The following is a 72,089-nucleotide window of genomic DNA, read 5'->3' as shown; positions in this document are numbered from 1 at the left end:
ATATGCTGTCTGGGTTGGTCATAACTTTCCTTCCAAGGAGTAAGCGTCTTTTAGTTTAATGGCTGCAATCACCATCTGCAGTGATTTTGGAGCCCCCCAAAATCAAGTCTGACACTGTTTCCCCTGTTTCCCCATCTATTTCCCATGAAGTGATGGGACCCTCTAGACCCTCAGTAGTTAACAGGTACCACTGCTACTCTCTTAAAGGGGGTTGGCTTAGTTACTATTACGTTTTGTAAATCACCATGTCAAACTTTTCCATGGTAATGGATGAGGAGAGTGCCCTGAAGTCATAAAAAAGAAAGTTTGATTAGAGAATGAAAGAAGAATCTCTAAGACAAGAAGTACTTGCCTACTTAAGGGTAGGCATCAAGATGGACTATAGGGGTCGCCAGTAGAGAACACTTTGTCCTGCTATAAATTTGATTTGATTTAGCTGGGAGCAGGGTTACAGAAAAAGTCTCAGGCCAGGGAATATCTGGTCATTAAACTTATCTGCATCTGAAGAAAAATGTGAAGAGGAGGAGGGAGAGACCAGGAGAGGAGGAAGATCAGGGATACTCATTTTTCTTACTGATATGGCATCTTTGTAAATCAACTCAGTAGTTCTTTTCCCCTAGATTTAAAATGTCAATATATTAATGCTGTTAGCAAAGGACAGATTAAATCAATGTTGGTAGAGGCATCAGTCTATAGGGACATAAGTCTTCAGTTGTAAATATTCTATCTAGGTAAAGGAAAAAAGATTAATATTTGAACTATCTCAATAACTTCAGTAATTTTTAAGATTATATAGTTCATCATTCAAGCAAAAACTGTGTTTGAACCTACTTATAATTTTCTACCAGTTAAATCATGCCTAGTGAAAATTTCTATAATCTTTCATTGAAGAATGTTTACTGATAATTTGATAATAATATTATATATGCTCCTGGTAGTATAATAATATTTATAAAATTCAGGAGCATACATATATATATAAAATTTATGCTCAACTGAGGTGTTATACTAATATAAATCCTATGTTTAAATGGCACAGTGAATCCGCCTGCCAGTTCAGGAGACACAAGAGATGTGAGTTTGATCCCTGGGTCAAGAAGATTCCCTGGAGTAGGAAATGGCAACCGACTCCACAGTATTTTGCCTGAAAAATTCCATGGCTAGAGGAACCTGGAAGGCTATAGTCCTTGGTGTTGCAAGAGCTGAACATGACTGAACAACTGAGCACACACACAGCACAAGAAGATATTATGGCAACTTGGGTGATAAATTATTTCTAGTTCTGATCAAAGTATATTTCCCAAAGGAAAAGAGTTTTGGAGATCAGAGTAATGACATAATTGAAAGATAAAAATCTCCAATTTTCTTTACTTGCTATTGCCTTTTCTTCAAATATGTTTAGTGTCATGGGCTGCCCAGAGAGTGCCTAATCAAATCTTTTACATCCCTGTTAAATATGATGCTGTCTATTATCACAAAGTTGCTTCCAAAGGACAAGACTCTGAAACATTGCTTTTAAATTTCAATTGACTAAACACAGAACAGTTTTGATATACTACTTGATATGCATGCAATCAAAGTGAGATATCTATTCAACATATTATTCATTCTTATTTCAGAGGGTAACATCTGGAGCCTGGGAGCACACATGGAGCCTGCCTCCATCACAGCCATTCCCATACTGTACAGAGATTTTGCTTGGAGTTGCAGCATTCTTATCTTTTATATCCTTAGTCTAAACGTGTAGCACAGAGAAACCATAAATGTTTGTGACATGTTGATTATGTACTTTTTGTGGGACATCCAAGAGAAGCTATTAAGTAGACACTACTCTTGCCTGGAAAATCCTGGATGGAGGAGCCTGGTGGGCGACAGTCCATGGGGTTGCAAAGAGTCGGACACGACTGAGCGACTTCACTTTGACTTTTCACTTTCATGCATTGGAGAAGGAAATGGCAACCCATTCCGGTGTTCTTGCCTGGAGAATCCCAGGGACGGGGGAGCCTGGTGGGCTGCCGTCTATGGGGTCACACAGGGTCGGACACGACTGAAGCGACTTAGCAGCAGCAGCAGCAGGACATATAGGTTGGAGCCCAAGAGATTGATTTTGAAGTCGTCAGCCAAAACTTGTTTCTTGAACCTCAGGTTAATGTTCTTCATCTTCCACTTCCCTTATTTTATTGCAGCTGAGCTCGATTGCAGTGATCATCCAACATGCCATCTATTCATCCACATTTCCAGCCATCTTGCAGGCAGTTGGGGCTATATGGCTAGATGTGTCCAATGAGTGAGAGCTGGAAATGATATCTTTCACCTCTGGGCCAAAATATAGAAGAATGTATGCAAAATCCTCCAGTTCTCTTTTATCATGGCATAGCAAACAGAAGAAACCATGAATTCGACATAGAAAAGCTAGAGGATGGGCCACCAACATTATACAAGATCTCTGAGTTACTGCATCAAAGACTGTTGCTCTGGAGCTCCCCCAGCACTGCTGTAGACCGTGTGTGTATGAGAAATAAATCCTTGTTATGTTTAAGCTTGTTATGATTTAAGCTATTTTGAGGTTGTTGATTATTGCAGCATTATTTAATCCAATTGCATTAATACACCTCTGTTCTTGATTGAGTCAACTTGAAAGAAAAATACTTAATTCACTGTTAATGCCAATTCTGGGGTGAATTATATATTTATAAATATAATAATGTAGCAATATGTTGTCAAGGAATGCTTGTGGTTCTTGATAATAAATCAATGCTTTGGTATTATACATGGAGTCATTTCTAGGGGAAAAATTCCGTCCTCTACTCTTTTGTATAAAGTTTCTAAAAGGTAAAGAGAAGTTTAAAATTTTCTTTGAGGAGCTTCAACGATCCACTGAGGTTATTGGTGAAAGTACTTGAAGTGGATAATATAGTAATAGTTGTTCATAGACAGTTTCTGAACATGACCTGACTTTGAATAAGAAAATCAAAGAACCATTGACTCTCAGAGCAGGAGGAGGTTTTCCAGGTATCTACCAAATCATGCCTTTTCTCTTTCTAAAGGGTCAGTCACCCTTGGAGATCTCATCTGGTGACTCACTGCAGATGGCACTATTTTTAAGACAGTTCTGATTTGAAGGGAGGGACCATTACATGTTTTCTTCTGCTTTGTCTGACTCCTTCATTAAATTACCTGGTAGATCTAGCTCTGTGCTTCTTTAACGTAACCTTTTCTTTTATGTTTCCTTTCTTTTTTTAAGGCTTTCCTTTTAGGTTCCTACACTACGTTCTCTTTTAACTAGACAGAGTATCTGACCATGGTAGGCCTGGCTTCACGTTGCTGCCTGTGCCTTTTTGCTCAAGGTGTACTAGAAATTCCCATGAGAATGGTGCAGTCACAAACATTCACGCTTTTCAAGTACTCGACCATTTCTGTGTTAGGAAGTAGAGAGACTCCTGAGGTCTGGGTGACAAAAGCTACAGAGACGAAAAGAAGCAAAGATGGGGATGCTGGGGAGAACTTACACAAAGGACCCCCTTGCTCTACAGGCCTGACCGGGCTTAGTCATTTTGGTGGCATAGCTGGGATGAGGCTGAGTTTTGTCACTCCAGAATCACAGGGAAAGACACATGATCCAGGGTGCCCCAGTCAGGGACAGCGGAGAGTGGCAAAGGAGAAATGATTTGTGTGTCGCGTGAGGGTGTGAATTTCAATGGTTTTATCCTACTCTGTAAAAAAATGTACTCGATGTAATAACGGTTATTAGGTGTTTCTGTGGGAAAGACCACATATTTCTACAAAAAGATGTTTTTAAGTGATACTGTTTATGTGTGTTGACTATTTTTTATCAGCTTTTGAAATGCAGTATCATTAGCTCTCATATCCAGAGTGATCTAGGATACTTTGCTTATTAGTGAGCTTTTATTATCACTAGGTAACATGCTAATAAAATGATCAGTGTTTCCTTAAAATCTGAATAAAAATAAATCTTAAATTCCCCAGTTCAGACCAGTTCCCTTAGGTAAATCACAAATGCATAGATTTGAGTGGATCTTTATTTTTGTGCTTAGTAATTGAAGTTGGGAAAACTAGTTCTTTTAATGATTTTGTTTGGCTTAAATGTAAGAATGCTTATTAGTGACTCAAATGCAATTGCTTCCTTTATTCTTTTCTTATTGAGCTATCAGATAGTTTTGCCAAAGGCTTCTCTGTTTCCCTTGCTCTTGTTTTTTCCCTCATGAATTATGGTGCAATTCAACTGGGTCCAGTGCTTTGTCAAATTGAATAGTTTTAATTGCCTTATTTGCAATATTTTAATATTCACTTTGCCCCTCAAGAAATTATATATTTATCTGTGTGCCATTACTCTCTCTCTCATTTATGAAAAACAAGATAAAGCTACATGCTTAGACCTTCATTTATAGATCTTATCATCCCCTCCCACCTGTATCTTCACTTGTGAATGCAAAAAGGGATAAACATTTAACTCAATGAATCCACTTTATGTTTCCTTTTTTGGTAGATAATCTTTATATTTCTCTAACCAGTGTATTTTTGTACTGAGAAAAGGTGTGACTGGTTGAGTTATATCTAGTAGCTTCTTTTTGTGGCCTCAGAAACCTTTTCTGCTCACCTGCCAGGTTCTAGGTCACCCTCCTGGTGTCTAGTGAGGGGCCATCATCCTTTGCTTGATTTTATATAAACCAACCTAAGAGAAGAAAGTCCTTCAGACCAGAAATAACAAGGGGGCAAATGTGTCAGACTTTGGTGACTGTGGGAATAAGAAGATGGCGAATTTTCTGTTTCCATTATCCATCCTCTGCTGATTTCCTTTGAATATTGCTTCTTGCCCAGCCATCTGATATCACTCTCGTCATGCAGTTATGCTTCACTTTTTGTTGCTGGTGTTGTTGCTGTTCAGTTGCTAAGTCATGTCCAACTCTTTGCAACCCCATGGACTGCAGCGTGCCAGCCTTCCCTGTGCTTCACCATCTCCCAGAGTTTGCTCAAATTCATGTCCCATTGAGTTGGTGATGCTATCTAACCATCTCATCCTCTGCTGCCCTCTTCTCCTTTTGCCTTCAATCTTTCCCAGCGTCAGGGTCTTTTCCGATGAGTCAACTCTTTGCATCAGGTGGCCAAAGTATTGGAACTTCAGCATCAGTCCTTCCAAGGAACATTCAGGGTTGATTTCCTTTAGAATTGACTAGTTTGATTTCCTTCCAGTCCAAAGGATTCTGAAGAGTCATTTTTAGCACCACAATTTGAAGGCGTTTCTTTGGTGCTCAGCTTCCTTATGATCCAACTCTCACATCAGTACATGACTACTGGAAAAACCATAGCTTTGATTATATAGACCTTTGTCAGCAAAGTGATGTCTTTGCTTTGTAATATACTGTCTAGGTTTGTCATAGCTTTCCTTCCAAAGAGAAAATGTCTTTTAAGTTCATGACTGCAGTAATTTTGGAGCCTAAGAAAATAAAATCTGTCACTGCTTCCACTTTTTCCCCATTTATTTGCCATGAAGTGATGGGACCAGAGGCCATGATCTTAGTTTTTTGAATGTTGAATTTTAAGCCAGTTTTTTCACTCTCCTCTTTCACCCTCATCAAGAGGCTCTTTGGTTCCTCTTTCTGCCATTAGAGTGGTATCATTTTCATATCTGAGGTTATTGGTATTTCTCCTGGCCATTTTGATTCCAGCTTGTGGTTTATCCAGTCTGGCATTTTGCATGATGTACTCTGCATGTAAGTTAAACAAATAGGATGACAGTATACAGTCTTGGCACACTCCCTTCCCAATTTTGAACCAGTCATTTGCTCCATGTAAAGCTCTAACTGTTGCTTACTGACCCACACACAGATTTCTCAGGAGACAGGTAAGGTGGTCTGGTATTCCTATCTCTTTAAGAATTTTCCACAATTTGTTGTGATCCACACAGTCAAAGACTTTAGTGTACTCAGTGAAGAAGTAGATTTTTTTTTTTTTTTTTTTGTGGAATTCCCTTGGTTTCTCTGTGATACAACGGATGTTAGCAATTGGATCTCTGGTTTCTCTGTGATACAATGGATGTTAGCAATTGGATCTCTGGTTTCTCTGCCTCTTCTAAACCCAGCGTGTACCTCTGGAAGTTCTTGGTTTACATACTGCTGAAGACTCGCCTGAAGGATTTGGGGCATACTTCCCTTTGCTGCTGCAACTGGCTTCAAACAAAATTTGCACTTTGGAATATGCTTTTGAGTCTTCATGCTCAACTCTTGAATGTGTGCGTGCTCAGTTGCTTCAGTCGTGTCTGACTCTTTGTGACCCTAGGGACTGTAGCCCACCTGGCTCCTGTCTATGGGATTCTCCAGGCAAGAATACTGAAGTAGGTGGCCATGCCTTCCTCCAGGGAATCTTCCTACCCAGGGATTGAACCCACGTCTCTTATGTCTCCTAAATTGGCAGGCAGGTTCTTTACCACTAGCACCACCCGAGAAGCCCATGCTCTAATCTTATTTTGGTTTAAATCTTGAATTTTCCCCACCAAAAAAATCTTGCTTACATTTAACATGACTGAATGAAAATAATTCTCATTGTACAACTATGCCCAAAGCATTCTCTTTTGTATTTAAAGTTGTACATTTGTTAAAAAGAATTTCTTTAAATGTCTAAAAATGGGTTTATCCATATTCAAAACCTGCACTATTAATATTATCTTTTTATAGCATATAAATCAGTGTCATGAAAGCATATCTAAACCCTTTCTTCTCTTGATCAAAGTTTTATGACTTTATTTCTTGTCTTAAAATTATCTAAAAGTCTTAATTTTAAGGTGTCTTCCTCTCACATGTTCTTTCTCTAAGTACCCACTTATCCTAATTACATGGCTTCATTTACAAATCTTTCTTATTTGGACCAGTGGAGGCAGTGCTTTGTGTGATAAGAAAAACCTTATTGTCACACGGATAACATTTCTACCTATTTAAGTGCTTCTCTAACATCTTTTGGTGGAGCTATTTCAAATTTAGTTGAATATTTGAAGTGAAACAAAATAAAACAGTAGCCTGTATATTAGTTTCCTAGTCTTGCCATAACAAAGTACCACAAAGATGGTGGCTTAAAACAACAGAAATTTATTCTCTCACAGTTCTGGAGATTAGAAACCTGAATCAAAGTATCAGCAGGGCCATACTCCCGCTGAAGGATCTAGGTAAGTTTCCTTCCGGCTTCTGATGATTCTCAAGTGTTGTTCGTTTTGTGGCAGCATGACTCCAGTCTCTGCCTCTGTCTTCAAAAGGCCTCTCGCATTGTCTCTGTGCCTCCCAGCTCTCCTGCTTTTCTCTTGTAAGGACCTCCGCCATTGGATTTGGGGTCTGGCCCAAATTCTGCATGATCACTACATCTTGAACACCTTAATTTAATGATACTTGCAAAAACTCCTTTTCCAAATAAGGTCATATACACAAGCTTAAGGAATTAGGATGTGGACATATATTATGGGAAACACAATTCCCCAGTACATCATGGCAACACCACATCCCATGTCATCACTTCATCCCCTTCACTTTAAATTTTTACCTTTGATTTTCAATTTATTAGTTGAAAGTCTTAAAATTTAGGATATCAGCATCCTATAGAGCAAAATCATATAATTTCTTTGCTAACTGGAATTCTGATGAATATAAAATTTTTGTATCTTATTATATACAAGCTTGAGACTATAGAAAGTGGAGATTCTGAAGCTTTTTTTCATAAGCAAAAAAGGAATATGGATGCTAATAAAACTTTGCTTAATACTAATTTATTTACCTTATATCTTTATTGATGTTTTTAATAGTAAACTTTAATTTCAATCAATTAATAATTTTTCTATTTTTTATTGGACTATGGTCCTAAAATCAAAGATTTTTTTTCATATGTAACAAATTTCCTAACTTTGAGTTCTTTATAATGAGTATGTTCATTAGTCTAAGGCCCTAGGATTTCTGAGGAATAACCAACATTGGGAACAAGAATAAAAATGGACATAGACAGGTAACTGAATGAGAAAATATAACAAAAGACAAATACCAGAAAGAAGGAAAGGTGAAGCAAAGAAAAACAGAGGGTATGTCAGTTTTCATAATTTCTACTAGTGTGCAAGTTTCTTACACACTAGTATTTGCTATCTTTCCTATGAAAGCTCAGAATGAGAGGTAAACCTCATTTATATTATATTATAAGGTCACAGGTAGAGTAGGATATTTCTTCAACTACCTCAAAATTTTTTTTATTCCAGGTAATTTCTTCTTTCCAAAGATCCTAATCCATTGAAACTGAGGGAAGATGACCCTCAGTTTTCCTTTTTAAAATATTTTTTCACATTCAAAAATAGGTACTTGGGATATATTTAAAATAAAACAGTTTGGAAGCCCCCAATCAAGATCTATATCCATTTTATAATATCTAGGCTTTTAGTGAAAGGAGAAGATATTTGGTTTCCATGGAGCTGAAGCTGGAGATTCAGAGTTGAGTAACTTACAGAAAGGGACAAGGCAAGAGAGAATAGTAGTTCTGTTTGTATTTTTTTTTTCTCATTTGGGGCCAGGAAAGGAACTGGAGAGAGATACAGGAAAGCAAGAATACTGACATTTGTCCTTGTGGTCACAACCTTACAGTTAGAGAAATATTAAAGAAGCCCAAGGACATTAGGAGCATATGCCCCCATTCTACCTGCAATTCTTGTTTTCAACTGAAAGACACTTAGTTGACTTAAAGTGGCAAGATGAAGTGTTTTCAGCTACTGAAAAGGAATGGAGGCTGTGAGCAAGTTGAGTTCAGTAAAAACAACATTTCTGTACATCTGAGTGGGACACATGTTACAGAAGCTAGAAACACAATATTTTATTTATTTTTCTGTTACATTTTCAACTTTCTGTTGTCTGTTTTAACTCCCTATGCAACTATGGCTCATGTAATACTGACATTATGCAAAATTGCAGGAGTCGTAAGGATAGCCGAGAACTTAAAGTGCCACTAACTGTCAAAGTATTATTAAAAAAATTAAATCTCAGCTTTCATACAAATATAGAGTAAATGCATCAAAGATTTATTTCATTAATATTCAAGGAAACCAGTATGAAAATAAGCCTGGTTCAAAAGATGAATAGAAGAAAAGTAGTGGGTCCCTCAGGAAAGTTGTATTGAGATAAATTTACTAAGTTGGAGTCTGACTGGTTAAAGTCCTCCAGGAAAATAAAACCATAACCTTTGAGCTTATCTTTTCCTCCTGGAAAGAAATAATTTGTATTTCCGTCAGACAAAAGTCTGTAACTTAATATGTAACTTCATAAAATGTTGGCTCTAATAAATAATAAACAACAGGTCAAACAGTGCTGTGTCCCCTGATTTAATTAAAGAATCAGTGGGAGGATATGTTAGTTTTTCCAGAATGGCATTTGTGGTTGTTGTTGTTGAGTTGCTAAGTTGTGTCTGACTCTTTGTGACCCTACAGACTGCAGCACGTGATATTAGAACATAAAATGCCCCCTTTGCCTTATTTTCAAGATTTGCACATTTATAAAAAAAAACAGATACTTCATTATGATTTTTAAAATTAGGACCTTATTTATCTCATTGATATACTCTATTGGAATTTAGAGTAAAAAATCAAACCTTAGCAGTAGATTTTGTTCTATTTGGGAGCAATGAGAGATAAGAACCCAACTCATAGCCACTTACCTTAGTAACCAGTGACATTAATGAAGACGGTCCTTTTGTTCGAATATATTATAAAGCTTTTCATTGGAATGCGCTGCCCACTTCATTGAATTTTCAGCCTTGACTTTCAGCTTGGCCAACGTCTACAATGACAGTGGAAGACTCGTATTGCCTTTGTTTGTGTGATCAGCTTGGCACCATCTGACAGCTAATTTCTCTTATTCTCTAGAGATGTAAGCTTTGCTTTTTTGTAGGTGGAGGTCAGTAAGGTGTCTTGTACATCATCCTCCTAAGCCCCATTGTCTAGTTGGTTATAACTGTCTCATTCTCTGACCTGGTAAGGCTGGATCAAGATATAAATTATATTTAAACAGGTGAGAAACCTACATGAATAGGTAGCTAAAAGGTACTGGAGCAGAGATAAATGTTGGTCTTCTACATTTGAAAGATAAGTCAGTCTGTCTATTCCTGGGAGATCTCTCAGTCTGGATATTTGTTTTTAAGTATATAAGGCCAGGTCATTCTGTGTCCATGATCCCTTAGCTTCCTGAGAAAATCTGCTGTCAGTTTTTCTTGATGTGAGCTACATTGGTTATGCTTTTGTTTTATGCTGGTCTCAGCCTACTGGTAACCAATGTTGTAGCTGCACTGGCCCTTGTTTCTTATTATAATTGCAAGATACCCTCAGCTATAACCATCAGGAAAGTAAAAAAAAAAAAAAAAAAATATATATATATATATATATATATATATGTATGTATGTATGTATGTATTGCAGGTCCTGGAAATTACATGACACATAAGGGTAGAAAGAGAGACAGAGTGCACATGGACCTGGGGTAGAGTGGGGACCTGGGTTTCAAATGTTACTCTTTATTGGTGAATTTATTTATGTTTTTTTTTTTATATATATTTTATTTTTTTAACTTTACAATATTGTATTGGTTTTGCCATGTATCAACATGCATCTGCCACAGGTATACACGTGTTCCCCATCTTGACCCTCCTCCCTCCTCCCTCCGCATACCATCCCTCTGGGTCGTCCCAGTGCACCAGCCCCAAGCATCCAGTATTGTGCATCGAACCTGGACTGGCGACTCGTTTCATACATGATATTATACATGTTTCAATGCCATTCTCCCAAATCATCCCACCCTCTCCCTCTCCCACAGAGTCCAAAAGACTGATCTATACATCAGTGTCTCTTTTGCTGTCTCATATACAGGGTTATTGTTACCATCTTTCTAAATTCCATATATATGCGTTAGTATACTGTATTGGTGTTTTTCTTTCTGGCTTACTTCACTCTGTATAATAGGCTCCAGTTTCATCCACCTCATTAGAACTGATTCAAATGTATTCTTTTTAATGGCTGAGTAATTTAAAACATAGGAGTGGGAAGAGAAAGAACAAGTGGCTTAAATGATCAGTTTCAGAAATCAGCAGAGATCTCTAAAACAAAAGAGCCTGCCTGCTCAGGTCAGCGTGGGTGGGATTGGCCTGACTTTCTATCTGTTCTGAGGCTGGCAATGCGTTTATCAAGACAGCAGTCTGTAAATCTGTAAGTCTAAGCAGTGTGTAAGTCTTTGCAGTCAGTCACTTGCATTACAAAAGAGAAACCAACTGTCAGCGCTTTTATCCTCATGGTATTCCTACTCTTTTTTTCCTTCTCTCTAAATTCTTTTTCCTTCTGCTTTTAGTCCAGAATACAAAGTTTTTTTTTTTTTTTTTTTTAATGTTTCCCCCAAACTAGAATCAGTTCGCCATTTTGGGATATACAGAGATTCATTAGGAGACCACAGTTACTCTTTTTTGGGGGGGCTTGGTTTATGGGGAAGAGAAGCCATATAAGTAAGGCAGACTTAGCCAGGCAGAAGAGATCTGGACTCATAAGAAGACAAAAAACAATGACAACATAGAAAAAACAGTTTCTAAATGTTTAAATTAACTGCAGTGGTTATTTAGTTGGATATGGATGGGGAAACAGTGTCAGACTTTATTTTTTTGGGGCTCCAAAATCACTGCAGATGGTGACTGCAGCCATGAAATTAAAAGACGCTTACTCCTTGGAAGAAAAGTTATGACCAACCTAGATAGCATATTGAAAAGCAGAGACATTACTTTACCAACAAAGGTCCATCTAGTCAAGGCTATGGTTTATCCAGTGGTCCTGTATGGATGTGAGAGTTGGATTGTGAAGAAAGCTGAGCGCCAAAGAATTGATGCTTTTGAACTGTGGGGTTGGAGAAGACTCCTGAGAGTCCCTTGGACTGTAAGGAGATCCAACCAGTCCATTCTGAAGATCAGCCCTGGGATTTCTTTGGAAGGAATGATGCTAAAGCTGAAACTCCAGTATTTTGGCCATCTTATGCGAAGAGTTGACTCATTGGAAAAGACTCTGATGCTGGGAGGGATTGGGGGCAGGAGGAGAAGGGGATGACAGAGGATGAGATGGCTGGATGGCATCACCGACTTGATGGACATGAGTTTGAGTGAACTCCGGGAATTAGTGATGGACAGGAAGGCCTGGCGTGCTGCGATTCATGGGGTCGCAAAGAATCGGACACGACTGAGCGACTGAACTGAGCTGAACTGAACTACGGAAATATGTCCAAAGAGCATGGAGATGAGATTGAAAGCATGTTACTAGGCTCCTGGGCTCACTGTAATGTCTCATAGAGATATTATGGCAGTACTTGTCCTTCTACTCAGTTGCTCAGTTGTGCCCAACTCTGTGACTCTGTGGACTGTAGCCTTCCAGGCTCATCTGTCCATGGGATTTCCTAGGCAAGAATACTGGAGTGGGGTGCCATTTCCTACTGCAGGGGATCTTCCCAACCCAGGGATTGAACCCACCTTTCTTGTGTCTCCTTTGTTGGCTGCTGTTTTTCAGTTGCTAAGTCGTGTCCAACTCTGTGACCCTATGGGCTGCAGCATGCCAGGCTTCCTTGTCCTTCATTGTCTCCCAGAGTTTGTTCTGTATTGGTAGGTGGATTCTTTATAGAAATATGATGCTCTGTAAGTGAGTATTATAGACTCCAGATTGTTACAGTAATAAGAAGACTGGGAAAGGTTGATGTATGAGGAGAGAGAAAGGCATTGGGCCTACATGGACCTGTGCAATCCCTGGGAAAATAGGCTCTAGTACTTATAGACTACTCTTTTTGGAAATCTCTGGTGAATTACAGTGGTGAATACAGTTGATTTGATGTATTTAATAACTTTCTTGATGGTTTTGTTAATTTGGGAGTCCAAAGCAAGCTGTATGATTTAGAAAGTGATTTTTTGTTATTTTTCAGTTGCTAAGTCATGTCCTACTCTTAAAAACACCATTGTATCAGAAGTCTTTCTATACCATTTATACATTTGGGAATGGATGGTGGGAGGGTGGAATGCAGATTTTATATTGGCATTTGTATGGTGGGCTTTTCCCACCACCAGAAATTACCACATGACCCTTAATAACTTTGAATCCAGTGTCCTGGAGATTTTAGATATATGAAGAAGGAAATTTATACTGCTAGGGAACTAACATCCTTCTTGGTCTCTGAGATACCCTGATTGTCTGTAGGTGGGCACGAGATCAAGATGCTTTTATTTCTAACTCAGAAGAATCAGTATGCAGATTCTTTAAATATGGTTCATCATCAAATAGGAAAATATTTGGCCTTCTAGTTAGGAGACTTAGATTCTAAGCTCGATTTGGCCTTATATTCTTGGGCAAATCACTTCTGTTCTCTATGCCTCAACTGTACTGTAGTATAAAATAAGTGGCAGATAAATTTGAAAAGCCTTTCTGTTCTGCTATTCTGAGATGAACAGTCAAGAACAAGATTGGGAGATGTCTTTTTATATCTATAGGGTTTTTTTTGTTGTTGTTGTTGTTATCATTGTTTTAAATTCTGGATTTATTTCTTGTCCGATATCTCTTAAAGTGATGTTCTGGTTAACAAGTGGAGACCTCACTTTCCTCAAATAATTTGAATGGCCACTTACAAGTCTCAATGTCTGTCCCTGCTAGCATGGAAGCTGATGAAGCTAAGCTGGGGACAGTATATTTTTATTTTAATCATAATATTTTCTTAATGGTCCTAATGTTAATGGACCTGGGTGGACTGCATTATAGCTTTGCCCACATCTCAGTTGCAGGTCTCTGAGCCACCCAAGTTCATCTCACTTTATCTCAAGGGCCCATATAGTACCCCAAAGCTGCCAAGGGGTGTTTTCTTCCTCTTTGGTTACTTTCTCTCCTCAGCTGATAGAGAATGTGACCTGGGGTCACAGTACTGTACACTGTTTAGACTGACCAAGCTCTGGTTACAACTTCTTCTCCCATTGTGATGCACTGTGATGAAGATTGCCTTAGCAACGTGGAATCCTAAAAGCCCCTAAAAGGCAAAAGATTCCCTGCTTTTACCTGTAGCTATTATTACTGCTGCGTTTTGTCTGGATAAAATGCAAATGCCCAGGCATACCGGAGCAGGTTTTAAAACTTTCATTTTAAACCTCCTGCTTCATGATAACATCCTTATTAAACTTGTGAAATCTTCATTAAGAAGGCTTTGAAGAATGGCAGGGGGGGAAAGCAAGATATAAAAAGAAAATTTGGAGAGAAATAAGAGATAGGTGTCTGAACAGAGAGAAAATTACTGTGATGGGCTAGTACTAGCTGACTAGGACCTAGAAGCAGTCTACTGGGACAATTTCTGCTTGTATTATTAGTAATAATTGTATAATTATTAATACTGGTGTTATTATGCAATAAGGCTCCAATATTTGAAAACAGGCAGTGGATAGCTTAACTTATTTCAAGGTCCTATTTGATAACTTGATGGAACTTTTCTTACTGAGAGCACTTAAAAATGAAGTGGTAAATCTTGTGTCCAAATTTGCTCCTCGTTGTGGGTCTTCAGCTGGTTCATATATGATTTAACACAGGGTCTCTTCTGAAGCCCCACCTGGCCACATTTTTCAACACTGTTGTCATCTGCCAGGATTCAGAGGAAACAGATCTGAGGGTATAAGGGTTGAGTGTTTGTATATATGTATAGATAGATAGACTCAGAGGGAGGAAGAGAGAGAGAACGAGCACAATAACAGCAGTCAGTGTGATAAACTGCTGCTAACAAGCCTCAGTGTGTCTTTCCATTTCCATATAAATGTGGAACTTGACATTTTCCAGGGGTCAGTGATGAAACCAATTCATTAAAATTCCCGGATAGCAATCTTTTTCTTAGAATCTCATGGTTGAAAGGTTCTCCTTTTACTCAGATTTTACCTTTGTTCTATCCCTTTGTCATCCGTAAGCTGATAGTTTTGTATATAGTGTCCTGAAAAGCCACACCCACCAGCCTTCCAGTGTGTTGAGAGAGGACCAGGGCTTAAATAGCCGTGTGTACTGTTCTCTGCAGAAGAGGACATTGTTTTTAAGAATGTAGAAGACAAAAGGGAATACGCACACCCTAAAACTGGCTCGTGAATCATTCCTTGTCTTCTGAGTGAAAGAGGCTGCAGGGTTTGTTAGAGCTGTTTATATCAAGTCTCAGCCATAGAACAAACCCACCAGGCCCACTTCTTTACTTTGCCATAGCGCAGTGTCCTCCACAAACAGGAGAATTAGAACTGTGCTACTACTAAGAGAAGTGTGTGCTACTATTAAGTGGGATTTATTTCAGATATGTATGGCTGGTTTGGATCAATATTTGAAAATCAACATAATCTACCAAATGAACAGGCTAAAGAAGAAAGTAGTCCTGTCCAGATGTGAGAGTTGGACCATAAAGAAGGCTGAGTGCCAAAGAATTGATGCCATTGAGCTGTGGTGCTGGAGAAGACTCTTGAGAGTTCCTTGGTCTGCAAGGAGATCGAACAGTCAATCCTAAAGAAAATCAATCCTGAACATTCATTGGAAGGACAATGCTGAAGCTGAAGCTCCAATACTTTGGCCACCTGATGTGAAGAGCTGAGGGATTGGAAAAGACCCTGATGCTGGGCAAGATTGAAGGCAGGAGGAGAAGGGGACGGCGGAAGACAAGATGGTTGGATGGCATCACCGTCTCTATGAACATGAGTTTAGCGAGCTCCGGGAAGTGGTGATGTACAGGGAAGCCTGACGTGCTGCAGTCCATGCGGTCACAAAGAGTCAGACATGACTGAGTGACTGAACAACAACAAAGAAGTCATATGATCATATCAATTCATAGAGCATCTGACAAAATGCAACACATTCAGGATAAAAAAATCTTAGCAAACTAAGAATATCAGGGCACCTCCTCAAACTGACACAGTTTATAGACTCAGTGTTTTCTGCCAAGACTGGGAAGAAAACAAGGGTGTTTTGTCTCACTACTCTTAGTCAACATCGTACTGGAAGTCATAGATGGAGTAGCAAGACACACACACACACACACACACACACAAAGTACGAAGAGGAGGAGGAGGAAGAAAAGAAGAAAAAGAAATAAAATATAGATTGGCAGGGAAGAAACAACACAAGAAAATAAACCATCTTTATCTGCACATGACATTATGATTGTCTATGTAGAAAAATCTCGAATAATCTATTTAAAAACTTTCAGGATGGGGAACACATGTACACCCGTGGCAGATTCATGTCAATGTATGGCAAAACCAATACAATATTGTAAAATAATTAGCCTCCAATTAAAATAAATAAATTTATATAAAAAAATAAAAACTTCTAGAATAAGTAATTATAGCAAGGTCACAGTAATTATAGCAAATAATTAATACAAGGTCTATATACAAGGGTCAATTGCTTTTCATTATGCTAGCACTAAAATGTTGGAATTAAAAAATACTATTTACAGTAATACCTAAAAATGAAATATTTAGCTAACATAATACATATAGGATTTGTTTTCAGACAAGAAATTTGTTTACAATACTCTAAGGAAAGAAATCATAAAAGATCTAACTAAATGGAGAGATATACTGTCTTGATTGATTGGATAACTCAATACCATAAATATGACTATTATTTCCAACTTGATTAACTGATTCAGTGTACTCCTAAGCAAAATCCTGGCAGGCTATTTTGTGACTATTAGCAAATTGATTCTAAAGTGGATATGGAAAAGAAAGAGATCTGAAACAGTCAAGACAATGTATAGTCACACAGAAGTCTTCACATGAATGTTTATAGCAATTTTATTCATCATTGTTAAAAGGAGAAGGGGTAGAGGTTGAGATGGTTAGATAGCATCATCAATTCAATGGACATGAATTTGAGCAAACTCTGGGAGACAGTGAGGGACAGAGGGGCCTGGCATGCTGTGGTCTATGGGGTTGTTAAGAGTTGGACGTGACTTAGCAACAGAACAACAAACAAAACCAGCATATCCATTACGTAAATGGAAAAACAAACTGTGGTACATCCATACAATGGGACACAACTCAGCAATATAAAGGAATGAGGTATCAAATATCAGTCATCAAGAAACTGGGTTACCAAATTATGTTATATTCATGAAAAGTAAGATACTAATCAATAAAATGGATGGGTATATGGGAACTCTCTGTACTATCTTCTCATTATTTTGCTTTGTTTTTAGCTTAATATATGTGAGGGTTTATTATTATTATTATTATTTGTAACTTATTTTTGATTGGCAGAAAATTGCTTTACAATGTTGTGTTGGTTTCTGGCGTACAACAATGCAATCAGTCATAATAATACATATGTCATCTCCCTTTTGAGCATCCCTCCTCTACCCCCGTCTCTTCCTACCACCCCAGGTCATCACAGAGTGCCAGGCTGAGCTCCCTGTGTTATGGAGCAACTTCTTACCAGCTATCTATTTTACACATGGTAATGGGCTTCCCTGGGGGCTCAGCTGGTAATGAATCTGCCTGCAGTGCAGGAGACCTGAGTTCGATCCCTGGGTTGGGAAGATCCCTTAGAGAAGTGAACGGCTACCTACTCCAGTATTGTGGCCTGAAGAATTCCATGGACTGTATAGTCCATGGGGTCAGAAAGAGTCAGACACGACTGAGTGACTTTCACTTTCAGTGTATATATGGTGATCTATTTTCTCCATTCGTCCCACTCTCTCCTTCCCCTGTTGTGTCCACAAGTTCATTCTCCACATTTGAGTCTGCGTTCTTTCCCTGCAAATAGGTTCATTCTTCTCATTTTTTTCTGTAAGTATAAAACTGTTCTACAATATTGTAAAGTAATTAGCCTCCAATTAAAATAAATACATTTAAATTAAAAAAATCAACTGTTTTGAGTTAGAAAAATCAATAAATCATTCACTAAGCACACACCAAAAAAAAAAAAAAAACACATTCTAAATAATGATGAATTCTATTTGAAAATTTAAAAATAAATGGATGATTTCAGTTAGTGATACAGATAATAAAGAATGTTAAATAAAGTAGTGCAACAAGATATCCTGGGATGGGAGGGTGGCTAGGAAAGGTGCTTAGCAAAGAAAAAAAAAAAGTTAATTACTGTTATACTCAACAAAATGGAAGAATCTCAAAATCATGGATGAAAGTATTCAGTTTATATATGGCCGGGAAAGTCTAAAACAATCACCACTGAAATGCCACAGAGGTTAAAGTTATCTGACAAAGACTTTGAAGTAGCTGTTACATAAATGCTTCAACACTCTTGAAACATATGAAAAGAATAGAAAGACTTATCAAACAAAAGGTATGAAGAATAATTTAATGAAAAATTTAGAACTGAAAAAGATATAGTAACAAATACAAACTCATTTGATATGCTCAGTAGCAGAATGAAAATGACAAAGATGTCATTGACCTTGAGGACAGTAAAATAATCTAATCTGAACAACATGGTCCTTTGGGAAATAGCAACAGGTGTAACATTCATGAGGTTGGAATCCTAGAAGGAAATGAGAAATATTTTATTGCTGGAAAAAATATATTTAAGAAATAATGGCTGAAAAATTCCAAATTTGAAGAAAGACATACATCTACAGGTTCAAGAAACGGAATAGGGTAATCTACAAAAATGCATACCTAGACAAATTACAAATTACAACCAAACTGCTAAAAGCTAAAGATAACAAAAAACGTTGAAAGCAGCTAGAGAAAAAGTGATAGATTACCTATAGACACAACCAGCAATTTAAATGATTACAACCTTCTTATTGGAAATCAGGGAAGCTGGAAGAAAATGTTGCAGACGTTTTTAAAATGCTGAAAGAAAAGAACAGTTAAGCTAGAACTTTATATTTAGTGAAAATATCCTTTAGGGATTGAGAGAAAATAAAGACATTCTCAGATGAAGAGAAGCTAATAGAATTTGTTGCCTGCTGACCTGCTTTATGGGGAGGGAGGTGGGAGGGGGGTTCAGGATGGGGAACACGTGTACACCCGTGGCGGATGCATGTTGATGTATGGCAAAACCAATACAATATTGTAAAGTAAAAAAAAAAATAATAAAAAAATTGCTAAGTAAGTTATTCAGATGGAAGGGATATGATACCAGAAAAAAGCCTGGAACATCAGGAATGAATAAAGAACAATAGAAATGGAAATATTTAGGTTAACATAATAGATCATTCTTCTTTAAGTTCTTTAAAATATATATGGTTATTAAAAGCATAATCATATATCCGGGGGATTGACTGGAAAATATATATTTATGACTATTGAAAGAAAAATTGAAAACATGGTTTGATTTTTTTTTAATATATGTAGGTGTAATCTATAAAACAACTAAAACAAAAGGTGGTGAATGAAAGGATATTTCTATATTAATATATATATTTATAGTGATAAATGTTTCTACATTCCATACAAAGTGTTAGAATACTGATTCTAAGTTTATTGTAAAAATTAATCCCAGAGGGACCACCAAACTAAAGTATGCACAGAGATACAGTTAGAATTGCAATAGATAAATTAAAATGAATTATAATAAATGTTACAATAAACTAGTAGGATGTAAGAAAAACAATGAAAAGCAGAGGAAATAAGCAAAAACAAACAACAAAATGGTAGCCCTAGTCCAAACATATCAATAATCATATGAAATATAAATAGTAAAAACACACTAGGAATTGTCAGGATGGATATAAAGAAAAAAAGTAATCAAAACATATGTTGTGTACAGGAAACTCATTTATAATATAATGACACATAAAAAGATATGTCAAGAAAATCCTAATCTTAAGAAAGCTGACATAATTGTATTATTTTTATATAGATTTCTAAAAAAAAGAAAATTACTAGAGTTAAAGCAGAGCATTATATAATGATAAAGGGATCAGTTCACCAAGAAGACATAATCCTAAATGTGTATACATCTAACAGCATAGAGTAAAAATACCTGAAGCAAAAACTGACATAACTGGAAGGAGAAATGGACAAATCTTTAATCATATTTTGGTACTTTGCTACTCTCTCTCCAAGTAGCAGATAGACCTAACAGAAAATTAGGAATGATATAAGAGAACTGAACAACTGCTTGCTGGTAGAGAAATCTTGGAAGGTGAAGTTGTCTGCTGTTTAAACAATCAAAAACTTTTTAAAGTCTAGGCTTGTGATGTCTTTGGCAATGTAATTTCCTGAAAAACAGTTGATTCTGATCTTTTTATGGCTCTAATTTCTTTAGTCAGTTATATGTACTAATAGCTACACCCAAGGTTCTTTCAAAGACATAGTTTGCAAACCTACTTGATTTCCTTGTTGTCTTTCCCTCATATCTCTTTCTCAACTAATTGGCAGGTACCTTGAGGCTATCTAAAATAACCTGTTGGGAAGATTGTACTGTTAATGAGTTTTACCAGTAGGTTGAATCGCTCTGTTCTATTAAAATGTCTGAGACCTTTTCTTTCAAAGCTTTTAAAAATCCTGTTCCTTATTGTTTGAGGCCAAGAATTAGATTTTTCGATGCTATGAAGGTTTAAATTTCTTGACTCTACTTTCTTTCTCCTTTTAAGAACCTATTTTATTTTTGTGGGACTTAAATTTTTCATGAAATGTTTGCTATAAACAGTCAGTACCAATCAGTAAACACCATTTTCTTTTGTTCATCCTCTTGACCTAGAGATGCAAGCTCCGTAGGCACATAGTATGCTTTTGAAGGTATGATAAGCAACATTTTTACCAACATTTTTGTCACTGTATAACTTAAATGATCACTTTTATATCCACTTTTATATTAGCAATCTTGCCTTCCTTTTGCATGTCTAATAAATTAAAGCCACAAATCTTATGTTTTTCTTATAGCATCTTTCTACTTCTGGGTATAGGTCTGCATTAGTTTGGGTAGATTACCTGCTCTAACAAACACTGCTGCTGCTAAGTCCCTTCAGTCGTGTCCAACTCTGTGCGACCCCATAGGCGGCAGCCACCAGGGTCCCCTGTACCTGGGATTCTCCAGGCAAGAACATTGGAGTGGGTTGCCATTTCCTTCTCCAATGCATGAAAGTGAAAAGTGAAAGGGAAGTCGCTCAGTTGTGCCCGACTCTTTTCGACCCCATGAATTGCAGCCTACCAGGCTCTTTCATCCATGGGATTTTCCAGGCAAGAGTACTGGAGTGGGGTGCCATTGCCTTCTCTGCTAATAAACATACAATTGCATAACTCACTCAGAGTCTAACATGCATGTTCATGATAGACTGGTTATCCTGGGTGATTCCTCTCCAACTGATGACAGGAATCCAGTATTCTTCCATCGTAGAGTTCTGTCTCCTACAACATGTGGCCTGTGTATTCAGGGTTGGAAGGGAAGAGAGACTGTGAAGGACTGTGGAAGATATGTTAAGGTCTAGAAATGCAAATATTTTCACCCTTATTCCACTGTCTGGAACAAGTAACATTTTCTTAACCAATGCAGGTGAGAAGAGTTTCAAGGGGACTTTTGGAGGACTTGATATGTTTCTCCTGGAGTTTGGATTTGAAGCAGCAGAGCAAAGAAAAGGAGAATTGTGCTTCTACTGATAACGGTGTAGGGATGTGTGATTTTTCCAATGAATTTAAGACATTTCCAAATGGGAACTACCTGGGATCATTTTAAAAGGAATCCTTTTAAGGAGACTACCTGGAGAGGAGGAAGGTAACACGAGGAGGAAGGTAACACAAGATCTGGGGTTGACCACCAAAATCTGGTAACTAAGTTAATTTTAAGCAACCACTGGAAGGGAAGAATCACCAGAGTAGTCAGAGGTACTTTTTTTTAAGGAATGTCCAGCAAGGAGGAACTCTTAGGGAGAAAAAAGTCTGACCAAATAAAAAGCTAGCAAATGCACATCTGACACATCCAGAGGGAACTAATAACACTCACAGTTGTGCTCACCATTTTGTGAGCGGCAAAATGCTTTAGAAGTGTAAGCTATTTTATAATGCTAATTTCTAGATGTGTTTGGACACTTAGCTGTGCTGCTATAAATCTTTCTCATTTGGGATTTTATACATCTTTTTCTTTTTTTTAAATTGGAACAACCTAGATAGGTTTTGTATGGCACATGGGTAGCAAGCATATTTGTAACTATAGATAAGTTAAAAAAAAAAAAAAAAGAAACTTACGGTCTGCCAACATTTTCTGGAAAAAAAAAAATTAGCTTCATTCCTGCCTTTGCCAGTGTTTTTCTATATAATCAGACTGGAAACATCATTAGCTCAGATATAAGTATACATGTAGGCTTATTTACTCACAAAAATTTATATGACAGCCATTAAACGAGTATGAGAACAGAGCCATGGAGAATTAGAACTAAAAGACAAGATAAGTAGAGATGCTGTAATGTAGAATTGGAAGGAAAAAGAAGATTAAAAAAAGAAAGGAGAGGGAAATAGAAGCAACACACAATTTAACCACAAAATTTGACCTCAAGTTAACATATGAGCTGAAATTATAGTCAGCTAAACATTGGAGAATAGTGGATTTTCTCTATCTTTGAATTTTGAAGTGTTATCAAAGGGGGTGATTTGGTAATTTCATTTTCGTTTTTAACTTGTTTGGCTCCTACAGGTTTATAAAGACTCACATTGATCCCTCTGTAAGAGTGAAGGTCCTTGGGACCTGCTAGGGTGCCATGTACTGTTGAAATTAAGAGAAAAACACTCTGATAAAACATTGCAATATTGTGGAGGAAACCGAAGATGGTTTCTTTGATTCTTTGAAAAGCCTAAATTCAAAATCTATATATAAAAAAATGTTGTCCTCTTCCATTCTCTCTCCTCTTCTATTCAGTCAACAGTGGGAGACCTGGGTTCGATCCCTGGGTCGGGAAGATCCCCTGGAGAAGGAAATGGCAACCCACTCCCGTATTCTTGCCTGGAGAATCCCATGGATGGAAGAGCTTGGTGGGCTACAGTCCATGGGTCACAAAGAGTCAGACACGACTGAGCGACTTCACTTTCACTTTCACTAGAGAGGAAAGTAGCTACCTTAAACAATTAAGGAGGCATTTATCACAGTGGTGTTAGTGGTAAAGAAACTGTCTGCCAGTGCAGAGCCGTGGGTTCGGTCCCTGGGTGAGGAAGATCCCCCCTGGAGGAGGGCATGCAACACCCTCCAATATTCTTGACTGGAGAATCCCTTGAACAGAGGAGCCTGGTGCAAAGGGTTGGACATGACTGAAGTGACTTAGTGCGCACACACACACTGTAGTAATATTGATTGTGGAACAGATGGAGACTCAGGATGCTGTGATAGGGTGAATGCATTTTACTTATGAATCTTGAAAATCAGAGGGTAAATTGGGGTAGGCAGAATAATGATTCCCCAGATGTCTATGGATGAATCCCTGGAAGCATGATGATCTCATGCTAGAAGCTGGGCGATAGAGTACTGCAATAAAAGAAATCTCATTTGTTTTCTTAGGAGTCTGAATTTTATATCAAGCTCCCTAGTACTTTCCTCTCCAGTTCTGTCCCTATTCATGATTACAATTTTTTGACATACTGAGCCTTATAACGTCTGTTATGTTTGGGACATGAGATGTGAAATGTGACAGATGGAGTTGGTCCAAGAGGGAGCAGAGCCAATTCTTCTCTGTGTCTCTTGGATCCAATAGTTTTTAAGAACTAAGAGAAGTTTGCCACCCTTCTCTTTTCTCTTAAAAGGAAATAAATAACTGCTAGAAATGTGCCCATGATATTTATGACAACTGAGGCCTCCAATGTCAACATAGCTTTAGCATGTATTCCAAGAAATTCTTGCCCAGGAAGAAAAGGATGAAACCAATGAATACATTTACTGTATGTTTTGGGAACTTCCTGAAAACCAGTTTATCAGAGCAAACACTTATCTCACCCGGGTAAACAGACCATGCACGGGACAGTGGATGGCTCACCTGGGCAAACAGCTCACTTAACAAACACCTATTTACACATCAAGGCTTATTTCAAGACCATAACCTCACTGTGTCTACCTAAAATATTGCATCATGGGTGTATCCAAGTCCCAGATGGAGCCAGGCCCCACACTGAAAGACCTACCTTAAATCATGTGAGTCGAGATCCAAGAGTCCTATGGAAATCTGCTCCTGACAAGAACCTTCTGAGACATTTTTGAGTAATGGTGTTCTCTCTTTACTGCAGCCGGCTTAATAAACTTATCTTTGCTGGATAAACAGGTGATTTGTTGGAGTTTGGGGAGCAGATTTGGGACAGTTGACAAGTCTGAGAATAAAGAAATAGGAAGAAAGGAACTTCTAAGATGTTTCTGTGTGCCACATGTAGTCATGAGTTGAATAAAGTTAGGTGTGAGCAAATCATTTCTTGATTTACTAGATTAAGCTTACTTAAAGGAGGACAGTATAAATACAGACACTGATTGTTGTGCTAGGAAATAAAGGATGTTTCAAATATTTGACAGAATGCATAACAGCAAATAGTTGAAAAGACATCTTAGAGAATATGTTCACAATGTTTCCCCCCAAATTGTTGTAGCTACCACTGCTATTTATGTTTCATCTTTGTTTATAAAACCTAGTTAATTTTTCTTCTTTTCCATTATCTGGTTTAAGTGTATGGTTTATACAATGTAATGAATGTCTGTTGTGAATATTAGTGAAAAAAAATCTAAGGGGTTAAGAAGGGTTAATCAAATAGTGTCAAGATTGTCATTTAAAAATGTATATGCAATTTGAGGTTGGGCTATTAATATTGTAAGCTTTACAAAAAGTAATTTTCATTTCTGTTTCTGACCAAATACAGTTGCCTTTGGTGTTGCTAAACATATGGTTTCCTTTACTTCAACTTATGGTATCAGCAAGCAGCATTGAATTTGTTTCTGTACAAAATAATTCATTCATTACAAAAGGAGGCGGTATGAAGGACTAGCAAGAGCCACATACTATATTTTTTTCTAGTTTGGTTGCATAAGGCCCTCTGTTTTCTGCTACATGGACAAAATTCTAACCTTTTGTTTTTTAAATTAACCATATGAAAACAGAAGATACGTTTTGATGTTTCCTCATATTGACCCAACTATTTGTGAAGTAGATGATAGTTTATATTAGTGTGAACCCCCAGTGTAATCACTAAGAATGCTGTGTTCTAACACTATTGACTTATCTCTGCCCCTTATCATTCCTTACTTGCAATTATTGCCATTGACTCTTTACAGCTCTCTGTTTTAGTCTGGTGCTGGCCCCCAACCTGATAATTTATCGTCTACATTATATTGTGTGATTTTTTTCCCCCTAAAATGCTTATATTACTCTTGCTTCAGTTCAGTTCAGTCACTCAGTCGTGTCTGACTCTTTGCGACCCCATGAATCGCAGCACGCCAGGCGTCCCTGTCCATCACCAACTCCCGGAGTCCACCCAAACCCATGTCCATCGTGTCAGTGATGCCATCCAACCATCTCATCCTCTGTCGTCCCCTTCTCCTCCTGCCCTCAATCTTTCCCAGCATCAGGGTCGTTTCAAATGAGTCAGCTCTCCGCTTCAGGTGGCCAAAGTATTGGAGTTTCAGCTTCAACATCAGTCCCTCCAATGAACACCCAGGACTGATCTCAACCTTTTTTGTTGTTGTTGTTCAGTCGCTAAGTTGTGTCTGACTCTCTGCAACCCCATGGACTGCAGCCGACCAGGCTCCTCTGTCCATGGGATTTCCCAGGCAAGAATACTGGAGTGGGTTGTCATTTCCTTGTCCAAGGGATCTTCCCAACCCAGGGGTTGAACCCGAGTCTCCTGCACTGGCAGGTGGATTCTTTACCGCTGAACCACCAGGGAAGCCCCCGGAATCTTCATACTCTTAATTTTATTCACCAGCTATGGGTCTCTCAACACAATGATATGATATATACAAAGGAACACTGATATACTAATATGTTTTGCAAACATCTTTCTGGTTTATAATTTACCTTTTGATTCCATTTATGGCTTTTTAAGTAAATATTTTCATTTTTACATTAATCTATAAATCTTTTTATTCAGATATTTAGGAAGTAACATCTACAACTTTCCTTTTAATATAAGTTTATGAACACTTAAAGTAATAATCTATCTGGGACTTATTTAGTATAAGAAGTGAGGTGGAGATATAACTACATTTGTTTTCAAATGTTTAGGTATTAATCTCAATGCCATTTAATGTATAGCCATAAATTTCCTTTTGATTAAAATGGCCACTTTCATCCCCACGTCTTTCCTGAATTGTTAGCTCTAATTTCATTTCTCCCAGTTTACTATTTTGGCCTCAGTCTTTGTATTTCTGATTTAACAGAAATGGCAACCCACTCCAGTATGCTTGCCTGGAGAATCCCATGGACAGAGGAACCTGGTGGGTTCATGGCATTGCAAGAGTTGGACACAACTTAGCTACTAAACAACAATAATAATATTTTCCTTTTACCAGAGAATGCCTATTTGGGGTACATAGTTGGAAATGATTCTGATGCTGGGAAATATTGAGGGCAGGAGGAGAAGGGGGCGACAGAGCATGATGGTTGGGTCGACACGCTGGACATGAGTTTGAACAAACTCCAGGAGAGAGTGGACGGCAGGGAAGCCTGGTGTGCTAATCACTGTGGAATGAATGATGCTTTCTTACATCTCTGCATTCGTGGATGGGCTTATAGTTCATGATTGTCTTCTCTCAGTTTAGCAAAGTTCTGTGTTTTCAGTGCATTGTTCTTTTGGGGAGGAGAGGGGAGATACTTATTCATCTTATTTTATGGTTCCTTTTTTTTCCCCTGCTGCATACATTTCCTCCTTTTGTTTTTTCCCCTTCACTATTTAGACTCCTAAAGGTACTTCTTTTTTATCCTTTTTAATGCCAGAAACACTCCTTTTTAAGGCTGCCTGCTTGAATCCTGCACACCTTTATGTCCCTTCCTTGAAGTCAGTGTGCTGATCTACTGGGACTTTTTTCCCAGAAATTTTAGACATAGGGTGGACTTCCTCCTCTGAGGGTGATTTTAGTTCATTTTATGTCTTCTGTTTCCCTCACAGCTCTTCACAGCTTGTCCAGATTCCTTCCTGCTTTCTGCAAGGTTTGAGTGGGGTCTCAGAACATAGATATTCTGATAATTCCTGTTTATTTTTCTGCTCACAGGTATTTGTGAATTTGCTTATGATAATCATCATTTATTTCTGATGTTCTTTGTTTTCTAGTCATGCTGAAGATCTGTGAACCATCTTCCTCTAGTTGATCTGTAAGGGTTTTTTTGAGCATGTGTGGTGAGGGTCAGATTTAGGTAGTAACTACTGAACTGACTTGTTGGTACTTTATAAAAAAGTTTTAAATGCTAGTTTCACAATAATTTAAGTGTTCCTTTCTTTAAAAATTTCAGCTAGTGTCTTTCACCTGTTTTTAATTCCATTTGAACTTTTGTTAAAAATTCTCACTGAAGGATAATCATGAAGGATATTCAAATTTTTATCATTTGAAAAATAGCATTTTTATAATATTAAATCTTTGTATGTAGGAACATGACTCATCATTTAATTTTTATTTATTCTTATTGCAAAGGAATCTATATGCTATTGATAGTCATCATATGTGAAATGTGACATGTGTGGTGTTTGATAGCAATTTGTAGTAAATATTGATAGTACATATTTGTTTATTTCAAAACAAACACACATTCACCTTTATTTTCTAGAAAGGCAATGTACAATAGGTGGCAAAGTTATTTTTATCATCCCACTTTATAATTATAGATCAAACGCCAGAAAATTTAAATTACTTGCTTAAATTTGTGTAGTTATTTGGCATTATGTTTGGGTCCAGGTTCTGTATTAAGTGATTCGCTATTTAAATTCTTTCTACCATAAGATAATGTTTTTAAATTTCTATATACTAAATAGTTACAGTGAGACATCTGCCATTGTATGTGCTTTGGTCATTTTATTTTTAGATATTGCTTGACTTTTCTCAATGTATAGCTTATATAAACATATGGATTTGTTTCTCTGTGTCTTTCCATAACCTAAAGTCTTACCCTAATGCATTGTCTGAAACTTGTTGAATGAACAAAGGAGGTTAATATTCTCTTAGTTTCACAGCCTGGTGACTGACATATAAAAAAGAATTTATCTACAGTAATGCTGAGTAATTATGGCACTTTTTGTCTAAAAGATGATGCAAATCTTTTTCGCTGTGTAACAGTCCATCTTTTTATCTTTCTCTGCTCTTTACCTTCTGCCAGTCCCTCTCCTGTTCACTTCTTCCTCCTTTCTTCACCTCTCATCTGGTGTCCCTTCTTGTCTTTTTATTTTCAAACAGAAACAGTCTTAGTGGTTACAAATGAATAAATATTGAAGATTTGGGTGCACTCTGGGTTCAGTAGATATTATAAGCCTTCTCAGATCATTTCATTGTTATGTATTAAAAGAACTGTAACGTGAAAATTTCAGTTGAGGACTGACTACAAAATGCAATAGGTATTGGAAAAGGATGCAATTTTCTCTTCTGAAATGGAAGAACAGGTTATATACATACAGTAACAATCAACACTCAAGTATGGTTAATATTGATAGAAGAAACATTTTTAAAACACATATTTACTGAATACCTGCTCTGCATTAGGTAAGGAATCAGTCAATCTTACATTATCAAATGTAATCCTTGGAATAATTCCCTGATTTGCATGTGAAAAAGCTCAAGTTAGGAGAGGTTAATCACCTTTGAGGAGGTCAGTTGGGGGGTCAGCGAAGGACCTAGGGACTGGGAGAAGGTGTCTCTCATACTAAACATATTCTCTTTCCATCAAAATGTGCAGAAAAGAGTAACTATTCTGATAAGATCTCTAATTATAGTGTTTGTCTGGGAAAAAAAAAGAGGTCATCATCTATATGTGTCTGTCTGTGCATATTAAAATAATTTTCTAAGATAATTTTAGATACTATTTTATATAATCCTTTCTCCTAGTGAAAGAGGAAACAGTCCTTTGAGTGCATCTTTATTGAAGTATTTCTTATCTTGTCTGCTGCAGGCTACAACATCTAAACCCCTGAAAGTCCCCCATAGATTTTAGGTCCAAATGAATAACGTTTGTCTTCTGTGTTATTACTTTTAGAAAGCAATTTGTGGTGCAAATGTTTCTGGGGCCTGTGGGTAACAAAAAGTCATACATTGAGGGAGCAGTATTGCCTGTTACTTGATTTGGTCCCTTAAAGCCCAGTTTTTCAATAAGGAGATCACTTCTCTGCTTTCAGTCTTTTCTTTTTATATCTCTCTAAAAAATGAAATATTATTGAATACATCATTGTTGATGAAATTTCTTACATTTAAAATATATACCCTATATATAGTTAAATGAGCTAAGAGTTACCATTTAGAGGGAAGGATGCAAGAAAGCAGGCAGATCATAGTGATAATGAACATTAGTAAATCAATATCCCATAGGTGGAGCGATTAAAGTTTAGGTCTGTTATCATCAATGGTACTTACGTTTTAGTAAGATATATTGTCTTCTCATTTAACATATTTCCTTATAGCAACATGGAAGTAATTATAATAAACCATGGTGAATAATTAATATAAATTAGATGTAGTGAACAGGCATATATGCATATAAATAAGTGCAAATGTGTGAAGTAACGCATGTGAAAGCAATTAGTCTTGAAGAAATGGATTGTTTCTGAGAAGTCTATAACTATTTGAGGTAGTCATTAAGATTTGTTAGTGCTTTAATAGTGTTAAAACTGAGTCAGTCAGGAGACTAATTTAGAGAGCTTTTATTAAACAAATTTCTTAGATTATCCCTGGTGTACTGATTCAGTAAATATGAGTGGAGCATGAAGAAAGTTTGCAGAGGTCCTTGGTGATTCTTGTGACTACTCAGAATAGGGAATAATAGTGATGACTTGAATTTATTGAGCTTAACTGAGTGTGTACTGTGGGCTAGCCACTGCATAACACTTTACAAATACTGACTGGGTTAATATCCATGCTGCTGCTGCTGCTGCTAAGTCGCTTCAGTCATGTCCGACTCTGTGTGACCCCAGAGACGGCAGCCCACCAGGCTCCCCCGTCCCTGGGATTCTCCAGGCAAGAACACTGGGGTGGGTTGCCATTTCCTTCTCCAATGCATGAAAGTGAAAAGTGAAACTGAAGTCACTCAGTCATGTCCGACTCTTAGCGACCCCATGGACTGCAGCCCATCAGGCTCCTCCATCCATGGGATTTTCCAGGCAAGAGTACGGTTAATATCCATAAAACTCCGTAAAGCAAACATTATCTTATAATGCCCAGTATACAGATGTGGAAACAGACACAGAGCAGCTAAGTAACATGCCTAAAGTTATAAGGCTAGTAAGAGGTAGTGATGGGATTTAAGACCAGGGAATTTGACTTCAGACTCTAAGCTACTAAACAACACATTTTGCTCTAGTTTAGATCACGTCACTGTGAAAAAAGTCCTCCTTGACTTGGAGTCCATCATGTTGATGTTCTGTGATCTTGGGCAAATCGTCAGCCACTGGTAGGATTTTACTTTGCCTTGTGGCAAAGCCTGTGAGAATTGTGATAGAATCTGGGGTTTTTCAATGAACACCTGGTTGCTTTTGACATTAAAAAGACAGATACAACCTCATAATTAAATTGAAATGAATGGTTTTTCACTTTTTTCCCATAGTTTCACACATTTGAAAGCAGTTGTTGATAATTCAGTATATATACTCTATAAATTTCTGTTATTCCAGCTGTAATGCCAACCTTTTCCCTTAAGGGGAGACATCAGATATTCAGTGAGAGACAGGGTCACTGTTAAAGAGAATCTGACTCTGCTCTATGATGAAAAAAGCAAATTATTTTGTGTTTTATGTATTTCATGGTTTAATTTTTGTAAGTAACAAATTTTTTGCAGTACTCCTCATAGACGATGATGACACATCCCTATTTGTCTTCACCAGGACTGATTTAGCAAATCATAGAGATTTGATTTGGCCGATAGGACTTAATTCAACTGCTTGCTTCATTGAACTGACCAGGCAATACTGTCAAAATGGCTGGTTCAGTCCCAAACAGCTCAGATCCCCCCCACCCCACCCTTTTTACTTTGATGTAAATTGGAATGGAAATAATCCCACCTGTCCTTCCTAAGTTTCCCTGGTAGCTCAGCTAGTAAAGAATCCACCTGCAATGCAAGAGTCCCCAATTCAGTTCCTGGGTTGGGAAGATCCCATGGAGAAGGGATAGGCTACCCACACCAGTATTCTTGGGCTTCCCCAGTGGTTCACCTGGTAAAGAATCTGCCTGCAATGCGGGAGACCTGGGTTCAATCCCTGGGTTGGGAAGATCCTCTGGAGAAGGGAAAGGCTACCCACTCCAGTGTTCTGGCCTGGAGAATTCCATGGATTATACAGTCCATGGGGTTGCAAAGAGTTGGACATGTCTGAGTAATTTTCACAGTTCACAGTGCCACCTGGAAAGCCCTATTATACAGCATACTGAACTACATTTAATATCCTGTGATAGACTTTCATACTGTTCATGCTGTTCATGGGGTTCTCAAGGCAAGAATACTGAAGTGGTTTGCCATTCCCTTCTCCAGTGGACCACATTCTGTCAGATCTCTCCAGCATGACCAGCCCGTCTGGGTTGCCCCACGGGCATGGGTTAGTTTCAATGAGTTAGACAAGGCTGTAGTCCTAGTGTGATTAGATTGACTAGTTTTCTGTGAGTATGGTTTCAGTGTGTTTGCCCTCTGATGCCCTCTTGCAACACCTACCGTCTTACTTGGGTTTCTCTTACCTTGGGCGTGGAGTATCTCTTCATGGCTGCTCTTAAATTGAAGAAAGTAGGGAAAACCACTAGACCATTCAGGTATGACCTAAATCAAATCGCTTATGATTATACAGTGGAAGTGAGAAATAGATTTAAGGGCCTATATCTGATAGATAGAGTGCCTGATGAACTATGGAATGAGGTTTGTGACATTGTACAGGAGACAGGGATCAAGACCATTCCCATGGAAAAGAAATGCAAAAAAGCAAAATGGCTGTCTGGGGAGACCTTACAAATAGCTGTGAAAAGAAGAGAAGCAAAAAGCAAAGGAGAAAAGGAAAGATATAAACATCTGGATACAGAGTTCCAAAGAATAGCAAGAAGAGATAAGAAAGCCTTCTTCAGCGATCAATGCAAAGAAATACAGGAAAACAACAGAATGGGAAAGACTAGGGATCTCTTCAAGAAAATCAGAGTTACCAAAGGAACATTTCATGCAAAGATGGGCTCGATAAAAGACAGAAATGGTATGGACCTTAACAGAAGCAGAAGATATTAAGAAGAGATGGCAAGAATACACAGAAGAACTGTACAAAAAAGATCTTCACGACCTAGATAATCACGATGGTGTGATCACTGACCTAGAGCCAGACATCCTGGAATGTGAAGTCAAGTGGGCCTTAGAAAGCATCACTACGAACAAAGCTAGTGGAGGTGATGGAATTCCAGTTGAGCTATTCCAAATCCTGAAAGATGATGCTGTGAAAGTGCTGCACTCAATATGCCAGCAAATTTGGAAAACTCAGCAGTGGCCACAGGACTGGAAAAGGTCAGTTTTCATTCCAATCCCAAAGAAAGGCAATGCCAAAGAATGCTCAAACTACTGCACAATTGCACTCATCTCACATGCTAGTAAAGTAATGCTCAAAATTCTCCAAGCCAGGCTTCAGCAATACGTGAACCGTGAACTTCCTGATGTTCAAGCTGGTTTTAGAAAAGGCAGAGGCACCAGAGATCAAATTGCCAACATCAGCTGGATCATGGAAAAAGCAAGAGAGTTCCAGAAAAACATCTATTTCTGCTTTATTGACTATGCCAAAGCCTTTGACTGTGTGGATCACAATAAGCTGTGGAAAATTCTTCAAGCAATGGGAATACCAGACCACCTGATCTTCCTCTTGAGAAATTTGTATGCAGGTCAGGAAGCAACAGTTAGAAGTGGACATGGAACAACAGACTGGTTCCAAATAGGAAAAGGAGTTCATTAAGGCTGTATATAGTCACCCTGTTTATTTAACTTCTATGCAGAGTACATCATGAGAAACGCTGGACTGGAAGAAACACAAGCTGGAATCAAGATTGCCGGGAGAAATATCAGTAACCTCAGATATGCAGATGACACCACCCTTATGGCAGAAAGTGAAGAGGAACTAAAAAGCCTCTTGATGAAAGTGAAAGTGGAGAGTGAAAAAGTTGGCTTAAAGCTCAACATTCAGAAAATGAAGATCATGGCATCTGGTCCCATCACTTTATGGGAAATAGATGGGGAAACAGTGGAAACAGTGTCAGATTTTATTTTTCTGGGCTCCAAAATCACTATAGATGGTGACTGCAGCCATGAAATTAAAAGACGCTTACTCCTTGGAAGGAAAGTTATGACCAACCTAGATAGCATATTCAAAAGCAGAGACATTACTTTGCCAACAAAGGTTCGTCTAGTCAAGGCTATGGTTTTTCCTGTGGTCATGTATGGATGTGAGAGTTGGACTGTGAAGAAGGCTGAGCACTGGAGAATTGATGCTTTTGAAGTGTGGTGTTGGAGAAGACTCTTGAGAGTCCCTTGGACTGCAAGGAGATCCAACCAGTCCATTCTAAAGGAGATCAGCCCTGGGATTTCTTTGGAAGGAGTGATGCTAAAGCTGAAACTCCAGTACTTTGGCCACCTCATGCAAAGAGTTGACTCATTGGAAAAGCCTCTGATGCTGGGAGGGATTGGGGGCAAAAGGAGAAGGGGACGACAGAGGATGAGATGGCTGGATGGCATCACTGACTCGATGGACGTGAGTCTGAGTGAACTCCGGGAGTTGGTGATGGACAGGGAGGCCTGGCGTGCTGCGATTCATGAGGTCACAAAGAGTTGGATACAACTGAGCGACTGATCTGATCTGATCTGATCTGATAGACTTTCACTTTTCTTTCATCCTTCCTAAAGGAATGTGGGAAAAATTTGGAGGAATATAATTGGAAGTACTATGAATTTTTCTGGGCAAATTTCAAGGTGAAATATTTTCATAAAGGGTTCATCTTATCTGACATGTTAAAAATAACTGTGACAGTAATAGGGCAAAGCTGTCTCATTACTAGACATTTAATATAAGCCTTTGGTGGCCCATTGGTAAAAGAACATATTAGCTCAGTGTGACACCGGTGGGGAATTTTGTAGTTATATTAGAACATAGCACAAAGGATAATTATTGCCCAGGAACAGTTTGAGAGTCATTTCATAGTTTTCCAAAGCTGCTTTTAGTTGCTCTACTCACAAGGGCATTCACTGTGGAATGAATAGTGAGGGTCTTAGTTTATCTGACATCAGTGTTAAAGAGAAAATGTTTTGGAGGCTGGAGGTGGGACGTTCTCTGCAGAGTTCCTGAGGTCTTCACAAATGCTCACTTTGTGCTGTTTAGTACTTCACTGCACTTCACAGTCCTTCAGTTTTCCCTTGGAGCTTTTTCTTACTTAAATGATTTGTACCAGATCTTTTCTCTCTAATGAAAAGAATTTTGGAGTTCATCTCTTGGATGCCATTTAGCAATGGCCTTGAAGAGACCTAGGCTACCCTGGTGGCTCAGCAGTAAAGAAGCTACCTTCAATACAGGGGGCCTAGGTTCGATCCCTGGGTTGGGACGATCCCTTGGAGAAGGAAATGGCAACCTCCTCTAGTATTCTTGCCTGGGATAATCCCATGGACTACAGCCTGGTAGTCTGCAGTCCATGGGGTCCCAAAAGAATTGGACATGACTTAGCAACTAAATAAAACAAAAAATAAGGAGACTCAGTGCTCTTCATGGGTGTTCTATAGGTAATTTGAGACTCTGATGGTGATGTAGCTGTTTATTGTATTGGAGGTCAGAAGAAGATCAAATGGATATGTGGTAAAATGTTCAGCATTAAACCACATGAGATGTGGGTGCTATAGTTCTTGATCGCCATGTTATCTATGTCAGTAGCTCTTTTGCCAGTTTTCTTTGTAGCATTGCCTCTGCCACCTTCATTAATGAATTATAGCACCCAGTTAACCAATCAAAACTCTGAATTGAGTTTTGTTTATAGTATACACAGTAAACCAAAAAGACTGTCTATATTGTCTTCACACAATGAAATTAATTTTTGTAACAAAAGGTAAGAATACATGCTTCTTAGATCAGGTAATGATGTGGAGAGTCACTGGGAAACTGATAATTTAGTTTTAGTGTTTCTTTAGAGGAGGTCATTTCTTATTTTTGTAAACATATATTAAAGTTCCTCCACAAATTATGCATATTTAGAGTGGACTTTATTTATTTATATTAAACGTACCATTGGGTTTGTCTCATTAAGAGATAGTACTCATCCCTTCCTTGCTGATAGATTATTTTCATTATACAATTTCTTTTAAGGCTATTTGAAGACTTGGGGGTCATCTTCAACTAATGAGCTTCCAGGGACCAGAACAGCATTGTTTGTTAAGATGCTTTAGGTTTTGATTAATTGGGAGGCCAGCCCTGGTCTTTTCTGCAGGCATCATTCATAAATCATTCCTTATGGTCTGCAGTGAAATTATCCATACTCTATTATTGGCAAAGGCTCTGCAACACCTTCATCACCCATTGGAAATGAACTCTATCCCCATATATTAAATTGTTTCTTCATAACTGTGCCCACCTAGAATTCGACAAAGCACAGGGCATCCAAATGCTTTTACTTGATGTATAATGGAGATTGTTTGATCTGGTAAATAACTGGTTGGTGGGGAGAGGATAATAAGAGATGATAATGACAAAGCCACATGGTTAACCAAGCTGAGCAGGAAGCATTGATTTGGGCAATTGGAATATCCTTTGAAATCTTGCCTGCTGCTTTTCTCCCTAGATTGCAGTTTTGCATTTTGTTTTTGAGTGAAATCTCTAGGCTCGGTAGCAACTTTGATTTTTTCTGTCATTGTTAGGTGTTAACATTTCAGAGAGAAGGCTATCATACTGATGACAGTCCTTGAAATTCATTTTCTAATGCTATAAATATTTGACGCTATACATCTTTTTTTTTTTTTTTTTTTTTTTATTTTTAAACTTTACATAATTGTATTAGTTTTGCCAAATATCAAAATGAATCCATACAGGTATACATGTGTTCCCCATCCCGAACCCTCCTCCCTCCTCCCTCCCCATACCATCCCTCTGGGCCGTCCCAGTGCACCAGCCCCAAGCATCCAGCATCGTGCATCGAACCTGGACTGGCAACTCGTTTCCTACATGATATTTTACATGTTTCATTGCCATTCTCCCAAATCTTCCCACCCTCTCCCTCTCCCACAGAGTCCATAAGACTGTTCTATACATCAGTGTCTCTTTTGCTTGTCATTACACGGGTTATTGTTACCATCTTTCTAAATTCCATATATATGCGTTAGTATACTGTATTTATGTTTTTCCTTCTGGCTTACTTCACTCTGTATAATAGGCTCCAGTTTCATCCACCTCATTAGAACTGATTCAAATGTATTCTTTTAATGGCTGAGTAATACTCCATTGTGTATATGTACCACAGCTTTCTTATCCATTCATCTGCTGATGGACATCTAGGTTGCTTCCATGTCTTGGCTATTATAAACAGTGCTGCGATGAACATTGGGGTACACGTGTCTCTTTCCCTTCTGGTTTCCTCAGTGTGTATGCCCAGCAGTGGGGTTGCTGGATCATAAGGCAGTTCTATTTCCAGTTTTTAAGGAATCTCCACACTGTTCTCCATAGTGGCTGTACTAGTTTGCATTCCCACCAACAGTGTAAGAGGGTTCCCTTTTCTCCACACCCTCTCCAGCATTTATTATTTGTAGACTTTTGGATCGCAGCCATTCTGACTGGTGTGAAATGGTACCTCATAGTGGTTTTGATTTGCATTTCTCTGATAATGAGTGATGTTGAGCATCTTTTCATGTGTTTGTTAGCCATCTGTATGTCTTTTTGGAGAAATGTCTATTTAGTTCTTTGGCCCATTTTTTGATTGGGTCGTTTATTTTCTGGAGTTGAGCTGTAGGAGTTGCTTGTATATTTTTGAGATTAGTTGTTTGTCGGTTGCTTCATTTGCTATTATTTTCTCCCATTCTGAAGGCTGTCTTTTCACCTTGCTAATAGTTTCCTTTGATGTGCAGAAGCTTTTAAGGTTAATTAGGTCCCATTTGTTTATTTTTGCTTTTATTTCCAATATTCTGGGAGGTGGGTCATAGAGGATCCTGCTGTGATGTATGTCGGAGAGTGTTTTGCCTATGTTCTCCTCTAGGAGTTTTATAGTTTCTGGTCTTACGTTTAGGTCTTTAATCCATTTTGAGTTTATTTTTGTGTATGGTGTTAGAAAGTGGTCCAGTTTCATTCTTTTACAAGTGGTTGACCAGATTTCCCAGCACCACTTGTTAAAGAGATTGTCTTTAATCCATTGTATATTCTTGCCTCCTTTGTCGAAGATAAGGTGTCCATATGTGCGTGGATTTATCTCTGGGCTTTCTATTTTATTCCATTGATCAATATTTCTGTCTTTGTGCCAGTACCATACTGTCTTGATAACTGTGGCTTTGTAGTAGAGCCTGAAGTCAGGTAGGTTGATTCCTCCAGTTCCATTCTTCTTTCTCAAGATTGCTTTGGCTATTCGAGGTTTTTTGTATTTCCATACAAATTGTGAAATTATTTGTTCTAGCTCTGTGAAGAATACTGTTGGTAGCTTGATAGGGATTGCATTGAATCTATAAATTGCTTTGGGTAGTATACTCATTTTCACTATATTGATTCTTCCAATCCATGAACATGGTATATTTCTCCATCTATTAGTGTCCTCTTTGATTTCTTTCACCAGTGTTTTATAGTTTTCTATATATAGGTCTTTAGTTTCTTTAGGTAGATATATTCCTAAGTATTTTATTCTTTCCGTTGCAATGGTGAATGGAATTGTTTCTTAATTTCTCTTTCTGTTTTCTCATTATTAGTGTATAGGAATGCAAGGGATTTCTGTGTGTTGATTTTATATCCTGCAACTTTACTGTAGTCATTGATTATTTCTAGTAATTTTCTGGTGGAGTCTTTAGGGTTTTCTATGTAGAGGATCATGTCATCTGCAAATAGTGAGAGTTTTACTTCTTCTTTTCCAATTTGATTCCTTTTATTTCTTTTTCTGCTCTGATTGCTGTGGCCAAAACTTCCAAAACTATGTTGAATAGTAATGGTGAAAGTGGGCACCCTTGTCTTGTTCCTGACTTTAGAGGAAATGCTTTCAATTTTTCACCATTGAGGATAATGTTTGCAGTGGGTTTGTCATATATAGCTTTTATTATGTTGAGGTATGTTCCTTCTATTCCTGCTTTCTGGAGAGTTTTTATCATAAATGGATGTTGAATTTTGTCAAAGGCTTTCTCTGCATCTATTGAGATAATCATATGGTTTTTATTTTTCAATTTGTTAATGTGGTGTATTACATTGATTGATTTGCCGATATTGAAGAATCCTTGCATCCCTGGGATAAAGCCCACTTGATCATGGTGTATGATCTTTTTAATGTATTGTTGGATTCTGATTGCTAGAATTTTGTTAAGGATTTTTGCATCTATGTTCATCAGTGATATTGGCCTGTAGTTTTCTTTTTTTGTGGGATCTTTGTCAGGTTTTGGTATTAGGGTGATGGTGGCCTCATAGAATGAGTTTGGGAGTTTACCTTCCTCTGCAATTTTCTGGAAGAGTTTGAGCAGGATAGGTGTTAGCTCTTCTCTAAATTTTTGGTAGAATTCAGCTGTGAAGCCGTCTGGACCGGGGCTTTTGTTTGCTGGAAGATTTTTGATTACAGTTTCAATTTCCATGCTTGTGATGGGTCTGTTAAGATTTTCTATTTCTTCCTGGTCCAGTTTTGGAAAGTTGTACTTTTCTAAGAATTTGTCCATTTCTTCCACGTTGTCCATTTTATTGGCATATAATTGTTGATAGTAGTCTCTTATGATCCTTTGTATTTCTGTGTTGTCTGTTGTGATCTCTCCATTTTCGTTTCTAATTTTGTTGATTTGATTTTTCTCCTTTGTTTCTTGATGAGTCTGGCTAATGGTTTGTCAATTTTATTTATCCTTTCAAAGAATCAGCTTTTGGTTTTGTTGATTTTTGCTATGGTCTCTTTTGTTTCTTTTGCATTTATTTCTGCTCTAATTTTTAAGATTTCTTTCCTTCTACTAACCCTGGGGTTCTTCATTTCTTCCTTTTCTAGTTGCTTTAGGTGTAGAGTTAGGTTATTTATTTGACTTTTTCTTGTTTCTTGAGGTGTGCCTGTATTGCTATGAACTTTCCCCTTAGGACTGCTTTTACCGTGTCCCACAGGTTTTGGGTTGTTGTGTTTTCATTTTCATTCGTTTCTATGCAAATTTTGATTTCTTTTTGATTTCTTCTGTGATTTGTTGGTTATTCAGCAGCGTGTTGTTCAGCCTCCATATGTTGGAATTTTTAATAGTTTTTCTCCTGTAATTGAGATCTAATCTTACTGCATTGTGGTCAGAAAAAATGCTTGGAATGATTTCTATTTTTTGAATTTACCAAGGCTAGCTTTATGGCCCAGGATGTGATCTATCCTGGAGAAGGTTCCATGTGCGCTTGAGAAAAAGGTGAAATTCATTGTTTTGGGATGAAATGATCTATAGATATCAATTAGGTCTAACTGGTCTATTGTATCGTTTAAAGTTTGTGTTTCCTTGTTAATTTTCTGTTTAGTTGATCTATCCATAGGTGTGAGTGGGGTATTAAAGTCTCCCACTATTATTGTGTTATTGTTAATTTCTCCTTTCATACTTGTTAGCATTTGTCTTACGTACTGTGGTGCTCCCGTGTTGGGTGCATATATATTTATAATTGTTATATCTTCTTCTTGGATTGATCCTTTGATCATTATGTAGTGACCTTCTTTGTCTCTTTTCACAGCCTTTGTTTTAAAGTCTATTTTATCTGATATGAGTATTGCTACTCCTGCTTTCTTTTGGTCCCTATTTGCATGGAAAATCTTTTTCCAGCCCTTCACTTTCAGTCTGTATGTGTCCCCTGTTTTGAGGTGGGTCTCTTGTAGACAACATATGTAGGGTCTTGTTTTTGTATCCATTCAGCCAGTCTTTGTCTTTTGGTTGGGGCATTCAACCCATTTACATTTAAGGTAATTACTGATAAGTATGTTCCCGTTGCCATTTACTTTATTGTTTTGGGTTCGAGTTTATACACCATTTTTTGTGTTTCCTGTCTAGAGAATATCCTTTAGTATTTGTTGGAGAGCTGGTTTGGTGGTGCAGAATTCTCTCAGCTTTTGCTTGTCTGAAAAGCTTTTGATTTCTCCTTCATACTTGAATGAGATCCTTGCTGGGTACAATAATCTGGGCTGTAGGTTATTTTCTTTCATCATTTTAAGTATGTCTTGCCATTCCCTCCTGGCTTGAAGAGTTTCTATTGAAAGATCAGCTGTTATCCTTATGGGAATTCCCTTTGTGTGTTATTTGTTGTTTTTCCCTTGCTGCTTTTAATATTTGTTCTTTGTGTTTGATCTTTGTTAATTTGATTAATATGTGTCTTGGGGTGTTTCCTTGGGTTTATCCTGTTTGGTACTCTCTGGGTTTCTTGGACTTGGGTGATTATTTCCTTCCCCAGTTTAGGGAAGTTTTCCACTATTATCTCCTCAAGTATTTTCTCATGGTCTTTCTTTTTGTCTTCTTCTTCTGGAACCCCTATGATTCGAATGTTGTAGCGTTTAATATTGTCCTGGAGGTCTCTGAGATTGTCCTCATTTCTTTTAATTCGTTTTTCTTTTATCCTCTCTGATTCATTTATTTCTACCATTCTATCTTCTAATTCACTAATCCTGTCTTCTGCCTCTGTTATTCTACTATTTGTTGCCTCCAGAGTGTTTTTAATTTCACTTATTGCATTATTCATTATATATTGACTCTTTTTATTTCTTCTAGGTCCTTGTTAAACCTTTCTTGCATCTTCTCAATCCTTGTCTCCAGGCTATTTATCTGTGATTCCATTTTAGTTTCAAGATTTTGGATCAATTTCACTATCATTATTCGAATTCTTTATCAGGTAGATTCCCTATCTCTTCCTCTCTTTTGTTTGGTTTGGTGGGCATTTATCCTGTTCCTTTATCTGCTGAGTATTCCTCTGTCTCTTCATCTTGTTTAAATTGCTGAGTTTGGGGTGTCCTTTCTGTATTCTGGCAGTTTGTGGAGTTCTCTTTATTATGGAGACGCTATACATCTTTTTAAGAAAGTCATTCTTGATAAATTTCCTCTCTATTCTGCTTAAGATTTACTGGCATCTAACCTAGTCCTAATCTGTAATTGGCATAGCATTTTCCGCTGCATGATGGAATATAGCAATTATAATAAAAGAATTTGCACACCACTCCTGAGAGATAACCCTTATTATAGTCATTTTGCAGCTAGTTAAGTAGAGAGGGCACGTTCATCTCTCAGGATAAGATAGCAAGTTAGTGGCCCAGCCAGACATAAAACCTAGAGTCCTAATTTAGAGTCCACAATAAAAAATAGTGGATTTAAAAGAAAAGAAATGAACTGGCAGCAGACTCCGTGGCTTTTTGAGCACCTGGGAAGTATAATCCCCCAAAGGGTTCCTTACAGTCTTGGCCTAAGAGATTGAGGTGATCACCATGGAGGGCATTAGGGAAGTGCAGTTTGACTACTGAGTTTCTCTATGTTCTAAGGAGACTGGGATGTTTGGAGTCCTCTACTCCTCTAAATTGAGATCCATCCTGCCAGGAAGCCATGTTGTACAATCAAGGAACAAACAGCTAGGTACCCCAGATTGTCTCCTGTCCTCTCCACCACAGCTTGATTGAATCAGTGAATAGGTCACTAACCTCACTAAATTGCAGTTCCTCAACAGCAGAATGAGATCATACCACCTTCCCTTTCTGTCCCATAAGACTGATGGAAGCACCCTAGAAGGCAGAGCGTGGTAGTTGTACGTGTGTACTCAGTCATGTCTGACTCTTTGCAACTCTGTGGACTGTAGCCTGCCAGGCTCCTCTGTCCATGGAATTTTCCAGGTAAAAATCCAGGAGTGGGTTACCATTTCTTCCTCCAAAGGATCTTCCTGACCCAGGGATCTAACCTGCATCTCCTGTGTCTCCTGCAGTGGCAGGCAAATTCTTCACCACTGTGCCACCTGGAAGGCAGTAGGTGGTTCATAACACTCTCCACACCTGACATACTATTTCAAGGTCTAAAATAACGTGAGATTGAAAAATATGCATTTTTAACAGAAGATCTGGACTCTAAGTTTACTAGTACAAAGAAGATCTGAGAAGGATGTAACGATGGAACCAGGAAACATTTTCTTCTGGATTCTCAATGGTATATGTTAGAATAATTACAGCTGGAAAATGATACTACATTTCAAAATTAATTGTGATAGAGGAGCTAACAAATTCCTATAAATTGTTTTCCTTTACCATGTTGACTTGAGAAACTACATAGAGATTTATATCAAAGAGAAATAGGTCCAAGAGGAAAGACACTGGAATGTGAATAATAATTTGAAAATTTTAAATGGATGTTTTTTACTCTGAGGGAGTTTATGAAGAATAAATATGAATATATAATGTGAGGATAGCAAATTATATTGCTCTACATTTTCTATAGAACCTCAAAATAGAAGAGAACATTGGCACATTCGTCTTCAAATTTTCTCTCAAAGATCTATCAGAAAAGATCTCAGCATCTAAATCCAGAGAAAAAGAAAAGCAACAACAAATACATCCTTGAAAAAGCTATAAGTCCCACCAGTATATTTAATGTTTTGTTTCTCAAAAGTTCCTACTTTCACTTCTGTTATGTATTTCGATCCACAGAATTTCTCCACTTATACATCACATTTTAAATGTTTTAAAATGTTTTAATCATGGGGCTCTAAATTGTGTCCAATGAATCCTTGACACCTACATAAATGTTTCAGGAGAGAATTATGAAATGGCAACATAATTAATTTTTCTATTGAGGGAAGCCTAATGGATCATAGAAAATGCCCTAGTTGGCATCTGTAATTTCAATGCATGGCTCTTAGCATTTTTCTAAAGTTGTTCAAATAATGAAGTAAGTAATATTACAAATAGCAATTTGCTTTGCTTTATTTACACAGTTTTGTTGCTTCATGGCCGGTATTTCTCAGTTTACCGGTGAAAACTAACTTTGGGCTGTTCTCAAGATTAAAGAAAAAAAAAAAAGCCAGCCTGATATGATCAAATAAGGTGGCATTATGTTTTCTTAATCTATCATTGTTGAGGATATTTTGGAAATAGTTGAATACCTGTCCCAGGGACTGATTTATTGCTTATTTTAACTTAAAATGTTAGAACTGCTAAGCAAAAACTAAATACCAATTTAAACTAGTTTTAAATCTTTTGAAAATGGGAGCACTATTTTAATATTAATTGACTTGAATCTTGGTGGATCGGTTCCTGAAACCTTCTTTTGTCAGTCTCATTTGGTTTAATCTTTGTCTCTAGAGTATCATGGGGTCCACACTGAATCAAGTCACAATAGATAAGCATCACTTTCCCTAGTCTGCTTAAAGCATAAATCCTTCCTCTTACCCTCTGCCAACCCTCTTTGTAGAACTTCCTCGTAGCCTTCATGTTTCTGCTATGATTGTATCACTATATTCCACATACTTTTGTAAAGCTAGATTGGGTGTTCTGAAACATGAAAAATAGTTGAGTTCCACAGGGAACCAAGGAACCAATAGCCTGTCTAGCCTTTATCAGAAAGAACACAGCCCAATGACTGTAAGGGTGACAGTTTCAAGGGAGGAAGGTTTCTTCTGCTATAAGCAGATTTTTGGTCCTCTTGAAATAATGCTAACCTGTGGCATTTGGCAAATAAAAGAGCATATCTAAGGGGGCAGAAATTGTGTGGGCAGTAGGGTATGGTAATTTTAAAAGGCCACAGACTGAAAAGTGATAACTGCTTTTGATTATCCATCAAGTTCGTTTCAGACTTTCACCTTGACATCAGTCTCAGCATACAGATAGAAGCATGGTCTCAAAATCTTTCATAACAAGTGTGTTGGTGTGCCTCCCTGGATGCATTCTCCTGTTTCTGGGCGTGTCCCTTGGCTTCTAAAGACTCTATCATCTGGGCTCCCTTGATGAATGGCTCTCAGTTGAGTCCGCCAATGGGAAGCACTGGCAAATATTGGAAAAAGGCAGGAAAGAGGCCGGGGTATTTTGTCCTTGCTCTAGGGCTTTGACTTTGTTAAACAGCTACAGCTCCTCTGCACTCTTTCTATTTTCTTCCCATCTTCTTTTGGCCTTGGTTTCCTTCTGTTGCTAATCTCTGTGAACATCAACCTACATCCTTTCTCTCTTCATTAACCTTGCCAACACCTCTGCAAAGAATCTCTTCACTTGTCTTACAGTGTGGGCTCAATATTGTTTCCTGTTGCCAACTGTGTCTCATACAAGAATTGTATGATATCAGGATTACAGGCTTTGTTCTCTGCAACTCCTCTGTGACTATAGAGTCATCTGTTATTGACTAGTCCCTGACTATCAAGTAGAATTAAGCCGAATGTAGGGTTTAAGAGCAAATGAAAGGGAATAAAAGAGACCTGGGTTTGATTTTCTGCAAATAACTGAACCACTACAATTGCCACTTTTCTCCTCTGTAAAATGGGGATTTTAATTGTATTAATATCATTATTTGTTTTGAAGACTAAATGGGATACACTTGTAGAATTCTTAGCACAGTACATACTACTGTGTGCACAGTCTCGTTATCTGGTAAATAGTAAGTCCTCAATTGGGCTGCCGTCTATGGGGTTGCACAGAGTCGGACCCGACTGAAGCGACTTAGCAGCAGCAGTAGCAGCAATACATTTTATTGTCATGATTATGTATTTCTCAGCTACAAATGTGGTGATACTTAGAGGGAATAATCAGTAGATCTGTAGAATAGACAGAATTTGCCCATCATTGTGCCATATAACTGGATGGTGTGGCTTTGTTAGCAGAAAATGTGGATGAAGAAGAGCTAGATGTGAAACGTTAGAAATGGAAGCTGCTCTCTGATCATAGTCTCTTTCCTTGTGGTAGCTAGTTCCGCTCTGTTTAAGATGAGCTGGGGGACATGTGGCATGCTGTTTTGTCTGTCTCTGATAAGAGTCTACCATCTGCTGTATGATCATCAGAATTACTGTTGTTACCAGTTGTTACTTTTATTTCTGTTTTAATCAACCTTCTTCAAGGCATGTTTCCCAAATGCGAAGAGCCAATTTGCTGAGAAAGCCATCTCCTTGAACATAGCAAAGCTAAAGAATTTATTTCATATGTCTCAAAAAATGTCCTTATTAATGAAACAGAAATCTACATTTTTGATTATGTTTTCTAGGTTTATTGTTTTCTTTGGAATTAAAAGTGTTTATGTCAACAATACTTGGCTTTCATGGATTACTTGCAGAGTTAATGGCTCTGGGGAGAAAAATCTAGGTTGAAAGTCATTAGCTTTCTAGTTTCTGTCATTCTCAATGATGATACTAGGCAGTTGTCAACAGTTACTGTTATATCCAAGATTTCCAACTCTTCTGGAAGGATTTAATTATGTAGATGTTAGTGGTATGTCTGGGCAGCTGGTGAATGTATATTACCCTTTATGTTATCCAAAGTGTGAAGGTTAGTAATTTATTAACTAGGCTTGATGTTCCTGTGGCACTGCTCATAAGCTTCATAACCTTTTTCTGAGCCTTGGTTTCCTAGTGCATAAATAAGGATAATATCAGGATAATATCTCTCAAAGCATTCATGTGAAAATAAAATGAAATAATGTAAGGAAAGCATTTACTACATTATCTGTCCCCTAGTATATTCTTATAAAATATTAGGTATTTAGCTGTTAGGTGGCAGAACTGAAGACCCGGTGCCAGACCCCGAAGCTGTGGTGATAAACCAAATAGTCCCTGTACTCATGGAGTTTTAAGTCTGTCCTTGGGCTAATTGCTTCCATGATGTTCGCTAGCAAAGAGTAAGCTTTACTCATGCCAGTAATGACCTATTTTCTAGTGTTAATGTTTCAAACCAGAAAGGGAACACACTAAACCAGAAAGGGAACACTTTGAGTGTAATTTAATTGAATCTACAGTTGTTGTAAGCATCGCTGTGCAAGTGGTTAAACTTCCATTGTCTTCCAGTTTCAGTACATTCTGTTCTCCCTTCTTTCTTGGCTATACTTGACACTGTGTCCAGACAAATACAAAACTTTCTAGTGTGGTTAAAAGCACAAACTTTGCAGTCAGATAGATTTGTGTTGAAACTAAACTCCCTCACTTATTAGCTGTATGATCTCAGGATAGTTGTCTCAATAATCTATCCAGTTTTTTGCTAGTGCAGACAGACTAAAATACAAAGAAGAGATACAGACTTATATACACACATAAGGAAAACACCATGATAGTAGAGACTACGTTATGTTGCTGTTCCCCAGGGAACACCAACGCTTGCCAATAAACAACAAAAACTAGGAGAAACTCTTGGGACAAGTTCACCCTCTGAGCCCCCAAGAAGGAAACAACCCTGCTGACACGCTAATTACAGACTTTTGACCTTTATACCTGTGAGAAAATTTGTTGTTGTAACCACAGTATTTGGATACTTTGTTATGAAAGCCCCAAGAAACAGATAAAATCATAATTTTTTATTTATAAGTAAGAGAACTAATGAACTCTTTCACCTGATGTAAAGGGGTTTAATGTCAGAGTATAAATAAACTTTGAAATCACTTACTTTTCCAATATTGAGTAAAGATCAATTTCATTAATATATAACCATATATGATGATTGCTGCTGCTGCTACTGCTAAGTCGCTTCAGTCTTGTCCGACTCTGTGCTACCCCATGGATGGCAGCCCACCAGGCTTCTCCGTCCATGGGATTCTCCAGGCAAGAACACTGGAGTGGGTTGCCATTTCCTTCTCCAATGCATGAAAGTGGAAAGTGAAAGTGAAGTCGCTCAGTTGTGTCTGACTCTTAGCGACCCCATGGACTGCAGCCTACCAGGCTTCTCCATCCGTAGGATTTTCCAGGCAACAGTACTGGAGTGGGGTGCCATTGCCTTCTCCCATATGATGATTATATAACATTAAAGGATATATACCTTTGTAGATGACATGACAGTATCCCTCATATTCTTTTGTAATGTACACAGTAGGCTTCAACGATGAAACAACTTGCCCAATGTCATAGAAAGAATGTGATTCCCTGATTGCTAGTCTGATTCCTGGCTGAAGGTGAGAATGAGTAAACATGTCTATGGTTTCATCTCCCTGACTAAGTCATTTTCTCCTTGAAGATTGAGTTGGTGATCATGAGTGCCCTTCTTTAATATTGTTCCTCACACCACTATTTCTTTAATACTTAAAATTGCCATATCTCTTCAGTGTTCTGTATTTTATTCTTTTTTCTTATAATGTAAAATCTGATTTTTTTTAGTTGTTCCACAGAGATACTAAAAATGGAATGCTCTAACACTAACATGCTAAGTCACTTCAGTTGTGTCTGACTGTGTGCGACCCCATAGATGGCAGCCCACCAGGCTCCCCCGTCCCTGGGATTCTCCAGGCAAGAACACTGGAGTGGGTTGCTATTTCCTTCTCCAATGCATGAAAGTGAAAAGTCAAAGTGAAGTCGCTCAGTCGTGTCCGACTCTTAGAGACCCCATGGATTGCAGCCTAACAGGCTCCTCTGTCCATGGGATTTTCCAAGCAAGAGTACTGGAGTGGGGTGCCATTGCCTTCTCTGAATACTAACATACCACATTCTAATCCTGTCAGCTATTACAGTTGCTAGTATTCCTTTCAATACCAACTATCAGTCTTTTCAGGGAGGCAGGAGTGAACACTAAATAATGGAGAGAAAATAGTCATTAGAAGATAAAGATTTCATAATTTTCTGAAAGACATCTCCGATGACCATGCTTGCTGTAAATTCACAGTAATTTTTGATTTTGTAACTAAAACAATTAATTGATCTAATTACTTTTTGAATTAGTAAGAAAATAGAGAGTGAATATAAAAGAGAAGTGTAGGTGTGCTCCTTGATTAGAAAGAACTTGATAAGCTCATTCAAATGGGGCCATAAATGACCAGTTAATTTTAACATATTACCTATCTTAAAGCATTCTTTTGGGGGAAGGGGAGTGTGGTGTGGCACAAAACTCTGAACCTAGTCATGAAATATTATACATTAATGTGAATATACATAGTAGTAGTGGTGGGGCAGTGGCGGTTGAGTTTCTGGTAGTATGACAGAAACATTTGTGTATATTGGAATCACAAATAACTGGAGTGGGTTGTAGTTTGGGGGTTACCTAGTTAAACTCTCATTTTTGCAGGAGATATCAAGGCATAGGGAATTATGTGGCTTGCTAGAGTATAGTACAGACTCAATGTTAGAAACCAGAGTTCTGACCCTATCCCAGTGCTCTTCATCAATAGGAGTGGAAAACATGTTTCAACTGTGTAACAGTGTGGACCATTGACGATAGTTGCCTGGCCATTCTTTCTCTGATTGTTTAGTAGTGTTTGTCATGGGTTCTGGAAGGGTGGTTAACACTTGTTATAAATTATCATTTCTGATTTACATAGAAGTGTGACCCTGGACCTCTTTTTGACAGTCATATAGTAGATATCTCCAGAATGAAATGTGGGATGTATCATATGTAGGCAGGAAAAAAAAAGCTAAGATATATGTGTGTGTATATATAATAAAGAAAGCAAGCTTTTACCCATGGTGGCATATTTTCTTTAATTAAAAACCTCTTAGGGCATTAAGTGAAATAAGTCAGACAGAGAAAGACCCATATTGTATGATATCATTTATATGTGGAATCTAAAAAATACAACAAACGTGAATAAATAAAAAAATAAGCAGACTCACAAATATAGAGAACAAACCAGTGGTTACCAGTGGGGAGAGGGAGGGGAAAGGGACAAAAGAGGGGTAAGGGGAAAAAGAAGTTATTAATGGGGTTACATGGGATCACATGTGTAAAATTTTTGAAAATTGTAAAGTACTATAGAATTATGAGTCTTTCATTCAATTAAAAATTAAAAATTAAATAAAATATGTCTTAAAAGATAAAAAAATCTTAAAAATAAAAAACCTAGTAAAAACCATTTGTAAAAAAAAGTCACCATTTCAGTGTAAGGTATTTTGGAATTTGAGAGTGACTGATCCAGTGTATGTTTTCCTTTGTTCTTCTCTAATTCGTGCAGTTCTGCTGATGCCTTATTTGTGATTTACAAAATTAAAATTCTTTACCTTCACCTTTGATTTTCTCACTACAGAAGCATACCCGTTGTCTCTGTGTAAAGCCGTAGTACATAAAACATTGTCAGAAAGAGTAAACCACACACTTCTTCCTTCTGTATCTTTCTAGTTGACTGCTAAGCTGTCATTTTGCTTTTAATGGTACTTTTGTACTTTGAGATTTACTATTCTGAAATACTTCAAAGGGCTCCATGAAATGGAATTTTCTATTTGATATGGTTCCCTGCTGAGTTTGGACAGCATTAAGCTACAGCATATCTTTTATTTTATATATAGGGAAATGCTAACAGAGAAGGTGAGTGAATAGCCGTAAGTCACACAGCAAGCTAGTGTTGTAACCTTCTGTTTTGACTATTATGCCATATTATTTCTATTTCTATCCTTTTTTGGAAGACCAAGGATTCCAGTGGTAATGACTATTTCACTTACCAAAGCTTTGAACTTGTGTCTTCAGAGGAACTGCACAGGTGGAAAAGAAAGAGCCATGCTCAGTCTCCATGGATCTATACTCTTTCACAGATGCTTCATTTCTGGAGAATGAATCTTTGGCAAGTAGACCACTTTATTCTGAAATCAGTTTGAAGATTTGTGAGGTTTGTTGGCTTCAGGCAAGGACTGTGTGGATTTTTTTTTTTTCCTCAGACACAACGGATCAGTGCTCTACTTACAGAAAATGACAGTTAGCTGAAGAAAATAAGATCTAGAGCAATTAAAAAAACTTTCAACTGTCTTTAAGTGATAAAATGCTGAAAACCACAAGAATTTCAGTTTCTTTATGAGTGACACCAAGACTTGCAAAGTTATTATTAATATTTTGCTTCTTGGTAAGATTACTAAAGGATACTGTTTAGAAGTGTCTTAGCCTGTTAAAAGAAATAAGAGTGCGGGGAGCCGGCGGGAGGACCTCCACCCATGGCAAAGGTCATGAGGAAGGAGGCTCGACATACGCAAAGGCGGGATCAAGCCTCAGGAGTCCCCCTGGAAATTCTCAAGCATCTACCCCCATAACCAGAGCCTGCCTACTTGACTACTTTGTGCTCTCACCTACACCTCTGACTTTACGGGGGGCTGTCCCCCACCACCTCTTTCGGAGAAGGAGCTAACTTAGAGCTCCAGTTAATAAAAACTCCTGGGCGTGACAAGAGTGTTTTAACCTACAAACTCCTCTGAAGTTCTCTAGCCTGCCTAACAGGCTTGTCCGGTCACATGTGATTGCTCACAGCCTCCCAACCGTGAGAGGCACGAGATGCTTTAAACCTTCTAAAAACAGGTTCTTTAGAGAAGTTAGAAAACTATTAGTATAAGTATAATGGGCTGATTAGAAATTGTATTGGTGAAGGGTTTTTCATTTGTTGAGCCAATGCTTACTGCTAAGTCTCCACATCCCCTGCCCTTATACACATTAATGAATATATAGAAGAAATAAGTATTAACCTTTGATATAAATCACGTTAGACCTTAGGCTAAGTAAATTCTTTCCTTAACTAAAACCCACTACACCCTCACCCTATAGGAATGTAACTTTATCTGGTACCTTCGGAAGGTGGAGTCTGTTTTAAGAATAATCACCCCTGGAGAAATAAGTGTCCTGGTTGACTGACCACTGTCACAAGGAGAGGGTCATAAATTGTCAGCAGGCCCCCCTGGCCAGAAGATGATGTAACACCCCTAAGACCTCTGTATACATTTGTATGAAGGACCTGACTTTAATAAAAGTCAGGACTGCTGTCCCCGCGTGACTTTTGTATAACATCTCAGTGTATAAAAACAGACTCTGGAAAATAAAGAATTGGGATCAGTTCCTCTAAATACTGGTCTCCCCATGTCTCTCTCTCTCTCAAACTCTGGCTGAGTCTCCATCTGGAGCGTGGAACCCACCATGCTTACTAATTATGCCTGGGCTTCTAAGATCCGACCGGGGAGGCTTCAGTGTCTCCTCTCCTTCAGGAGAACGGAAGGACGCCTGCAGCCTACGTAAGTGGTGCAAACTTCTTGTCTTGAAGTTTTATTGGTCTCCCGCGTAAACCAAGCTACTCAGCCTCTTTTCTCCACTGAATTTTCCTGCTGAGCTATCCTCATTCTATTACTCTTTATATCTCTAATTAATATTTAAATAAGTCATCGACGCCATCCCTGCTTCGAATACCCTGGATCAGCCGCGGCTGGACCCCGGCATAAGAGCTTTTCTTTCTTTTTCTTTTTGTCTCTCTCTCTCTTTTTTGAACAGTCAATCAGTGTGATAATGGAGCTGTCATTGAAAGAAGTTGACTGCTCAGCTTCTTTTTAGCAAGAATTTTTCTCTGTGCATCTCTTTGGCAATTTTTCTTGAAGATTTCTCTGTTTCAGGGTATAGATTATAGACCTTTGCTGATGGCCTCAAGGAAAAAGAAAGAATAGTTCCATTCAAAGTGGTGATCATTCTTGAAACCTCTTTGCATCCAAGTGACTAAAAATTCAGTACTCAAAAAAAAAAATTTTTTTTCTCAGATAAATAGCATCTAGGAAGTCCACAGGAGTGATGCTCTATCTAATGTGGGCAATGCTCATTGTTACCTTTCTTCTCCTTAAGACATTAATGATTATAATTTAGTTATCAGTAAAATCCAATGAAAATCTTTCCTGTATCTCATTCAGTTTTACAATTCTGTAATCTTTATAATTCTGCCATCAAAATTGTAAGGGCTTGGAGTATTACCCTCATTTTACAGCTTGAGAGCTCCAGATATCAAATGAAAAGAATTCTTACCCAACATCAGCACTCAAGGGGCTTTGCAGCATCCTCTGCTATGCTCTAAACATACCAACCTCTATCCCTAAGAACAATAAACAAGGTAAAAGAGAGAGAAAAAATCAATAGGATTTAGGGAGGATTGGTTTTACATAGAATTTTGAAAAGTTTTTCTGTGACTTTTCGGTGGCTTTTTGAAAGTGACTTTTTCCCCCCCAGTTATAAGGAAAATGTCAGTATGACCTGGATATAATGAATATCTTGTTTTTTGAAGGTCATTAGCAGTCACAATCCCACGTCTCTGGTAGGGCAAGCTTTCAAAGTCTATGCAGTGTGCATTCATTTAGAGAGCTCACATTTCTCTATTCCATGTCCTATTTCCAAAAGCAAGCTATCTGGAGACAGTCTTTCCGTAGCTGATAAGACAGAATTGGAGACCCTGGCACCATTCATTTCAGTGATTAGGGGCAGAAACATGATGTAACTAAAGTTATGTTTGCACAAAACCATTGGAATGACCTTTTTCAATGATGGGTGAATGGATAGATGGATGCATTAGTTCACCTTAGCAATCTGCTAATCCATTTGAAATATACTATTTTTATTATTAAACGTAACACACAATTATTAGAGAATATAGAAAGATGAAAAATACAATTAACCCATAAAACTGTTATTAGAGGTGGAGGAAGCAGGAGGCTGTTATGCTTTAAGGCATTTATAAAGTACTGGATGTAGGTAAATGTGTGAGATAGGAGTTGGGGTTAGATCAAAGAGATCACTTCTAAATTCTGGTTTTAGGTGAAGTTGCATAAATATATAAGGAAATACCACAAGAGTAACAGGTTTAATGGAAAGGATAACTGTGGTGATTATATGGATTTGAGTTGCTTTTACATCTTCCACTGTAAGATATTCAGGTGAAACCATAGGTATTTTGTTTCTGTTAAATCCTTCTTCTTGTTGTTTGTCTCAGTATTATCATGTGAATCTTGCATTCCTCAGAGATGGATATAGAATTTATTTTACAAGATGTATATCAGGACTAACAAAAATGATGTAAATTAGGCATTGAAAACATTAATTTATTCTTATTTTTAATTTATATTGTAGCAGTGTTACAAAAGTATATGATTATTGGGCAATTTATTAACCAAATTTATGTGGATAATGGATGGATAAAAATCATTGTAAAATTGATTTCCTCAAAAAACGTGTTATTTGTTGACATTTAGAATAATTTCTTATGTTAAATTAGTATAACTATCATAGGCTAAAATATACTTAATTTTTTCTATTTTTATTTTAATAACTTTATGCTGTAAATATAAGCATTTAAACATATATATATATATATATATATGTATATATAAAATACAGAATTCAAAAACAAATCTTTAAAATTTCAGGTAAATTTATATGGAAATTCAAAATATTGGGTGGAAATTAGAAAAAAGGCAATCTTTATGGATTTTTTTTCCCTACTGTCTCAAATACTATACAATTAGAAAGTATTTATTTCTTTCTAGGAAAAAATATGCCATTATAATGGTTTGTATATACTTTTAAAATTTGTTGTAATAAAATAACTTGGAAAATATTTACATTTAAACCTTATTTTATTAGTAAAATGCATTAAAATTGACTACAAGCATGACCTAGATTATGTTTATAAGGATAACAAACAATATATCACATTTTAAAAACAAAAAAGAGGGAGGGAGACCACATTTTAGCTATATATATATATATTTTTTTTTTTGCACAGTCCAGGTCTTTATTTTTACACCCATCAGGCCATGAATTCATAGGGAATGGGCTCCAACAGTTCGGATTCCTTTCCATTGGTCCTCACAAAGTGTGCTTCTCTGGGTGGAGCAGGCTGGCGCTTCAGCTGAACCCAAGTCCCTTTCTCTTTGTCTTCCTTCTTTTTTTGATCATTTTCCTTCACACGTTTCAGGAAGCTATCTCGGCTCTTAAGAGTGCTTAATATGCTCGATACGCACATTAATTCTCTTGGCAAGAATCTTGCCCTTAACTTGTTTGTTTACAATGATGCCAACAGCATGCTGGGTGACATTGTAGACTCTCCCAGTTTTGCCATGGTAACATTTGTGGGGCATTCCTTTTTGAACAGTACCCATTCCCTTGATATCTACAATATCACCCTTCCTGTAGATTCGCATGTATGTGGCCAAAGGAACAACTCCATGTTTTCTGAAAGGCCTGGAGAACATGTAGCGGGTGCCCCGCCTCTTTCCCTTTGTGTTGGTCATCTTGGCAAATCACTGGAAGATGGCGGTTCCGGCCGAAAAAAAGCCACATTTTAGCTATATTTTAGACTGAACTAGTCAAAGGTGAAAATACTGCAGATTCTGAGGCTTAAATTTAAAAACTTCAATGATTTAATAAGAGAGGTAAATTGGTTTTATTTGCAGTAAGATTTAATGCATCTAGCATATTCTCTTAATTTATTTAGAGCACAAGCATTTTTACATAATGTAAACAATCTCTGCTATGGAGTGAATGCATTCAGGACAGAGTTAATTAGTAGCTATGGTAACTCTTTGGCCTACTAAGTCCAAATGTGATGGAAATGCTTGACAGGCAATAGAGAGCTACATAATGTGCTTTCAGCTTTCATGAAAAATAATAAGATAATAAGTTTTCTAAAGAAGGTAGTGCTCAGGGATTGAAGATATGTTGCTGAATTTCTTAGATTGTTGGTTTTTTCCTCTCTTCCTAAAATCTCCATCTGAGCAAGCAAATGGTCCAGATAAATACTTCTTTCTAAGGAGTTAAAAGAGAAAAAAGCAATAGATAATGAAGAACAAAATGATAGAGGTGTTTTCGGACAGTTACATAATAGCATCATGTTCTCCTGCTTTGAGAAGTCTTTTATTCTAGCATAAAACATTATCAAATAAGACTATCTCTCTAAATGATAATTCAAAAAATAGATTTGCAGATGTTTCTAAAATTTATTTCACAAAGTTAGGGAAAAGAAGAAAGCATCTTTTTAAAGTCTTTTTAATTGATCTGCTATTCTAGGTAAGATTGAATACCTTTCTCAAGAGGAAAAACAAACAAACAAAACACTATGGTATTGCTCAATTTGGGCATGAGGAAATAGCCCTTTGTTTTTGTGAGTAAGTGAAAGTTAAGTCCTGTCCGACTCTTTGCGACGTAGGCCGGAATACTGGAGTGGGTAGCTGTTCCCTTCTGCAGGGAATCTTCCCAACCCAGAGATCGAACCCAGGTCTCTTGCATTGCAGGCGGATTCTGTACCAGCTGAGCTACCAGGGAAGCCCAAGAATACTAGAGTGGGTAGCCTATCCTTTCTCCAGTGGATCTTCCTGACCCAGGAATCGAACCAGGGTCTCCTGCATTGCAGGCAGATTGTTTATCAGCTGGCTTCCCTAGTAGCTTGGACGGTAAAGCGTCTGCCTACAATGCGGGAGACCCGGGTTTGATCCCTGGGTAGGGAAGATCCCCTGGAGAAGGAAATGGCAACCCATTCTAGTATTCATGCCTGGAAAATCCCATGGACCGAGGAGCCTGGTGGGCTACAGTCCATGGGGTCTCAAAGAGTCGGACACGACTGAGCGACTTCTCTTCTCTTCTTTATCAGCTGAGCTACCAGGGAAGCCCCTTTGTTTTTGAGTAGTATTCAAGAAGCTCCTTAATTTCACCCCCCCCATCACACCATTGAAACTGTAAAAGCCTGATTTTCTGCTGAAATGTAAACTTTCTCTAGGTTGGTACTTTTGTTATTGAACATTTGCATTATTTGGAAAAATCTTATGTGAAGCAAATTCCTATATCTGAAGCAATATGTTTGTTATACTTAGTGCCTAAAAATTTTAATCTTCTGAATAGAAACTATTTTGTTTTAGTTATACAAATTTTATTTCTTAATTGAATGTTTTGATATAATTGTAGAGTCACATTGAGATGTAAGAAATAATACAAAGGGATCTCATGTACCCTTAACTCAGTGATTCCTGATAGAAATCATCCCTCAAAACTATATTAGAATATCACAACTGGATATTGACCTTTATACTATCAAGAGGAAGAATATTTCCACAACTGCAAGAATCCCATATGCTCCCCTTTTATAATAACCACATCTACTTCCTTTCCATCCTTAACTTCTCCTTAACCACTGCCAACCACTAATCTGTCTTCCTTTTCTGTAATTTTTTAGATTTTAAAAATGTTTAAATATTATATATGGTTCAAGAATCAAATAGTGTGTAATGTTTTGGGATTTCGCTTTTTTCCCCACTCAACTTAATTCTCTGGAGATTAATCCAAGTTATTACATGTAATAATAATTTGTACCTTTTTAGTGTTAAATATTATGCCATAGTACTGGTGTACCATGGTTTAGCAGCTTATCCATTAAAGGTCATCTTGGTTGTTTCCAGGTTTTGACTATTAAAAATAAAGTTGGTTTAATTCATATATATATATATATATTCATTCATATACAGGGTTCTGTGTGAACCTAAGTCTTCATTTCTCTAGGATAAATGCTCATGAGTGTAACTGTTGATTTATATGCTATGTTAAGTTTTGTAAAAGAAAACAAAACAAAACTGCTAAGCCATTTTCAGAGTGCTGTTCCTGTTTTACATTCCACCAGCAATGTATGACTTTCTCCATATCCTTGCTAGCATTTAACGTTACTTTTTTTTTTTTTTTAGCCATTATGATAGAATGTAGTGGTATTAAATTGTAGTTTTATTTGCATTCCCTTATGGCTAATTCTGTTGAAAATCTTTTCATGTGTTTATTTGCCATCTGTATATCTTCAGAGAAATGTCACTTCATGTCTTTTGTTGGTGTTTTAATTGGATTGCATTTTTTTTTGTTTGTTTTATTTTTGTCTCTGTGTTTTTTGCAACTGAGATCTTAGATAACAATTTTTTATCAAATGTATGGTTTGCAGGTAATTACTTCTAGTCTGTTGCTTGTCTTTTCATTGTGTTAACTGCATTACAGAGAAAAAAATTATTTTAATAAAGTTTAATTTATCAATTTTTCCTCTTATGGATTATGCCTTTGGTGTCAAGAGTTTAAGAACTTTTTGCTTAGCCCTAGATCCCAAGACTTTTATCCTATAATTTTTCCTAAAAATTTTAGAGCTTTACACCTTATATTTAAGTTGTTATCCATTTAAAATTAATTTTTGCATGAAGTATGAGACTTAGGTTGAGGTCCAATTTTTTGTTTGGTTGTTTATGGATATCTAATTGCTACAGTATCACCTACTTTCTCAAGGGAAGCTATCTTTCATCTCTTGAATTGGTTTTGTGTCTTCATCAAAAATAAGTTATACACAAAAGTATTCATGTAGATACTACTGGGTTCTCTGTTCTGTTCCATTGAGCTAAGTGTCTGTCCCTCTGTCAGTACCCATAGTGTTTCAATTACTATAGCTATTGTATAATAATTGTTTACTTTGGACAGGCTGATTTCTCCCATTTAATTCTTTTTTTTCAAAATTATTTTAGCTATTATAGTTTCTCTTCCTTTCCATATAGCTTTTAAATACTTTTTTCAATATTTACAAAAATGTCACTGTTATTTTGATAGAAATTACATTAAATCTGTATGTCAATTTGGGGAGTATTTACATGTTTTTGTTTTTTTTTTAAATGTTGGGGTTTTTAATCCATGAACATGGTATATCTATTTATTTAGACTTTGATTTCTTTCAACACAATTGTGAAATTTTTAGTATATAAGTCTTGTATATGTTTTGTTAGATTTACTCCTAAGTATTGAATTTTTAAAATCATTATAAATAATATTTTCTTGTTAGTTTGTGTGCCCATGTATTTATTGCTAGTATACGAAATACAATTGGTTTTTTATGTGTATTTTATAATCTGTAACCTTGCTGAACTCACTTACTGATTCTAAAATGATTCTTTTATAGATTCTTTGGAATTTTTATACATAGGCAATTATGTCATCTGCAAATAGGGCTAGTCTTACTTTTTCCTTTCCAGTTTCTATTTTTTTAGTTTTCCTTTCTTGTCCACTTGCATTAGTAGGAGCTCTCAGCACTGTTGAATAAGAATGGTGAGAGCTGACAACCTTGCCTTATTCCCAGCTGGATGGGGAGAGGAGGCATTCAGCCTTTCTTTACTAAGAATATGGTTACCATTAGGTTTTTTTAAAAATGATCTGTATCAAATTGAGGAAACTTTTTCTATTTTAAATTTTATGAGTGTTCTTGTCATGAATGAATGCTGAATTTTGTCAGATACTTTTTTCTGTATTGATTTTTTTCTTTATCCTGTTAATATGCTGGGTTAAATAGATTTACAAATATTAAACCTACTTTTCATCCCTGGAATAAACCCACTTAGCCATCCATGGTGATTGGTTATTTGTATGTTCTCTCTCTCTTTTTCCTTTCTCAGTTTTGCTAGAGGTTTGTTCATTTTATTCGTCGTTTCACTCCGCTTGGGTCCTGAGTTGCCTAGCCCGTCTGCCGTCTGTGCAACTTTCAGGTTTTCTTACATTTGTTTTATATGTGATGCCCAGAGTTTGTACTTGTGCCTAGTAGGAGGAATATAAAAGTATTTCTACTATATCTCCTCAGAAGTGCAATAGCAAATTTGATACATTTCTGGCTCTTACAAGTTGTGGGGAATCCTGGTTTTCTCTTTGCCTTTGAAGCCAGGGTGAACACTCAGTTTTCATGGTTCAATAAAGGGAAGCCACAGGGAAAAAACTGTTTGTTCTCAATCCTTGTATTATTTCTGTAACAGAAATTTCTGTTGAGTTTCAAACCAGATCCTTTGTGGAACTGGGCAGTGAGAACTGCCTGAAATCATAATGTGACTTTAGGAAGACATGTGACTGCTATCTCTCTCTCTCATCTATCTGTCTACCTAATTATATGGCATAGTTTCTATGGAGTGTTAAAGAGACTCTGAAAGGCCAAACAGAAGGCTTTATCTGTACAATATCCATAATTCTACTGAGTTATATCAGTAGATTTTAGTGATGAATTTGTAAATTTGCCCAAGTTCTTATAAACAGGCACATTAGGTAAGGTAAGGTAAGTCACTTCAGTGTGTCCGACTCTGTGCGACCCCATAGACGGCAGCCCACCAGGCTCCCCTGTCCCTGGGATTCTCCAGGCAAGAACACTGGAGTGGGGTGCCATTGCCTTCTCCAAAACAGGCACATTAGGAAATGTTTAAATAGTGAAGAAAATTATTGAGAAAAGAAAGAATAGAGTAGAAAATTGTGAGGAACATTCAGAAGAAGAGGTAAGATGATTAAGAGGAGCTGTGATAAAAATGACTAATGAGTAACTGGAAGGCTCAAAGGGAAGGCAAATGAAAGAGGAGCAGGAGACTCATACTTAAGGCAGGAGGGAACATGGGTGGTGGCAGGTGGACACCAACTCACAGGGAGGGAAGTGTTTAATGAGACATATTAGTGGGACAGAAATGAAGATTATGTCGGGGTTTCTCAAAAAGAATGACAGAAATGACATTAATTTGGCAAATACACAAGATATTTTAGGAAACTGAGAGAAGAACTGTTAGACAAATGAACAAGAACAACAAAACACCTGAAAGTTTTGTGGAGTGGAATCATCAAAAGTGCCTGAAGAAGACACTAGGGATTTGAAGTAGGGGGATATAGCAGTTTTAAAGTAACAGAGGATGGGATGGCTGGATGGCATCACCGACTCAACGGACATGGGTTCGGGTAGACTCCGGGAGTTGGTGATGGACAGGGAGGCCTGGCGTGCTGCGATTCATGGGGTTGCAAAGAGTTGGACATGACCGAGCGACTGAACTGAACTGAAAAAGCACATGGCCCAAGGATACTAGAAATTAGAATAAGAGAAGCAACATAAAGGACAAAAACAAATTCTGTTCCATTGAGTAACTCTGAGTTTATTTATACATATACTTTTAAGATATTAAAAGAAGGTGATGCAAGAATATCATAGCTCCCTATGCAAGAAACTTGTGAGATAACATAATAAATATAAAACTCCAGAATATGAAAGTACCATAAAATAAAAATAAAGGAAGAGAGAACTCAAGGAAGAGAGAAATCCAACTCAGTTGGAAGGAATTCATGAAGGAGGAGATATTGGGGAGGGATCTTAAAATGAGAGTAGACTATGAATAGGAGGAAATGGGGAAAGACACTCCAGGCATGGGGTCAGATCAGATCAGATCAGATCAGTCGCTCAGTCGTGTCCGACTCTTTGCGACCCCATTCCCATAGAAAAGAAATGCAAAAAAGAAAAAAAAAAAAGCTGTCTGGGGAGGCCTTACAAATAGCTGTGAAAAGAAGAGAAGTGAAAAGCAAAGGAAAGGAAAGATATAAACATCTGAATGCAGAGTTCCAAAGAATAGCAAGAAGAGATAAGAAAGCCTTCTTCAGCAATCAATGCAAAGAAATAGAGGAAAACAACAGAATGGGAAAGACTAGGGATCTCTTCAAGAAAATCAGAGATACCAAAGGAACATTTCATGCAAAGATGAGCTCGATAAAGGACAGAAATGGTATGGACCTAACAGAAGCAGAAGATATTAAGAAGAGATGGCAAGAATACACAGAAGAACTGTACAAAAAAGATCTGCATGACCCAGATAATCACAATGGTGTGATCACTGACCTAGAGCCATACATCCTGGAATGTGAAGTCAAGTGGGCCTTAGAAAGCAACACTACAAACAAAGCTAGTGGAGGTGATGGAATTCCAGTTGAGCTATTCCAAATCCTGAAAGATGATGCTGTGAAAGTGCTGCACTCAATATGCCAGCAAATTTGGAAAACTCAGCAGTGGCCACAGGACTGGAAAAGGTCAGTTTTCATTCCAATCCCAAAGAAAGGCAATGTCAAAGAATGCTCAAACTACCGCACAATTGCAGTCATCTCACACACTAGTAAAGTAATGCTCAAAATTCTCCAAACCAGGCATGGGGTAGACCTGTGCAAAGGCACAGGGGCAGGATATGAGGATGTTTAGAAAGTGATAATTAGTCAACTAGAGACACGTTATATTAATACTTGAGGGTTAGGTTGAGAAGGATGTATACTGAGAAGGATCTCAGTGGCTGCCTTTCCCCCTATTTTTTTCCTTTAGATGGATTCCCAGATGACTCAAATTTTGAGAAACATTGACTGGACAGGAGCCAAATAAAAGAGTGAGATAGAACTAAGAGTCTGTAGGATACAATAGTGATCAATGATTAGAAAGCAAATGTAGCTTGATAAATGACCGTACATAAAATGTGAATCATATCAAAATTTTTTTAAAAAGATAAAGAAGACAATGCATGGACAAATATATTAATTAAAATAGTGCAAACAATGAATAAGACAATGGAAGAAGTATAGAGGCACCAAAAATTTGAATAACAACTGAATTTTTAAGACACAGCCTTTACTCAATTTAAAACTTACTTGACATCAATAAATGTTTCATACAAAAGAAATGAGAAGAATTACTTTTCTTATATCTTAGAGAACAAACCCAGAGGTGAACGTATTTATTGAAAACATAAAAACAAATTTCTCCCCAAAGAGAGAAACAAGCCATATAAGTGAACTCATTTTTTTTTTTTTTTTTTTTAGAGGGAAGCAGAGTCTGTACAGTGTGTGCTTGCTTAAATATTAAAGCTGTTTTCTCACGACTCATGCATCAAGAGTGTCTGAATTTTCATTTGGCCTCTATGTACCAGTCACTTCCTCTCTCCTTTCTGGCATTTTCTTGGCTGGCTTCTAATTGGCAGATGTACCTTCTAACTTTCCTACTGCCTTGAACATTTTCTAACTCTTGGGATCAAGTGCTGAAGCTGCAGTTTCCTAGGGTTACGCAGCCAACCCAGTTTCCATTGATGAGAGCGTATGACTCCCATTATAGCTCATGGGGACTCCAGGAGGTACTTTAAAATAGAATAGGTTCCCAAAGGAGTGTTTGTTTCTCCCTCCTTTATCTACTGAATGTCCTATTTAAGAGCAAAGTAAGGAATACTTAAATTTTTTTCCCCTCACATTTCCTAAAGATCCACACCTTTTATTTATACTTTGATAGTCTCTAAGTGAGAGCATTGCAGAGATCTTGGGAAAAATGGATTGCTGTCTGATTAGCAAGAGAGCAGAGAAATATGGCTTTAAATTTCTTATAACATCTTTCCTCTCAAATTGGTAACTATTTATGCAGTTTTTGTCTCTGGAGGGCAACACAAAACATCAATCCTCAGCATCCCCATAACATTTGCAGTGTGCAAGTGGTGTCAGAATGTTAGCGGCTGGAAATCGGTTACTATGGTTACCACCTATAAAAAGGTCACCTTCAGGAAATTCTTTCTGTGTGCAAGATAATACGGGGATAATGAAACTTCCTTTGGAAGGGATAAAGAACAGAGTTTGTTATGCAGGCCTATAATTACCTATGTGGTTTTGGAAATCTGTACATTATAATCAGTGCTCTATATTTCAATCAGATAAACTACAATCAGATATTATCTAAAGTAGGATTCCATAATAATACCAACAATAATGTTCTGATGGGGAAGTAAGCTGTGATGATGGAGGGATTGCAGTTTGTTTCTTCAGCGCTGAATTTATTTTCTCTGTTGCAAATTGCTTCATTGGTTTCAGTCACCTAGTAAGCATCCAAGGAAAGGAACTCTTCCTTGAGGATTAGGCTTCTTGTAACTACTTGAAGAGTATTTAGCTGCATGTGCAGAATGTTCTCAATCAGATGTGACTAAAGTTTCTGAAGTAGTAGTGAACTTTCACTTCTAAAATCTGGGAACCCTTTACATGTTCATCCTCTCAAGTACCTACATACTTACTGTCATTAGAGACGGAATCTAGTATTTCCCACTGAGAGCCTTATTATCACTTTTTAACTTTTTTCTAGTATCTCCATCTGATTTGCTTTTGGCTGTGATAAAGTTTGGTATCAATGAGTTCATGAACTGAAGAAAGAAGTTTAAGTCTCCGTGCATGGACACAGAACCTCTCCATTGATTTATGGCCTTAGTGCATCTGCCCGGGCTGCTCTCTGTCGTCTGTCTCTACGAAGTACACCCTCTGCAAAAGCTGCTCTCACTTAGCATCTCCACATGGTATCATGGGAAGAGTCCTGAGAGGCCTAAACAAGTGAAGGTGTCTCTGAGGGGATGAGTGATGAACATGTGCCTTTTCTTTTTGCAACTACAATCAAATAAACATAAAAGTCACTTTGAGGGTAACTTTTTCCTGTGTCATTTTAAAAGAAATCTTAGGTTGTCAAATATGTGAAAGATTCCATATTCATAGGTGAATTCCTTTTGTTGAGTTTTAGGGTAATTCTGTTCTTCCCCAGAAAGCAGTAAGACCTTGACAATTCTTTAAAATCAGAGACTGAAGACTGATGTCTGAATGCAAAGCTATACATGCCAGTCATTGAGCAGTGTTTCATTTACTATGTAAACCTCTGAAATACACAAAGCATACATATTATCTTACTGTTTTCTGGCTCCAGAATTTCAAGAAGGGCCTTTCTTCCCAGCATCAGTTCAGAGATTTCTGTTTTGTTTTGTTTTTTTAATTTCTCATTTCCATACCTCCAGGGATTCTACCAAAGAATATCCTTGTAATCTGAAGACAGGGTAAGTCCTAGGGGCCTAGATGGGGAGAAATGCATTTGCAGAGGCCTGCCACCAGCTGTCTTTTTGCACATGAGCTAGGTAACAGTGGGATGATAGGATAAGAGGAAAACAATCTCAGAGGAATAACTTTAAACCACGAATCCTTAAAAGTTGAATCTCGTGTTTGGGCCAGCCATGTCTTACTTGAATCTTTCACCACAGCTTGGTGATACAGCTAAAGGAATTTTTCCAAAGCAGGGAAACTGCTCCTATTTTGCTTATTTCCTTCACATACACACCATCAGAAAAATCCCCATATCTGGATTATTACAATAGAGCAAAAGATTTAGCATTGAATTGGGCTTAGTTCCGAGTACTACCTGGGTGGGTGGGAACATATAGCCAGGTATCAGGCTGGGGATCAGTGGAAAATTACTAAGAGGAAACATCAAGTATGAAGAGAATTCTGATTAAACTTACCTAATAGAATTCTTTTTGCTGAAGACCAGTCAGGATGATTAACCATCACTTGGAGGATGTTGAAGATTGAGGAACCCAGTTAGATTTTAAGGGAGATCAAATATTGAGTGTAAGGGATTCTGGTTAAAGTACTCAGAGTTCTTGCTAAAACTAGATTTTGCAAGGAAGTGGGCCTAGAAGAAGGTTCGGGAGACTGACTCCAGTTTGATCAAACAAAGAATCTTTGTCAACACACATACACATACAGCTGCACACACACATGAAGTCATGCACACACATATGTGTATAACTATACTGCATATTTTGGAGAAGGCAATGGCACCCCACTCCAGTACTCTTGCCTGGAAAATCCATGGATGGAGGAGCCTGGTAGGCTGCAGTCCATGGGGTCGTGAAGAGTCGGACAGGACTGAGCGACTTCACTTTCACTTTTGCTTTCATGCACTGGAGAAGGAAATGGCAACCCACTCCAGTGTTCTTGCCTGGAGAATCCCAGGGACGGGGAAGCCTGGTGGGCTGCTGTCATGGGGTAGCACAGAGTTGGACACAATTGAAGCAACTTAGCAGCAGCAACATACTGCATATTTAATAGTCTTGTACATCCAGTTTCCTATTTTGCTTTTTCACCTATTATTTTATGCACATTTGATAGTATCATTAATTTTCAAGGATGTTATTTTTTAATCACTAGATGGATTAATAATTAGGCATTATCTTTTTTTTTCAGCAATTTAGATTATTTCCAAGTTTATCTACTTCCTTGTTTGTTTTTTCTATTTATTATCAGCAAATTTACTGTAATGGCCATACATGAATATCTATTGCCATATCTTTATTTCTTTAGAATCTTAGAAGTGGTATTGTTAAATCAAAGGACATGGTGCATGTTTAAGGCACTTGCTTCATATTTAAAACCACTTCTGTATAGGTTATACCATTTACTATTTCTACCATTAGTGTTTAGAGGATAAAAACTAATACTTCTGTATTCTACACTTTATAAAGTACTTTTATAGCTGCTATCAGATTTTATTCTCACGACAATCTTTTGAAGAATGTTAGCAATATTTTTATCCATGCTACAGGTGAAGGGATTTTAGAAAGTAATAAAAATAAACCTAAAGTTTCCTGTATAAAATGGTAGAGACAAAACTGGAGCCAAGTTTCCCCAATTTCTGCAAGGGAGGCATTAAGATTTTTCATAAATCTTATTCAATGCCTGGAGTTCTATAATAGGAAGATCTTATTTCACATAAAACTTTAACAATGGCACCTTTGCCCTGGGTTTACTGCTAAATGACAGCAAAGAGAGGCAAGCCTGAATGGGACTTCACCATTTTTTAACACTAGTTATTCCAGAAGCAACTGAGTCTGGAGACCACCTGATTAAGTTCACTGACCAGAAGCTAACAGAACATCTTTCCAGCTTCTTTAGATACACCTTTTAATAAATAATGATCTTTACAGTAACTTTCTACCTCCTTAGACTTCATGCTTCACTGTAAAGACTTTACAAATAAAATCTTTTAAGATACTTTGAAGACTGCCAGTATTCTTGCCTGGGCAATCACATGAACAGAGGAGCCTCTCAGGCTACAGTCCATGGGGTTGCAAGAGTTGGAAACAGCTTAGTGACTAAGCACAACCACCACCAATTATATCAATACTAAACTTTGCATTACCAAAGAAAATGATTTCATAATGAAAGTATGTAAAAGTACATAGTTTGTATTTATACTTTCGCTAAAAATTGTTCTTGTGCTTACTGAAAGAATGGCTTTCCACACGATTTGATTTGTCTTCTAGTATTAATACCTGCTTTCAGGCTTCTCAGTGTGTGTGTGTGTGTGTGTGTACTAAGTCACTTCAGTTGTGTCTGACTCTTCGCGATCCTGTGGACTGTAGCCCACCAGGCTCCTCTGTCCATGAGCTTCTCCAGGCAAGAATACTGGAGTGGGTTGCCATGCCCTCCTCCAGGGGATCTTCCCCACCCAGGGATGGAACCCATGTCTCCTACATCTCCTGCATTGGCAGGTGGGTTCTTTACTACTAGCGCTACCTGGGAAGCCCCGTTCTTAGTATGAAAAGTGAAAGTGAAGGTGCTCAGTCATGTCCAACTCTTTGTGACCCCATGGACTGTATAGCCTACCAGGTTCTACTGCCCATGGAATTTTCCAGGTAAGAATACTGAGTAGGTTGCCATTTCCTTCTCCAGGAGATCTTCCCGACCCAGGGATTGAACCCAGGTCTCCCGCATTGTAAGCAGACACTTTACCTTCTGAGCCACCAGGGAAGTCCCTTCTTGGTATACTCATGAGGTAAAAGTTCTCACAGGAAGACAATCACAGCTAACCTTTTTATATATTGTATGTTTTCTTTCTTTTTTAAAAAATATTAATGGGAAAGTAAACACCACCTAAAATAAGTTATAGCATAGAGAATTATTGTTTTCTTGTTTTTGTTGTAGGAGAACATGCTTAAAGAGAAAAGCTACACAGAGATAATTGGCATGTTGGTAATTTGACTGAAGCATAAAGGTATCAACATAGACAGCTGAATACTACATCGCCCATGTTAATAGAAAAAAAAAAAAAAAAAAAAAAAGAGGAATGTTTAAGTTTATGCTTACTTTTATAGAAAGCAAGTGTTAATCATACACAGACTGCAGAAATTCAAGAATAAGAACTTTTTCTAATATTCACCATCAACTAATGGAGAAAGGGCTGGGCAGGATTCATAAGAAATAGATTCTGGTCCTCTCTTTGTCTCTATCACAGACTACTTAAGTGACTAATTTAAATCTCAAATTTTTATGGCTTCATTTTTCTTTTTAGTGAAAATAGAGATAGTTGAGGTAGTCTTGCAAATTTATTCTAATTCTAAAATTCTACAGTTAAAACAAAAGAGAACTCTAAATATTTGCTATAAACGAGTATAGTTGACTATATTAGTCAGAGGAGAAGAGGGCATCAGAGGATGAGTTGGCTGGACGGCATCACCGATGCAATGAGCAGGAGCTTGGGCAAACTCTGGGAGTTAGTGATGGACAGGGAGGCCTGTCGGGCTGCAGTCCATGGGGTCACAAAGAGTCCGACTTGACTGGGCGACTGAACAACAGCAACAGTATAGTTGACACAAGTAGAGTGGAATGAAACATATTTTTAAGGTTTACTTTAAGATACTGTAGTTTTAAAAAAATTCTAAAATATTCAAACTAGTAGATATCAGTATATAAGGAAGGAAGGAAGCCTAGCACTGCGTTCAAGCTTATATAGCCTGAGAGTTCACTTAGACATTGAGTTTTCCTGCCTTGACTTAGAGCTTTGCTAACTGTGTGACTTTGGGACATTAATTTTTCTAAGCTTTAGTAAAAAATTAAGAGAATACATTTCTTTTAGTGTTGTGAGCGATGATGGAGACGCTCTGGTTAGAGATTAAAGTTAGTGATACTTCTTTCAGTGATCTTAATGAACGTTAACTTGAGTCTAAAAAAATCTTCCTTCTATTATGTAGATCAAAATTACTTCTACACAATAGTTACTTGTTATATTTTTCAGGCAGCTATGACCGTAACAGTAAAAATGCTGGCAACCATACTTCGTTTTGATTTCTTTTAAAATGTGCTTCTGGGTGTCATGTCAACAGGTATCAAAAATGTGTATTACAGGCAGGATGTTGTCAGAGTAATTGTTATTGACAGATGGCACACGCAGTTGTGATTCGCATGGCAAGAACTATTGTCTCTGTAATATTCTAGCCAAGCCCAATGAATCTAAGTACAATTGGTTAAACAGCAACATTCAAAATTGCTTTCTCCCTTTGAAAAAAGAACATAACAGTATTTTCAAAAGAGCTCTCAAGTAAACAGTATTTGTCTCCCTTGAAAATAAGAGGTTGACAACTATGAAGTCTGGCATCATAGTTTTATCACCAAAACCGCTGAGGTTTGGTAAGAATATAAGCATCAGTATTGCTTTGTTAATATGCTTTACACTTGGAGGACTAAAGAGTCTAAACTGCCTAAAATGGCTCTGAAAAATTTCTATTCCTCTTTTCTTCTGGAATATACTGTTTGTACAAAAGTCATAGCTCTGTGGACTGTTGTAGGCAGCCATTTCCTTGTAAGAAAAGCCTTTTAACATCTACCTAAAACATCACGTCTTCCATTTTTAGAATGCTCTGCCTTGCCAAGAATCCCCAAATGGGTGAATTCCACTTCTCATAGAACTTTAAAATTTCAAACTATGTGTGAAAATGTTTATCTTGATATGATATTTTTTGTGCATAGTCATTATCTTAATTTGTTTTAATTCTAATACAGAAATTTTCAGAGGAACCAAACTGGTATCAATTCAAACACTGTATGGGAAAGTGTGTGAAACTCTGTACTTAAAAGTTTAATCAGTGTCTGCACTGGATCTAGACCTGGTCAGTTCAGTTCAGTTCAGTTCAGTCGCTCAGTCGTGCCCGACTCCTTGCAACCCAATGGACTGCAGCACGCCAGGCCAACCTGTCCATCACCAACTCCAGGAGTTTACTCAAACTCACATCCATTGAGTTAGTGATGCCATCCAGCCATCTCATCCTCTGTCATCCCCATCTCCTCCTGCCTTCAATCTTTCCCAGCATCAGGGTCTTTTCCAGGAAGTCAGTTCTTCACATCAGGTGGCCAAAGTATTGGAGTTTCAGCTTCAGCATCTGTCCTTCCAATGAATATTCAGGACTGATTTCCTTTAGGATGGACTGGTTGGATCTCCTTGCAGTCCAAAGACCTGGTCAGGGACTCCCCAATAGTGAATTTAACCTTTTTGAACCATAAATTGGGAAAATTCTCTTTTGGTTTTTATTCAAATTTTTGCTAAATTAAAATTTATTTTAATTTCATCTTTCATCATCTTATTTATATTTATTTTTATCTTTTTATATATAATTTTATATTTATTCTAGCCAAGTCCAAATCAACAAATCACTCATATTCATTATTTATAGGCTTCTTTCTTAGAAAATCATTTCCACCTATCAGCTTCTAAAGGTCCACTGAAATGTTTATGAAAATACAGTAAAAACAAGACAGTTAAAATACCACTGAAAATCAAGAATAATAAGTAATATGTAATTAATTTATTAACATTAATAAATGATTAATCAATAAAAATATTTCTAAAACAAATGGAGCAGGGCAGGAAGAAACTTAAACAAAGTAGGTCACAATGCATAGCCACCTAGTTCTTCATGTTAGGTCATTTTATTGCTATTTTGTAGTATTTTCTTAATTCTTTTTTGCTTTTTATAAACCCTGTTTCAATTTTTTTCCCAATGTTGTGGAAAATCTATTTTCTATCCTTAAAAGCCTCCTTTAATCTACATTTTTCTCAGTCAAGAATAAAATATATGTTTTTAAGTCCTCACTATTTAGAGCAAGGAATATCATTTGCTTTTTTGCCCTTTCCCATTCATATTATTTTACTTTTGATATAAGTTTTAAAATTCAGATTGATACTCTTAAATATTTTATGTAACAAGTTTTATTTTTGAGAAGTCATTTTTTTATATTTTCATTTCATTTTATCACTATAATAAATAATTATTTTGACTTAACTTGTTGTTTAACAGGTTTCTGTGCTCACTGTCCTTTCATACTCTAACATCCCCTGTTTGGATGCAATTCTTTCCTTTCAAAATCAGAGTACATATTCAGTTTTAAAACTTTTTGCAGGTTAATACTTTCTCAATCCTGAAAATATCTTCATTCCTTTACACACTGTGTGGATTTACAGTTTACTCATCTCAATCCTTCCTCTGAAAACTCTATAGAAATTGTTCAACCATTTGTAGACACTTTTATTTTTATTTGCTTGTAGTATTTTTCTATACCCATTTTTTTCTGGATTCTAAATCTACATCTATTTTTCTATATTTCAAGCATTTATCTGAGAGATAGCTAATTATCTGGAGCAAGAATTTCTACTCTATGTTTATAGGTCTTTCCTAAGTTCAGGAAGGTGTTCTCCATTGCATTGCTGTGGTGGTTTAGTTGCTTAGCCATATCCAATCTTCTGCAGCCCCATGGACTGTAACCCACCAGGCTCTTCTGTCCATGGGCTTTCCCAGGCAAGAATACTGGAGTGGGTTGCTATTTCCTCCTCCAATGGATTTCCTGACCCAGGGATCAAACTCTTGTCTCCTGCATTGGCAGGTGGATTCTTTACTGTTGAACCACCAGGGAAGCCCTCTCCTTTGTTTAGACCCCAGCTTTCTGAGTCATAAAGAGTTTTCCACCTCTTTACCAACTCTCTTTCATAAAGAACTAGGTGGGTATGCATTGTGACCTACTTTGTTTAAGTTTCTTTCTGTCCTGCTCCATTTGTTTTAGAAATATTTTTATTGATTTATCATTTATTAATGTTAATAAATTAATTACATATCACTTATTATTCTTGATTTTCAGTGGTATTTTAATGGTCTTGTTTTACTGTGTTCTCATAAGCATTTCAGTAGACCTTTAGGAGCTGATAGATGGAAATGGTTTTCTAAGAAAGAAGCCTATAAATAATGAATATGAGTGATTTGTTGAAGGGCAGTCATGATTAAACAAATGAAAATTGTTGCATCTTCTTGTCTTAAGACATTATCTTCCTAATCAATGATCCAATAGTCATCATAGTTTAGAATACATTTAGTGTAAGTGATATACAGAGCCAAATGAACAGCAGAAGAATGCAACTGTAAATTAATTCATCCCTCTCTCTCCATATACCCTAATCATAACTACACAGGAGACTTCTGTCTATTTACTTACCATTCCTTGAGTCAATGCAGGTTTTCATATTCCTATCAACCCCTTATTTCTTAAAGGTGGTATATTTTTACCATTGACTAGTAAACACTTAAGAGTCACTAAAAAGTTAAAAATAAGTGTATTTCCTATGAATCCTAAGATTCATATAACATTTTACTTTTTGTTGTAGTAGATTTTCTTAAAATACCAAAGATTTTAAACACAAAAGCAATAACATTTTTTCCTAGATGGAAAGTAAATAGATGAATATTCATATTATCATTTATTAGGGAGTGACTTCTTTAGTTTCACAGTAATGTCAAGAATAATAGAAGAAACTGGTAAAACAATTAATCTCCCATGAATTAAAGTCTCTATCTTTATTTCTAGGGTTAGTCTTGATGGTTTTAGTGTGGATTCTTGGCCAAAGGCACAGGTGTGTATGAACATCTCTCCAAGCTGGCTGAGTCTGAACGTCAGCTTTCCCCAGGCTCTGTCTAGCATCGGAAGTCACTGAGCTGATTCTTCAGGTAACCAGCGGCCGTTCTCTGCTGGTCCAGTTAGCCTGTGGTCCTGCTTGTGTGCAGCTAGGATGGTGGTCTTAGACACCATAGAAATTTGTGTGCTGATATGAATGCACCCTTTTCTGAAGCTCTTAACCTCTAATATCCTAACCTTCAAGTCTCAGCTGCATGGCAGCCCCTGACTCTGATCCATGTTTCTTCCACTGACTGAGAATAGCTCTCTTTGCCCTCAGGAAGAAAACTGGGTGATTGAGACTTGGGAATCATCTCCTGCACATCCCTTCTCTTAAAAATCTTAGTCCTGCTCAGTGCCTGCAAACTATTGTTTTATGTATATTGTTCAATTTTTATGGTTGTTTATGGAGTAGTTGGGCTTCCCTGGTTGCTCAGATGGTAAAGAATCCACCTGCAATGCAGGATACCTGGGTTCGATCCTTGGGTGGGGAAGATCCCCTGGAGAAGGGAATGGCTACCCACTCCAGTGTTGTTGCCTGGAGAATCCCATAGACAGAGAAGCCTGGTGGGCTGTAGTCTACTGGGTTGCAAAAAAT

General features: G+C 37.4%; 1 pseudogene; it reads right to left on the bottom strand.

Annotated features, from left to right (window-relative positions):
* Positions 1-53,874: 53,874 nt before the first annotated feature.
* On the bottom strand, positions 53,875-54,430 carry LOC102267807 (large ribosomal subunit protein eL21-like; annotated as a pseudogene).
* Positions 54,431-72,089: the final 17,659 nt, after the last annotated feature.

The sequence above is a fragment of the Bos mutus genome, chromosome 23 (assembly GCF_027580195.1).
Source record: "Bos mutus isolate GX-2022 chromosome 23, NWIPB_WYAK_1.1, whole genome shotgun sequence".
In the NCBI taxonomy this organism is placed as follows: domain Eukaryota; kingdom Metazoa; phylum Chordata; class Mammalia; order Artiodactyla; family Bovidae; genus Bos; species Bos mutus.
The sequence above is the reverse complement of the archived record's forward strand: the minus strand, read 5'-3'. Positions and strand labels throughout refer to the sequence as shown.